At 37.0% G+C, this 58,010-nt stretch overlaps 1 protein-coding gene across 3 annotated transcripts; it reads left to right on the plus strand.

Annotated features, from left to right (window-relative positions):
• The first annotated feature begins 734 nt into the window (after positions 1-734).
• RBM25 (RNA binding motif protein 25) lies at positions 735-51,654 on the plus strand. 3 transcript variants are annotated; one of them, XM_058567272.1, is made up of 20 exons: positions 735-872; positions 6,529-6,598; positions 8,719-8,839; positions 14,481-14,530; positions 16,442-16,609; positions 21,111-21,168; positions 22,622-22,782; positions 29,297-29,482; positions 31,130-31,183; positions 31,427-31,510; positions 34,919-35,205; positions 37,295-37,517; positions 37,628-37,717; positions 40,138-40,211; positions 41,496-41,646; positions 44,226-44,550; positions 44,922-45,196; positions 45,534-45,632; positions 46,740-46,787; positions 51,207-51,654. In XM_058567272.1, exons 3-20 carry the CDS (start codon positions 8,734-8,736, stop codon positions 51,297-51,299), a joined length of 2,532 nt encoding a protein of 843 aa, XP_058423255.1. In that variant the 5' UTR covers positions 735-872; positions 6,529-6,598; positions 8,719-8,733; the 3' UTR covers positions 51,300-51,654. The 3 variants fall into 3 exon arrangements, with proteins under 3 accessions (XP_058423255.1, XP_058423253.1, XP_058423254.1); XM_058567270.1 differs by lacking the exon at positions 6,529-6,598 and adding an exon at positions 8,490-8,606; XM_058567271.1 differs by lacking the exon at positions 6,529-6,598.
• Positions 51,655-58,010: the final 6,356 nt, after the last annotated feature.

Here is a 58,010-nt window from a genome sequence, read left to right on the forward strand (position 1 = left end):
CAGTTGAGAAACAAAGGCTTGGAAACAGATACTGACCATAAAGTCCCTAAATTGAATAATCTAATCATTCGTGATTAGTTTTATTTCCACTATGCTAATAAGTGAAATTCTTTTTAGCACGTTTACATTACAGAATGAAAGCTGTGTTAAATGTTTTTACAGGCCGTTTTAAGTATTTCAAATATCTTCTGGCCACCTCTTTGGCCCTAACAGCGCACATAAGCGTTTTGTGTGTGTGCGTGCATCTTTCAAAAAATCATCACGACCTTTGCCAATTATCTCTTGGTATCGATAGCTGTTTTCTAGGGAAAGATCAGCACTTGGGGTTTCTACTGAGCTTCTGGGTGAGGTCCAGTTATCAGTCCATCGGACCTCAGGGAACAGGGCAAGGTCCTAATGCCCGAAACACAAAACTACAAAAACTGAGACATCTTCCACCAGCCCTCGCTCCGTGCCCAGCAGGAACCTTGACCTCAAGATGGCGTCGCGTAGTCATAAGATTCAATCAGCTCCAATCAAAAATGGCAGGGTGGGTCGTCATTCACAGCTTGAGCCTTTCTAGTCCCCACTAGGCGCTCCTTCTCGATGGTTATTCGCTGCTGCATAGTGATTCAGAGCCAACAGTGAAGACTATCTATATACGTTCTTCTCTATGATTCTTCTTTCCACTCCCCCGGCCGCAGTGCACGCCGGGCAAGAGGAAGACCTCCAGAAGCTCCCCGCGCAGCGCGGCTGTGTTTGCGGCCTGTGCGAGTAGGCGCTTTGGGAGCAGTCTCCCGGCGAGCGGCGCGCAGAAGCCTCGAACCGGTAGAGCCCACTCGTAACCTGGAGCCCGGAAGGCCTTGAAGACAGTACCGTTTCCTCAGCGGCGGGTGAGTTCATGCCTCTGAACGCGTGTGGAAACCGGGAGACCGGGTACCTCGGCTGGGGGAGGGAAAGCCGGAGAGGCAGCGACAGGGCCGAGGTGGGATGGGGGTGAGGGGGGGTTGGGGTGGGGGAGGGGACGGGCACGAGGCTTGGGTTGCTCCGCTTCTCTGAGGCCTTGGAAGCCAGTGGGCCCAGCAGGACCCGGTGGAGGCCGGACCTACCGCCAGAGCTTTCCTCTTTGCATTATCGCCCACTTTCCCTTTCCCTTCCACGGTCCGCCACAGAGTGGATCGCCTCGGCCCCTTCTGGGCTCCACGTTTGCCACAGAACGATCGGCCAGTCCCTGGGGAGCCCTTCCCTGAGGCCCCTCTCTGGCCCGAGCCTGCGGAGCCCCACGGTAGATTTCCGGGCCTAGGACACACTTGCCCCAGGTTCTCCCTAGAAGCCAGCCAGCACCCACCCTTTTTTGCGAGCTGCTGGCCACCAACGGATTTCTTTCCCTTCCTCTTTGGTCATCTAGAACCCGCCACCGAAGTGAACTGACCCCCGTCCCCTTGGATGTAGCTAATACCCACCTTTTTTAGCGCCCTTCTGGTTTGCTTGCCTAAGACTGTGATGAGTATTGTGGTCCTGCCCCCTTCCTCCGTTGGAGGTTGCAGTAAACTGTGTCTCCATTCATTCTAGGCGATTACCAGGGTCCACATTAAAATGTGTTACTTTTTTCTCACCCGTCTGTGGTCTTCCATACTACTTTCTAAATACGTTTTTCGAAATAGGTCTAGGAGTGTGAAGATTATTTTGAAGTTATGTAATATGGATTTATATTGCTATGGAAAAGCCATTTTGATACTGGGCAGAGAGCAGCAGACCTTAAGGAGGGAAGAGATTGGACTTCTCTTGCACCAGACTGCTGTAGTGTGAAGGACTGTGAATTAGGTAGTTGGCAGTAGTCTATAAACAATTTTTATATTGTCTTGGGAGCTTTAATTTTTGAAAGATTATTTTCAAAAACATTCAGAGGCTGAGAAAGGCATTCAGTTGGTCATCAGTTCCTCATGATTCAAGTAGATACGATACCATTCGAATTAATTTAACTTTTCTTAAAGCCTCGGTTTTCTTCGTCTGTAAAATGAGGATTATAATAGTACCCATTTTATAGGTTGTTGGGATTGGGGATTAATTGGGAAAAATCCTTAGTGTAATACCCAAGTACCATAGTGTTTAGTCCATATTAACTGATATTGTTTGTTATTTAAGAATTAACTGATATTGTTTGTTATTTAAGAATTTTTAGTGAAGTACAAGAGTCTAACCCTGACTCTAACATTTCTTCCAGTGTACTCTGAATAGACTTTTATAAAGTCAGTCCTTAATAAGAAGTTTCTCATTGGCATGTTATTACTAGAAAGAGGCATTGTGATAGAGTGAAAACAGCCTTTGGATTGGTAATTTCAGGATAGTGGGGACCTTGGAGTCCCCATATGCTTATTGTGTTCCCTTGGACAAGTTAGCTTCTCCATGTGTAAAAGGAGAATAATATATCTATACTAGGTAATTTGGGAGATTAAATGAGAAGTATAAATATTGAAGGCTTTTGTAAACAAAAGTAAATAAAAATGTTAGTTGATGTTTTTATTAAATATTTCTTCTTCTAGGGGTTAGATTTCCTTTTTGGTTCCCAAAGTGGATTTTTTTCCTTTTTTTTTGGTAGGGTACCAAAACACTTTTAGAAAGAAAATGCTTTTATTGTCCCACTGTTGGCTGTTGGCACCATATATTAAAAATAATTTTGACAAGTTTTTTTAAATTTTGTGGTTTGCTATCTTTTTGTTCCACTGTGGTAAGACTCTAAATATATTTTTTAAATAAAATGAGTACATTTTAACATTGGGCAACTACTTCAGACTTAATAGAAGTTTGGGATTTTCAAGTTATTTTTGGCCACAGACAGATTAGCTACATACTTTTCTTGTTTACACATGATTTAGAGAAAAATTGTATTGACTCTTATAACTTTGGATGCAAAAGTAGTTATTGAATCTTTTAATGTCTTACAAAAACATTCTGTGTATTTTTTTAAATCTCTTAGTAGTCTTTTCTGATAGTACTATTGCCATTCATAGAAGAGGATTTTGATTGGATCTGCCTTAAAGTTTCTGAATAGCTTTTTTCCTTTTTTTTTTTGAATTTTGAAACTGCAGAAAGTAAAAAGAACTTAGTATTTCCACTAACCAGAATTATTGATACTGCTTTTTTAAACTTTTTATTTTGATATAATTTCAAATGTAAAAAAAGTTGCAAGAATAGTACAAACAATTCTCAAATACCTTTCGCCCAGATTCCCCAAATGTTAGCATTTTACCAGTTGCTTTATCCTCCTCTCCTCTTTTTCTCCATGGTTTTCTTATGAAATGTTTTGTTAGTAAGTTGCAGATCTGGTGTCCCTTAATCCCAAATTCTTAAGTGTGTGTTTTCTAAAAACAAGAACATTCTCTTCTTTAACAACAGTACAATGATCAAAATCAGGAAATTAATATTCATACAATATTATCTAATCTACAGGTCTTAATTGGATTTTGCCTGATATTGTCCTGAATTGGTATTGCTTATTTATTTATTTATTTAGTTAGTTAGTTAGTTATTTTTATAATTTTATTTATTTATTTTTTTCCCCCAAAGCCCCAGTAGATAGTTGTATGTCATAGTTGCACATCCTTCTAGTTGCTGTATGTGGGACGCGGCCTCAGCATGGCTGGAAAAGCGGTGCGTCGGTGCGCGCCCGGCATCCGAGCCTGGGCCACCAGCAGCGGAGCGCACGCACTTAACCGCTAAGCCCTGGGGTCAGCCCTGCTTTTTTTTTTAAAGGAGCATTAGTAAGGTGTAATTGACATATAAAATTCACTTGTTGTAAATGTGCAATTCAATGATTTTTAGTAAATGTACGGAGTTGTGCAACCATTACCCCAAAAGGATCCCTCTTTCCTGTTTACAAGTCACTCTGTTCCCCCCACCAGCTCCAGACTACCACTAATCTTTCTCTATACATAGTATTGCTTTTTTTTATTTTTTATTTATTTATTTATTTATTTATTTTATTTTTTTTGTGAGGAGATCAGCCCTGAGCTAACATCCGCCAATCCTCCTCTTTTTTTTTGCTGAGGAAGACGGCCCCGGGCTAACATCCGTGCCTATCTTCCTCCACTTTATATGGGACGCCGCCACAGCATGGCTTACCAAGCAGTGCGTCGGTGTGCGCCCGGGATCCGAACCAGCGAACCCCGGGCCGCCGCAGCGGAGCGCGCACACCTAACCGCTTGCGCCACCGGGCCGGCCCCAACATAGTATTGCTTTTTAATCATTGAAAATGGTAAAATAACAAAGTGGAAATCTCAGAAAAAGATCAGCTCCCTTTTTGGAGACAAAACACGAGTATTTTTTCTGAAAAGCTTCCCTGTAAAAGAAACTTTTTGTTAATGACATATTTCCCATTCTTCTTTGGACATGGAACACTTTTTCTTAGGAATGGTTCCTGAAGACTCCAAGTCTGTGGAAATTCAATTTGAGGAATGGTGTTTTGAAGGGCTTGCCTTGGGCTGGGGCAGTTGTCAGTCCATTGTACCTTGCAGGCTGTAAGCAGAGTAGGAAATGGTGCGTGCTACACTAGTAATCCTTTATATTCAGTGTAGAGCCACTGGACTGGCTGTATAACTTTATATAATTAAACTTAAAATTTGCTCTTTCAGAACAAATAAAAATAATACTTGGAAAAGAACCTGTCACATAATTGAAGCTAGATATTTATTTAATGAATGAATAAGTTGTATATGAGTGTTTGCTGTGGAGAATCTGTTGGTTCATTTGTCTCTTACCATTTCAGAAATTTGGCACACAGTGTCCTGATGGGGTTAGCCTGTAAATCTATCCCTGGTGAAATATTTTGTTTCTATCGGGATAAATCTGTAATGGAGGAATGCTTATAAGCAGTAATGGTATTCTCAGGAGTGCAGGAAAAAAGAATGGTTTAAAAGGGTAAAGAGGAAAAAGAGAAAAGCGGAATGCATGCATATGTTGAGTGGTAGAGATAAATCTTATTTAGAAGCTTGTTTTCTATTTTTAGACCAAATTTATTGAGATAAAATTTACATACAATAAAATGCACCCATTTTAATTTCAGTGAATTTTGACAAATGCATAAACCTGTATGACCACTGCCTCACTAGAGATAGGGAACTTTTCCATCTTAGGTGGTTGCTTTTGTTACTTTGAGCCATAAAGTTTCATACTTAGCAGGTAAAAATGCTTTGAGCCTTCTAAAAGTGAAGCACTACTATTCAAATATTTTAAAGATGCTGTTTAAATCATTTCAGTACTGATAAAATAATGTCTGCATCTCCCTTTTTCTTAACCCCCAACACAATCGCTCAACAGTTGGCTACCTTCAAAGTATATCCAGAATCCAAAACTTGTTACTGCTTTCACCACTACCACCTCTTTCAGGCCACCCTCTCTTGTCTGGATTATTGCAGTAGTCTTTTGATTCTACTGTTGTTTTCCTCCAGTCTTAACACAGTGGCCAGTGACACTGTTAAAATGTAAATCAAGTCAAAAACCTTTCAAATGTTTTCCGTCTCATTCAGAGTAAAACCCAAAACCTTTATAGTGGCCTCCAAAACCCTACACGCTCTGAACCCTCTCCCCAAGTAATACTCGGCATTTATCTCCAACTTTCCCTGACTTTTGAGTACTCTGCTCCATCTGTTGGTCTTGCTGCTCCTCCTGCAACACTTCATGCCCACCTCAGGCTCTTTGTTTTTTGCTGTTTCCTTTGCTCAGAAGTCTGTTGCCCCCAGATATGAATAGGGCTTCCTGCCTCACCCTCTTTCAAGTCTTTGTTCAAATGTCACCTTGGTGAGGCCTGACCACCCTAGCTCTCTTCCCTACTTCATTCTGCAAAGTACCTACCAACTTTGAATATCTATATTGTTTATTTTAAGAGAATATTACAGTTTTATCTATCAACTGTCGGTAAAAACTGATGAACTTTGCTTGTAGTTATAAAAGTTTATTCTCAATCATTTTAACATATGTCAAAATGTAAAACTTTATGTTGAAATAAGTGGTTGATACTCTCATTTTAGGATGTTTAAAGTGAACATTAATATTTATCAGAGATCACCAGAAATGTTTGTTTTCTGAATTTCCATAGGAGGGGCCATTGTCTTACTAAGATTACCTTCACCTTTGAAGTTCAGCCTATGAATAAGCAAGTTTTGAACAGTTCCCAATAAAGGGGAAATACTTCATAGAAAAAGTAAAAGTGAATGGAGTGGGTATATTGGCATAAACTAAAATGAAACATAATCGAGTTAACTCTTAACAGAATGAATTTTACGTTTAAAAACCATGAAATATAGTTTAAACACCAAGAAGTTTTCTTTTTTAAATAATTTTTATATCTAATACTTGGGAAAAAAATAATTCATGGCCAAATCTTTGTAATTTTGAGGCTAGCCACTGGGTCATCGCTAGCATAGTACCTGGCATGTGGTAGTTTTTTTTCCCCCCCACCCTTCCCCTGTAGCTTCTTAATAAATTTGTTTAATGAGGTCCTCATGAGTTTGTTTATTGATTTATTCATTGATTAATTTATTTATTCAACAGGTATTAATACCAACTGCCCTCCTAAGAAAGAGCTGAGATAGAGTATTATTATGATAATACAAGAGCCTCTGTAAGTAGGACAGTAGCCCTCTCTGTTTTAGAAGGAGTTACACTTTCCACCCCCTTCGTATAGAATATTTGTTTTTGTTTTGGGGCGAAAAGTATTACAAAAAGATTATTTAAAAATTTAACACATTTATAATCTTAAATTGCATTTTTCCTTTTTAATTTATGCTGATACCTACTTAATATTTTAAAGCATTTCCAGTACCTTATTTGCTAAGTATATGAAATTATCCTAGGAATTTATCTGTAAAGCTTTTTAAATATTTTAAATGTACTGTGTTTTCTGAAATTGAAGTTTAGATTTTATAGACTATTATATTATCCTAATTTACTAAGTGGAAAGAACACTGAGGAAGAACAGCTGTGAGCACGAAGGACATACTTTTCTAAGACTGTTTTAAAGAAATGTCTAATAAACAGGTAAAAGATATTTAACCTCATTAGTGATTAGAGAAATGCAAATTGAAACAAGATGGTAGTTTTTGCCTCTCAGATTGTTATAGTTTAAACACTGATTTACTCCAGTGATGGGGAGGCTATCAGGAAAGGGAATATCCATATATTGGTGGTGAGAATATAACTTTGTACACTAGTTTGGGAGGATCATTTGGAGGTAAAGTGTGGATATATACAGTACTAATCTATATTATAGAATTGCTTGCACAGATGCATAGAGTTATATGTCCAGGAAGGTTCAACATTATTTGTGAGAGGTAAAAAGTGGAGCCAACCATCAATGTTGGTTGAACGATTATTTTATGTCTGTATTATAATAGTTTACTGCATTATGAAGCATAGAATAGAACTTTATGAGCTGACATGAAGAGGTGTTAATGAGAGAGAAATGCACACGACAATATAGTATGATTATATTGTTTGCAGAAAAACACAAATGAATATAGATTAGTTTGTGTATAGAAAGATGTTTAGAAGAATACAATGATATATACCAAACTGTTGGGATTTAGGGGCAAGGAAGTGGAAGATACACTTTTATCTTCTCTCTTCTGAAGGGTGAGTAAAACAGTGTATAAAACACGAAAAGAAAAGAGTAGAGACAAACATTTTTTAAAAGCTTGTAACTTTAGGCTCCTTCAGTTATAGAGAGTAGGTGGAGGAATTTATCCTAGTGTCCAAAAAAAATGTCCTGTTAATCAAATCACTACTTTTAGTGGCATCATTGATATGAGATCAACCCGCTTATTAATGGCTGCTTTTTTAAATTGGAATTCTCGTAGGACGTCCTAACATTGGTTTTCTACTTTTTCCAATAGTTGGACACTTGAGTATGTTGGAAAAAAATTTGGGGGGAGGAAAAGTCTTAAATACTTCTTTTAACTAAAAGACAAAATTAAGTTTCTTTTAAGTAATATCATAAACTAAATGAAACAGTTCAGTGTGTTGTTGTATTTTTAAAAATCAAATGTTAGCATCTGATTCTTGAATTTCGTTCATTCATTTCATTGAATTTCACTCAAGAATAGTTAACAAGTTTGCTTTTAGGTTTAAGAAAAATTAAGATTTTTTTCCTCATTGTCACAAATTGTATATTTTCTTTATATACATTTGAACGGTTACAGTGTGACCTGATGTGAGGAGGTTTTTTCCCCCTCAGGTTTGTTCACTGAGGCATTTATTTGTCTTTGAGGAACTGACCAACATTGAATCAAGAAATACTGTGTAACTTTGTAACTTTAGTTTTCAGGGTGCTGATGTGTGTAAAAAAAAAATGAATGCATCAGAACACTTTTCCAAAAACCCAAAACTGTTAGATACCTCCCTGGATTCTGAGTTTGGTTTAAAAAGATTCGTTGATGTTTGGTATTTAATTTTTGGATATTAACTGAACCTCAAAATTTTTTTCTTCCTTTATATGTATTCCCATATGATTGTAGGAGTCTATCCTGAACTTAGATCGTGTACATTTTGGGAACTTATTTTAGAAAAGATCTAAGTTTTAAAAATTCTCAATGGACAGACAGAGAAAAGAGGGTCTTTGCCAACTCCTTTGGGTAAGAAAACTTTAGAATTTTGCAGATATTCTAAAAATGAAGGCCAACAAACCAGGCATATCAAATTGTAAAGTTTTCAAATAAAATGATTTGTCATGATTTCTTTCTTTAGACCGCTGCAGTAAGAATGTCTTTCCCCCCTCATTTGAATCGCCCTCCCATGGGAATCCCGGCACTCCCACCAGGGATCCCACCCCCACAGTTTCCTGGCTTCCCTCCACCTGTACCTCCAGGTAAGTTTGTGGATACTGTTGTTGTTTTTTTAACCTTTACTTTTGTCATTGCAATATTAACTTTAGGAACATGATAGGTATGTGACTGTGTTAGTAGTAAAGATGTCTGTTAGCATCATTCTGGAGATGGGATGTCTCATTTTCCTATAGCAGTAGTTTTCATATCTGGCTGACTATCAAACTCATCTGGGAAGTTTTAAAAAGTATCTTTATTTTTGGGGCCAGCCCAGTGGCGTAGCAGTTAAGTGCACACGCTGTGCTGTAGCGGCCTGGGGTTCGGATCCTGGGCACGCACCGATGTACCATTTGTCAAGCCATGCTGTGGTGGCGTCCCATATAAAGTGGAGGAAGATGGGCACAGATGTTAGCCCAGGGCTAATCTTCCTCACACACACACACACACACAAAATCTTTATTTTTAAAAAATAGGTAATACATTCATATGGTTCAAAAAGATATACAGTGATGGGGCCGGCCCCGTGGCTTAACGGTTAAGTGCGCGTGCTCTGCTACTGGCGGCCCGGGTTCGGATCCCAGGCGCGCACCGACGCACTGCTTTCCGGTCATGCTGAGTCCGAGTCCCACATACAGCAACTAGAAGGATGTGCAACTATGACATACAACTATCTACTGGGGCTTTGGGGAAAAAAAAATTTTTTAAAAAGATATACAGTGAAAAATTTTCCTCACCTTCCCACTAACTATTGCTACTATTCCCTTACTGAAAGAGGGAAACAAAACAGGGTTCTTAGTTTCTTCTTTATCCTTTCAGATATTTTTTAATGCATATTACAAGCCACTGTAAGTATATATTCTTTTATCCATTAGTTTTTTATTTTTATCTTTTAACAAAGATATATAGTAGCATCCTATGTATATTATTCTGTCCGTTGGCTTTTTTTTTACTTGACAGTATATGTTGGAGAGCTTTCCAAATCACTATATAAAAGCTTCCTCTCTCCAAAGTTCTATGAGATAAAAAAAAATTTTTAGGCCCCACCCCAGCCCACTGAATCAGATCCTCAGAAATTGGGGCCTAGGAATCTTTATTTTTAACAACTTTACAGGTGATTCCTAGGCATCCATTTAAGCATAGGTAAGAGAACCCACATTTGAGAACCATTTTCTTGAGGTGCATATTAACATTGCTTGGCCTAAGAGAAAGAGAAAGTTTTCTTTTGGTTTATGGATGGTAGTTCAAATATTTTTATATTTTAATGGGTTGAAAACATTTCATATAAAATCAGTTGCCCTTCCAAAGGATAGTATCTGAGAACTCTCCTTAATTTGCCTGTTAGAAATATTTTCTTTTGACATAGAATCTGAGTAATTCAGGCTGCTATCAGCAAATGATCTTGTATATTGTACAGAAGTGTTTTCTGTTTGAGGAAAGCTTTACACTAGGGACCTGTTTTTAACCATTGGATTATCTATTTGAAGTTACACTGTTTTACTAAAGAGCATGACTGTTGCAAAATCAAAAGTACATTGCAGTTGGCTCATATGATGGGTTGTTAATTCATAACACATATGTTACAGGGGCTTAGCTTTGGGGATCTTTATCCCTAGGTCAGGTACGCAGCAATATTGAAGTAGATGTGAAAAGCCACAAGATAAACGTGGCAATTTTTCTGCAGTATCGTTTAAATCTTCAAGAATTTGTGGGTAAATCATAATTTAAAAAATCAGAACCACTATTTATGCATATTTATTATGAGGTAGAATGCATTTTTTTTTTTTTTTTTTTTTGCTGAGGAAGATTTGCCCTGAGCAAACATCTGCTGCCAATCTTCCTCTTTTTTTTTTTTTTTTTTTGTATGTGATCCACCGCCACAGCATGGCCACTGACAGATTGAGTGGTGTAGGTCCATGCCCGGGAACCAAACCTGGGCCACTGAAGAGGAGCTCAGAGAACTTAACCACTAGGCCACTGAGGCTGACACCAGAATGCAGTATGTGTACAAATCTTTAAGACATAACATGCTTGTAGCAGGCTTTTTAAGCTGCTCTTCTAGATAATCATGGATGTGTATTTGTTACTACCTGCTGCCAGGGATATAGTGTGAAAGTTTAAATACTTCCACTTATTCCATGTAACAATTATTGAATTTTAGTCAATAACTTAGTTGCTCTCGAATGGACTGTAAAGGAATTTCTGCTGAAAAGTGTGATTGAGAAAATGTTAATAGAAAACTGAATAAAGTTGTCAGCTATTAAACAGATTAATTTAAGGACAGTGTCCTGAGCCACTTTCACTTGGGCCTCAATTTTTGGGGGTCCATATATCCTGATTTTATTTATAAATATATAGTCTCATGATAAGATCTGTTTTTTGATAGGCCTTACTAGTAACCATAATACTTTTTTTTATTATTATTATTTTTTTTGTGAGGAAGATCAGCCCTGAGCTAACATCCATGCTAATCCTCCTCTTTTTGCTGAGGAAGACTGGCTCTGAGCTAACATCTATTGCCAATCCTCCTCCTTTTTTTTCCCCAAAGCCCCAGTAGATAGTTGTATGTCATAGTTGCACGTCCTTCTAGTTGCTGTGTGTGGGACGCAGCCTCAGCATGGCTGGAGAAGCGGTGCATCGGTGCGCGCCCGGGATCTGAACCCGGGCCACCAGTAGTGGAGCGCGCACACTTAACCACTAAGCCACAGGGCTGGCCCTGATACTTTTTTTTTTTTATAATGAGAGTTTTATTTATTTATTTATAATTATTATTATTTTTTTTGGTGAGGAAGATTAGCCCTGATCTAACATCTGTTGCCAGTCTTCCTCTTTTTGCTTTAGGAAGGTTGTCTGTGAGCTAACATCTGTGCCTGTCTTCCTCTGTTTTTTGTATGTGGGATGCTGCCACAGCATGGTTTGATGAGTGGTGTGTAGGTCCATGCCTTGGATCTGAATCTGTGAACCCCGGGCTGCCGAAGCGGAGCACGTGAACCCAACCACTATGCCACTGGGCTGGCCCCTAACCATGATACTTTTAATAAAGCCTTTGTGTTATAGAGTTATAGGGAAGAATAGTTTACTTTCTATTTCTTTGCGAAGAAATTTAAGGGATTGGTAATGAAGCTTAATCACTTGTTCAGAATCAGGAAAGGTGACAGTGAAAAATCAGTGCCTCAGTTTCTTTGCCAGTAGATTGGTTTTATAGAAAAGATTTTAAATTCCTTTGAATTTTAAAAGAACAAATACTAAATGTAACATTTTCTGATGATCACTATACCAAATTATAAGTGGAAGTAGATGATAAATGGGACATATTTCTCTTAAGGCTACTCCCTGCATATCTTTTAAGATGGGTCAGCAGACCCCAAAACCAGATTTTCAGTATTTCTTCATGCCTGTTTGGTCAATGCTATACTAATGTGGGCATTTATTCACAGAATGGTAACACTGTTAAACAATTCTGATTACATTTGCAGCAGTGTATGGTATCATGTCTGTTTAGGGAAGCATATTTGGGTGATAAATCAGACTTTAGTTGCAGCTCATTCATTACTTGCATTCTGTGTGCAGCATCAGTACTTCAAAAGGTAAATAATGAAATAGTATGCTAAAGTAGTGTAATAATTCAAGAACATGATACCCATCTTCATGTATAATTTTCTTGTCTTGCCTGTTAGTTCAGTTAATTGAACTCTAAGGTAACGTATGTGGAGATTACATTATATCTTAAATTAGAAAATAAATTTGAGAAATAACCATAATTTTTCCTTAAAAAGTAGTGCTTACATAAAAAGAAAGTTTTTCCCCCACAGTTCCTGTGAGTTCCCTTCCTCAAAGATACCCTTTCTTATCAGTTTCTAGTGTGTAACTCTCCAGAGATATTCTTTGCCTATCCCCGTGTATTTGCTTATATTTACTCTTTCCCCATTTCTGTTTTTTAAAAACTCATCTAGTCATACTGTTCACACTTTCTGCACTTTTTCACTTTAGCATGTGTAGGTCTTTGTAATGAGTAGCAATACATTTTTTAATGTAAATTCTACATTGTATGAAATTAGTAAGTTGAGGTAGGAAACATGCTATTAAACTTTTAGTAACTGTTAAAAAGGAAAAAAATGTTTTTCAATTCGTCTTTTTCTGAATGTTTTCTTTAGTAGAAAGTTTACCTAGAAGAGGTGCCACCTAGATTACAGTTGGTAAATGGGGGAGTATTTGTTTTTTGTTTTGCAAAGTTAAAAGTGGAAAATTTAGATACAAGTTGATTAATTATAGTTTTGCGAGTCCACTGTATTTAAGTGTTCCATATAAATGATCTCAGTTAATCTCACAGGCACTCTGAGGAAATAATTATCTCAGTATAATTGAGGAAACTGAAGCTGAGGTTAAAAAGCTTGCCCAAGGTTGCACAGCTAAAAGTTATAGAACCAAAAATTGAACCCAAGTTTGATTCTGAAGTCTTAATGTTTTTTTCTATTTTCTACAGTCTTCTATAGACTTATTGATAGCAATCTTGATTTTTATCTTCTAAACATCTTACCTTAAAAACTGTAAAGTTGGAGCTGGCCTGGTGGCGTAGTGGTTAAGTTTCGCGTGCTCTGCTTTGGCGGCCAGGGGTTCTCGGGTTCAGGTCCTGGGTGCGGACTACACACTGCTCATCAAGCCATGCTGTGGTGCCGTCCCACATACAAAATAGGGGAAGATTGGCACTGATGTTAGCTTAGGGCGAATCTTCCTCACCAAAAAAACCCCACAAAAAACCATAAAGTTTTTTTAAATAAGTTATATTGGAAAATAAGCAGATAGTGTTAAATGTTTAAAAATTTATTACCAGTTTTAGATGGAAAATTATCTTAAATTGATGCTAAATTTGAACTGAAGAGTGATTTCAGAACTTCTTGAGATATATTTAGAAGCATTTTAAAATTTATGTTAGTAGACAGATATTTCACTGATTTTGCCCTCATTGCAACCTTTTTCTTAGTTCTCAGATGGTAAGATTTCTTCATTAGTTATGTACACAAGAACTCTCAATACAGCAGCTGCTGATTAGTAAACAGTGTAATTGAAAACAAAAAGCAGATTCCACTAAGATGTCAAAAGTGGATAGCCCTTTGACAGCTCTTAAACCCTCAGAGCAGCAGATGCTTGTTTTAGAGATTTTCTCTTTGACAGTGACTGACATTACTGATCTTATTTTTTACATGATTTTTGTTTTTATAAAAGGAACAGGATTCTTCCTAGGTTTCCAGATTAATTTCTCATTTTATATACTTTTTTTTTTTTTTTTTTTTTTACCTTCAAAGGATTTCTTTTTACTTTTAAAGGATTCATTAATAGCATTGTTGACCTGTAAGTGAATCTGTATTTGTGCAAGTTGGCTGATTTTGAGGATGTACTGAAGCAAACGAACATGAGTTGATAACTATCCAGAATTTTATACTCCTTAAGCATATTGTGGTAGCCTTTTAGCTTTTAGAATAGTTTTTTGTTGTATGTAAGTTTGTATAGACTGACCTGATACCACATTGCTTTTGAAAATAAGGCATTCATCAGTATCTCATTTTCTTTAGACCTACATTTCCACTTAAATTAACTATGAGTGAGGATACATATTTTATGGGATATAGTTGATATAGAATACAATCATATGTAATTGTATTCTTAAGACTCATTATGCTTTTTTCTTAGGGACCCCAATGATTCCTGTACCAATGAGCATTATGGCTCCTGCTCCAACTGTAAGTATAATTTTAAGGAGGAATTAGGTGATATGGTAGTGTTATTGCTTTTAAAGTTAAAAAACTTGATAAACTTAGATAGTTTATTTTAAGTGTTTAAAAGAATAATAGGAAGGGAGTGAGAACATCCATGTATATCATGCTACTTATTTGAATAAGTATTATTTTCACTCAGCTATGCATATATGCAAGTGCCCTTAAAATATGATCCCTAAATAAATAGTTTTACGATTTCCCTCTTATTCTCCAGGCTCTTCATATAATTGTTTTTTTCAGATTTAGGACGTTGGCTCTTCCATCATTCCTTCATTTTCTGTTGGTCGTGGGAGATAGGAAAATGATCTGACATGTCTGATCTCTTAAAAGAGACAAAAAAAGAATGTAGGAATGATCCTAACAGAAATTTAAATTTTGAAATGAAATTTGTATTGAATATATTTCTACCCTCTCCTCCCACCTACCTAATGTTTAGCCCCTTTCAAGCAATTTTTTTTCTGTCCTTTAGTATGATGCCTTCAAGCTTTGTAAAGTTTTACTGAAGCCTTTCCTCTGCTGAAATGTTTCATTATTCAGTCTTACGTCTTTTTTTTTTTTTTTTTTTTTGCGAGGAGGACCAGCCCTGAACTAACATCCAATGCCAATCCTTCTCTTTTTTGCTGAGGAAGACTGGCCCTGGGCTAACATCCATGCCCCTCTTCCTCCACTTTATATGAGACGCTGCCACAGCATGGCTTACACAAGCGGTGCGTCGGTGCGCACCTGGGACGAACCCCAGGCCACAGCAGTGGAGCACGCGCACTTAACCGCTTGCGCCACTGGGCCAGCCCCCAGTCTTACGTCTTGAACCTTAATTCTCCACGTTCATCAAAGCTTCTGTACACTCGAAGCATCTTAGCTAAGAGTGCTAGTATATTATTGCACATGAATAAATTATAACCCTCTTAACTGTTATTTAACCAGAATTTTTCTTTGAGTTGATAGAATATTAGGCTTCATTTGGAATTCCACTATGAGGGAAGGTAGATCTTATTACTTTCAACTGTTTTTCTACCTGTGGGTTTTGGAAAGGGAGGAGAGTGTTGTTATTCCCAGTAAAAGGGAGATGGGAACTATGTGGGAAAATGGGAATCTGCTGTGAGGCAGGCCACTAACTAAGAAGATAGGGTTCTGCAGACTAAGGGGGAGTCCAGCCTTTCTTGCATTGGACATCCATTGTTCAGCTATTTTGGAAAACCTCCACATGACAAGTACTCTTACTCGCTGGCATTTTAGCCTAGGAGAAGGTGAGAGTTGGGGTTTGGAGCAGCTCTCCCAGTTCACCACTATTTATTCAGTGCGTACTTTGGGTGTTTTGCTCAATTCAGTTACACATACAAAGATGAGTAAGACTGTTCCTTCCTCTGGGAAGTTGAAACTTATAAAGGCAAAATAAGATAGAGACACAAGTAACTGATAAAAGGTAAAATTTAAGTGTAGGGAGAGTGCTATGGGAGTATTTGAATATTCTGCAAGAGGATTAGCAGAGATAATTGAAATTTGCTTTTATGTTAGTACAGAGTACAGTTGTGAGGAAACTTCTGGATATATTTGGTAGTTTTGAATGATTTATGATGTCCTTAAACATTTAAAAATTATGTCTTAAACATAAAAAAATTTCTATCCAAGTTATTTTTATTTGCTTTTCCAAGTTGTTTTTAAAAGAAAGGTAACCTAATAGTGGAACATTACTTGTCATGAATAAGTTTGCATTAATGAAAAATGCTTTGTGCTTAGGAGCTTTAAGTATGTAGAACCTTTAATAATTGCCAAATATTTACTACTTTAAAGTTGATGTTTTTAGCTTAACGTTACATTAAACATAATAGGAAATTTAATTGTCAGATGAAATTTTATTGCCTTTCTTCATTTTAGGTCTTAGTACCCACTGTGTCTATGGTGGGAAAGCATTTGGGAGCAAGAAAGGATCATCCGGGCTTAAAGACTAAAGAAAATGATGAAAATTGTGGTCCCACTACTACAGTTTTTGTTGGCAACATTTCCGAGAAGGCCTCAGACATGCTTATAAGACAGCTCCTTGCTGTAAGTTAAACTGTTTATTTTTCATTTTTAAAACTTTTATTGTTAATAAATTTCAAACTTACGAAAAAGCAGAAAGAAGACTCTGAGTAATTTCTCCTTTTTATCTTGAAAAATTTCAATCCTGCCAAAAGATTGAATGAATAGTACCGTGAACACCCTTGTAACACATTTTGCCATGTTTACTTTCTCTCTCTCTCTCCACACACACGCTACATATTTTTTTCCTGAGTAATTTGAGAGTAAGTTGTGACTTTGAGAGTAAGTTAATATTTTACCTCTGAATACCTGTTATATCTCTGAAGACCAAGGACATTCTCCTACATGATCACAAAACCATTATCACACTTAAGAAATTTAAGGCTGATACAGCATTGTTAACTAATATACATATAGTTCTTATTTAATTTTCCCAATAATTTCCATAATAGCTGTTTTTTGGTTTTGATCTCTGATCCAGTCAAGGATTATACATTGCATTTAATTGTCATGCCTCTTTAGACAGCTTCTTTAATATAGAACAGTTCCCTGCCGTTTTTTGTCTGCTTGTTTTGTTTTTGTCTTTCATGACATTGACGTTTTTGAAGAGTCCAAGTCTTTTGCAGAATCTCTCTCCCAAATTGGATCTGACTAATTTAGATTCAGAGTAAGCATTTTATGCAAGAATGGTTCACAGGTGATGTTTTGTTCTCAGTGCAGTATAGCAAGAGGCACACGATGTCTCTTGGTCCTATTTTTGATGATGAGTTTAGTTACTTGATTAAGGTGGGCAATCTCTCCATTTTAAGGGTACCTTTTCTTTTTTTTTTTTTTTAACATTTTTTCCCCCCCAAAGCCCCAGTACATAGTTGTATGTCATAGCTGCACATCCTTCTAGTTGCTGTATGTGGGACGCGACCTCAGCATGGCCGGAGAAGTGGTGCGTCTGTGCCTGCCCGGGATCTGAACCCGGGCCACCAGCAGCGGAGCGCATGCACTTAACCGCTAAGCCACGGGGCCGGCCCCTAAGGGTACCTTTTCTCCATTTGTCATTAATAATAAGTAATCTCTTGGGCTGGCCCCGTGGCTTAGCGGTTAAGTGTGCGTGCTCCACTGCTGGCGGCCTGGGTTCGGATCCCGGGTGCGTACCGACGCACCGCTTCTCCGGCCATGCTGAGGCTGCGTCCCACATGCAGCAACTAGAAGGATGTGCAGCCATGACATACAACTATCTACTGGGGCTTTGGGGGGAAAAAAAATAAATAAATAAAATCTTAAAAAAAAAAGTAATCTCTTGGTTAATATTTTGAGACTATGTGAGTCCTTTTCCCCAGCAGCCTTTAAAACAATGATTTTAGCATCCAATGATGATTGACTGATTTCTTTTAAAGTTTTTATTCTGAGCATAAATAATAAGTTCTTTTGACTTGTGAAGACACTGATTTTCTTTTTTGTCTTAGTTTTAAAAATTTAATGCAGGTGATACATGCACATCATTAAGTGAAATAATACTGAATGATTTTATAATGAAAAATAACAGTGCTGTACTCGCTCCCTCCATAATCTCCACTATTTCTTAGAGAAGTCATTTTTAAATCTCTTCCTTCATTTTATTAGTAGTGTACATTATTGCCATTTCTGTTTTGTAAATTGTATGATCCTTGCATTAAAAAATGTTTAGAAAATAAACACCCAAAGAACCTAGCTTTGCAGATCTTAATATTTTGTGATTATCATTCCTGTGCATATTTTTTACTTTAATTATGTATTTATATATTCATAAAAATTTATAATTTGCAAGTTTTAATTTTCTATTCTTCCACAATTTGCTTTTTTCACCCAGCATATCTGTAGCTCTAGTTTTATTTACTTTTCATTGCTATATACCATTGCGTTGTAGAAATATACCATAAATTGTCAGTTTTCTACTTAAGGTCATATGAATTGTTTCCATTCTTTGATAATATGTTTTGCTATATTATTACTGGTAATATCATATCTTCCTAGGCGAACATGAAAAAAATTCTATCATGTATTCTCTTAGACGTGGAATTTCTGAATCTTAGGGCATGCTTGTTTTTAGTTTTACAAGACAGTGCCAATTTTTTCCCACAGTGGAACATTGGGAGGACATTTTTTAAAAAACATCTTTATTGGGATATAATTCATATATCATAAAATTTACCGTTTGATAATGTACAGTTCAGTGGTTTTTAATATATTCAGAATGTTGTACAGATAGCACCATCTTAATTCTGGAACATATTCATCATCCCAAATAGAAACTCTGTAACCGTTAGCAGTCACTTCCCATTCTCTCCTCCCTCCAGCCTCTGGCAACCACTGTTTTAATTTCCGTCTCCGTGGATTGGCCTGTTCTGGGCAATTTTATTTAAACAGAATCATAGAATATGTGGGCTTTTGCGTTTTGTCTTCTTTCACTTAGTATAATGTTTTCAAGGTTCATCTATATTGTAGCTTGTATCAGTATTTCATTCCTTTTTATGGCCAAATAATATTCTATTTAATGGATATACTACATTTTGTTTATTCATTCATCAATTAGTGAACAATTGGATTGTTTCCACTTTTGGTTATTATGAATAATGGTGCTGCGAACATTCATGTATGAGTTTTTGTGTGGACATACGTATATGTTTTCAATTTGAAACATCCTTTTTTAAAAGCTGTTCTTGATTTATATGTTCAGCAGAGTGTTTTGTTTTTAAGCTTTCTGTGGATTTCTGAGTTTTTCGCTTTTAAGACTTTTCTTAAATGGTGATCTTTGTTCATAATTAAGAGTTAAGGATTAAAAGGCTTTTGTTGGGCCGGCCCTGTGGCCTAGCGGTTAAGTGCTGGCGCTCCACTGCTGGCGACCCGGGTTCGGATCCTGGGCGCGCACTGAGGCACCGCTTGTCTGGCCGTGCTGAGGCCGTGTCCCACATACAGCAACTAGAAGGATGTGCAGCTATGACATACAACTATCTACTGGGGCTTTGGGAGGAAAAAATAAATAAAATCTTTAAAAAAAAAAAAAAAAGGCTTTTGTTTGCATAAGCTGGGTTTGTAAAATGTTGGGCGTTATTATAGGGTAATTTAGCCAGCAGCCTGACGTTTTGAATGTTAGTATGTGGAGGTCTGTTCTTTGAGGCTGGTTGGTTTCTCTAGAAAACTTCCAGTTTCATGCCTGAGTATATGACTGGCTGCCGCTGTGGAGTTGGGGGTGAAGGACTGAGTTCAAGCATTTCTTATGCCTTTACTTTCTTCCCCTGTTACCTATTCTGTATGTGTCCAGATCTTCTTTCATATCTGGTGCTGTACATTTCAAGCCTGTTCTGTTCACTTTCTTCAGACCGTGACTCTTCAGGCTGTCATCTCTGGGGATGGGGATAGGATAGTTGTTTGAAAAGCACTCTTCAGGCTTTCTTTGGGGGGTGGGGAAGGGATACTTGCTTGAAAAAAACTCTGAGGCTTTGATTATTCAGCATTCGTATTGTCTGGCAAGCACCTGTTTTTATTCAGCTTCATGCTTTAGCCCTAGTTTCCATTGTGCCTTTTTCCTTAAGTCCAGGTCCACTTGGTTTTGTAGAATCAGTTAGCCTAAAACTGTCTCATCAGTATCTGCATCTGTAGACCCTTGGGGTTAGAGCGTTTTTTGCTCTCCTGAATGAGTTACCATCCATTCGCTTGCATTTTGTCTTTTCAAAATTTTGTTGAATTCTGCTGCTGTTTCCTCATGCTATATTTGACCGTATGGGTTTTTATCTTTATATTCTTTGATTATCATTTTAATGGCTTCTCTGAAGGGAGATGTGAAAAATTCATGCGTTCTCTCAGCTTAGGCAATCTTCAGTTATTATTTTCCACAAATAACTTTTTTTGCCTTTTAGTTTTTACTTTAATACTGTAATTAGAAATAATGTTTAAAAACTTTGAAAGTAAACTAAGTGTCATAATGTCCCACCCTTCAGACAACCTGACCTGTTAACATTTTGCAATATTTCTGATCATTTTATGGAAATTTATTTTTAAGTAGTTAAAATTTTATTGTATATTGCAATTTCATATCCCATGTTATTTTTGCATCCCATATCAAGCATTTCTCTGTCATTAAAAATCCTTTACAGTATATACATGTGTTTTAAAACATAATCTTTATAGACTTAAAATATTTACTTGAATTTACTATATAGTTTGTTTTAACTGTTATAATATTGGGCATTTTGGCTTTTTATGTATATTTTTTGGTAGGCTAATACTGTAAAATTTCTAATTTACTAAAAAGTAGGCAATTTTCTGCAAGTAAGAGTCAGTAAGAATTTATACTTTTCTTTAAAATAATTTGCTGTATTTCTTTTGTATAATTTCTGGGAATTGAGAGAATTTTAAGAAACTTAGTTGCTGGTGTGATCTTTTTTTCTTTTTGGCTCTATTTTTTTCCTAGTGGGAATAATTGTGCTCTTATTTGTATTACAAATTAATTTATTTTGTTAAGTGGGAACAATCTTTTGTTTTCTCTTTGAAGAAATGTGGCTTGGTTTTGAGCTGGAAGAGAGTACAAGGTGCATCTGGAAAACTTCAAGGTAGGTAATTTTTTCCTTATTTATTGAGATCATTTTAACCTGTGTGTATAAATCACTTTTTGCCTGTTTTACTCTCATTGTCCTTAACCATGGGGGTATTCTATTAGCACTCTTTGTCTTCCTTATTGAAATAGGATTAACCGCAGTTGGGAAGATGTTGGCTGAGAGTTGAGATTAGAAAGTGGAAAAGTATAACAGGTAGGAGGTAGAAAAGGGAAAAAAATATTCAGACTAACTGGTTTCTTGTAATATTTCTTTAAGAAGTCCTTTTTGTTTGAGAGCAAGAGTGTATGATCAAGACGTAAATTAGCATTTAGGAAGAAAGTAGGAGAAAAGATGATGCGATGACCTGTTAGTCTTGAAAACAAATAGTTCTTTTCATACTTGTTAGTAGAAACACCTGTTTGATATACATTCTTTAAACACTTTTATTATGGACAAATTCATACATATATAAAATTAGAATAGTATGATGAACTCCCATGTACTCATCACCTAGCTTTAATATTTATCAACTCATAGTCAATTGTGCTTAACCTGTACCCTCCCCATTTCTTCCTTATATTATTTTTAAGCAATCCTAAGCACCAGATCATTTTGTCTATAGATATTTTAGTTAGTGTCTCTAAAAGATAAGGGCTTTTAAAAAAATATATCCAGGGGCCGGCCCGGTGGTGCACCGCTTGTCAAGCCATGCTGTGGCGGCGTCCCATATAAAGTAGAGGAGGATGGGCATGGATGTTAGCCCAGGGCCAGTCTTCGTTAGCAAAAAGAGGAGAATTGGCAGATGTTAGCTGAGGGCTGATCTTCCTCACAAAAAGAAAAAAAAGATCATTCAGAATAAATTCCTCTCTGTGTGGTTATGTCATTAACTGTATACATATTTGGATTCATTTGTTTAATTTTATTTTCAATTTTTAGATTACTCTTTTTAAATTTAATTTTGTTTTCATAACTGTGTTTAAAGTCATGGTAATAATAATGAGACTAGTTATTAAAATGAAACAAGTATAGAAAAATTAGAGTGGTAACTAGGATAAAAGATCAGTACTTTTGTAGTTTAACATCTCAACATTGAAAAGTGCTTTATTTACGTTCAGGCAGCCTGTTCTCACTTACTTGTAGCTGTTAAGAAGTATGGATGGAGTGTATTCATGAAATAATTAAAAGACACAATCATGAAATTTGCTGATTCTGCTAAATATTTTGTCAGCACTTCTAATAAGTAGCAGTTTGCCTGATTAGAATTTTTCTTCCTTGTTTTTGTTTTCTCTTTTGGTTGTTTCAGGGTGCTAAAAGTAATTTTTATCAAAGATAATTGAAAGAAAGGAGTGACAACATGAATAATGCTTGTATTATAACATTTGGTCTCTAATGATTTTAATTTTCCATAAATGTTTTTAATCTTTCATAATTGATTGATATTTCACTAATTCTTTACATCCATTGCCAGCTTTTGGATTCTGTGAGTATAAGGAGCCTGAATCTACCCTCCGTGCACTCAGGTTATTGCATGACCTGCAGATTGGAGAGAAGAAGCTACTTGTTAAAGTTGATGCAAAGACAAAGGCACAGCTGGATGAATGGAAAGCAAAGAAGAAAGCTTCTAATGGGGTATGTTTTCTGTAGTATTATCTTCTCTAGGCCAACTGTGCTCTTTCAGGGTAAATACTTATTATAAATGAGTCTGATATGGGGCTTCACAAGATCATCATCATATGTGCTTGTGGCTAAAATGCGGGAGGGTGTTTATATAGTTTATAGTTATCTTAAGTCTTTTATCTACCCATAGTGGGTGGATGACTGTTGATTTGCTTGTTCCAGGTTGGGATGAAAGTAGTAAGGGAGGCTGGACAAGGTTAACTTGCCAGAGAAAACACTGGTACAAACTATTCCAAACAGAGCTAATTCAATAAGGCAGCTTTGTAAGTAAGTACAAAATATGTTTCAACCTACACAATTTTTATTAGTTGCCCTTTCTTTTAGAAGTACACAGATTCTAAAATGAATGAGAATAAGTCTTACTACTTTCCTCAGGTGGGTGGTTATATTAAGTGAAGGTAAAGTAAAGGGAATTTTTGTATATTGTGTTATAATATATGCATTATTACTCCCTCTCAACAAAGCAAAAAACAGCTAAAACCCGAGTATGTATTTCCTTGTTTTCTCTTCTAGTTCCTTTTGGCACCTCAAGCTGAATGGATCCAAAATAGATTTATTATTACCTTCCTGTCTCTACAAAAACAAAATAACCTTTTTGTGTTCTTCAGTCTTTCATTATCATTCAAAATAGAAATAGCTTTATTGGTTCCACCTTCCCCCCTTTACAAAAACATTGTATGTTCTTTATAAAAAAAAAACTCATAAAATAAAGCAAACTATAAAGAAATTAAGTGCCACCTGTAATCTTATCACTATTAATAACCACTTTAGATGTTTTTGTTGCATATTCTTCCAGACATTTTTCTCTGTGTGGATGAATAGTTTTAATTGGAATATGTAAATTTGTTTTTCTTTCATAAAGGATTGAATTCTAAGTATTGTTTTGTAAACAGCTTTTTTTCACGTCTATCTTCAGATTTTTTTTTCTTTTTCTTTTTTTGGTGAGGAAGTTTAGCCCTGAGCTAACATCCGTTGCCAATCCTCCTCTTTTTGCTGATGAAGACTGGCCCTGGGCTAACATCCATGCCCATCTCGCTCTACTTTATATGTGGGCTGCCTGCCACAGCCTGGCTTGATAAATGGTGCTTAGGTCTGCGCCTAGGATCTGAACCTGTGATCCCTGGGCTGCCGAAGCAGAGCGTGCGAACTTAACCACTACACCACCTGGCTGGCCCCTCTTCAGATTTTTAATAATGTTTTAACTGGTTCTTTGCATTTAGTTTCCTCTCTTTTGTTACAGTACTGCCTATATTTCTAAAAGATAAGTATAATTTTGAATTTCTTACAGTGTAAGGCCCATATTCTTAGCATGGCATTCAAGAAGTTTGCTCCAGTCTACCTTTCTAGCTTCCCCCATCAATCCCCCTCCATGTGTCAGTCATGTAACCCTACAAACTTCCTTTGTGCTGTGCTAGCATCTCATGTCCCTGTTGCCCATCCAGGTTCCCTGTTGAAATTCTGTGCATATAGTTATAATTAAGATGTTACTTGATTCATATAGCCTTCATCAATCCTACCCTTGATTCCTCTCAGGCAGGGTTAAATCCTCTCTTCCCATATAAAGCGGTTTTTTTACTGCTATGTAGTCTATATTGTTTGTGTCTCTCCATTTCTCACAGCCCCTTGTACCCTGTTTCATTCCCATATCCTCCCCCATTCTCTAACTGCAGGATAGAAAGGGCAGTAAGTTCACAGACTGTCTCGTCGTCTTATACCTCCATAGAACCGAAGACAATGTCTTGCCCATGGCAAGAATGGAATGAACATTTATTGAATAACGATTACAGTTATATTGCTCACTTGATAATCTTACTGTCCTTACTTAGCTTTATAAGGAAGTAATAAAATAAAATTTCTCTAGAGTATAAATTGTATCTCAGATCATCTCTGTTGCCTGTCACATCACTAAAACCTTAAAACCAACTGCAGTGAGACTTTTCAGGTTTTCTTTGCTCTGATAACTAAATTCTTATTTAAAAATAAAGCATGGATTCAATGTCTTCAAAGTCTGTTGTAGAATTCCCCGGGACTCGTTTTACTGTGTTTAATCATTAGCTTGTGAGGTAGTTTAATTTGTAGCCTTTGCAAGTGGTGTGCTCTGAACATGAGGTAAATCACTTCACTATATATAAATAAGGAAATGCACAATTGTGTGACTTTATTTTTTTTGTGAGGAAGATCAGCCCTGAGCTAACATCCATGCCAGTCCTCTTTTTGCTGAGGAAGACTGGCCCTGGGCTAACATCCGTGCCCATCTTCCTCCACTTTATATGGGAGGCCGCCAGAGCATGGCCTGACAAGCGGTGTGTCAGTGCACGCCCAGGATCTGAACCCCGGGCTGCCACAGCGGAGCACGCACACTTAACCGCTGTGCCACCGGGCCAGCCCCCACAATTGTGTGACTTTAATATGTAATCACCTATAGCAAGAGGAACCACAATTTAATCTGTTTATATCTTCAGGAATGGAATTGAAGCCAACTCCAATAAAACAGAACAATTATTTCAAGTAAAATGGAATTCAAATTAACAGACATGACTTCTGGGTGTACTTGGCTTGGTGCCCAGAGGTACTTGAAGTCACAGGACAAATATAGCATATTTTCCTGGAATGTCAATTTTATTCAGCAATATTGATAAAAGGAAAAAGTTGAGCAACTCTAGAGAAAAAATTTTTTTTCAGATAAATATAACTATGTTGTGGAGTAGATTACAGATTTGTCATGATTTTTCAAGATAAAATATGACAGGGTACTTGTTCTTTCTCTTTCGTTGTTGATTTGTTGGAGCAATTTAGAAAACAATGATTTATGGTGGATGATATGAGAATGAAACATTGAGCAACTTGTATGTTACTTTAGTCAGGCATTTTCCTGACTCTCAGGCAGAAGAGAAAACAGGAGAATTGTAGAGTTCTCTTGACTGAAAAAAACCACACGAGTTTGTCTAGAAAGAGAGAGAGATATTTTTCCTGATCCAGAATTTTTAGAGGAATTATGTTCCTGTCTAACAGCTCATTTGAAAGTTTTTATTTAGATTTTGCAGAATTTGTAGAGGCAACTTTTTTGAGTATTTGAATATACTTTATTAAGAGTATTTCATTTGAGGTAGCCGTGCTGATCCTAGTCTGTGTCCTCTTGGTTTCTTGCTGTTCAGTAATAGCAGTATAGGAGTAGAGATTATCTGCTTGATTGTCACAAGTAGTAGGTGTTGACCATACATTCAAGAATGAATTCTGACAAGTGTTGGAAGTACAGATAATCTCTGGAGAGAGCCGCTTGCATTACATTTTAATTGAGGACAGATTCTGGAACATCTTCATATCTTTGCCTGGAAATTAGTCTGGTTGAATCTACGTTTTCTCAGAAGAAAGAGCTCTGTGTTTGCTTAAGTTCCCAAAGAAGTCCTTATTTTGAGTTCTAGACGTCAGTGCCCAAGAGTGAGCCTAGAAGAGCTGTCTTTCAGCTTTACAACCAGTAGCTTTACTATTGAAGCTTTTAATTCCTCTGAAAAGAGCCAAATAGGTGGGCCACATAAACATCTCAGATATTCAGTTGATTTCTGTGATCCTCTTGTACTGCTAAACCCTTTACCTTTTGTTGCCCAGTGTTGTCGAATGTGCTGTTGCTAAAGAGGAAGCAGAAACTGAAACTCAGGAAATTGTTTATGGTCAAGGACCCAGAGGTAGAGCTTAAGTTGAAACCAAAAATAACTTTTCCTTCCATGATATATCTAGTTATTTTTGTTTTTCTTACATGAACAGTCAGTTAAGAGATTTGAGCTAATAAGCTTTCCTTCTAAAAATGTGCATTTTCTCTATAGATCAAGGGGCAATAGTTATTCGCAAGGTAGTGTGAATTAGTTCACTCCAAATGCTTTATTTCTAATTTAGGTAAGACCAGCTGTAGTAATATTTAAATTTTGATGTAGGATGGTGGTGGTAGGGAATTTAGGGGCTGTGGGTATTTTTAGGTGAGTAGGCCTTTGGATTTATTAACCCAACTTCTATCATTATACTTAGACAAGTGTGGAGATGTGTAGAGGGTTCGTGGAAGGGAATTTAGAATGTAGGGAGAATGCTAAAGGGAGACTAGTTGCTCTCTCATGAAGTGTATTTTCATAATAAAGAATTTAGGTCTCAACTGCTGAGAGTTAGGGTTGAAATAGCCATATGTGTTTCAGGACTGACGGTTTTAGTGACAAGTTCCTGGCGGGTTAATTCTTTCATTTAAAACCTGTGGAGAAGCAGAGTATTCACTGAAGGAATTTTAGTGCAAGTTGCGTAAAGATCTTATTGTGATATATTATTAAAGTAAGAAAGGAACACATCACCACAATTATAGTTTACAATATTGTTGGTAAATAATTTTAACAACTTAATTACAGTCCTTGGGTAAAGCTCTTTTCCAAGATGCCAAGTTGAAAGTTGGGTATAAGAAGATTGGATGAAGGGCTGGCCCCGTGGCTTAGCGGTTAAGTGCGCGTGCTCCGCTGCTGGGGGCCGGGGTCGGATCCCGGGCGTGCACCAACACACTGCTTCTCTGGCCATGCTGAGGCCGAGTCCCACATACAGCACCTAGAAGGATGTGCAGCTATGACATACAACTATCTACTGGGGTTTTGGGGGAAAAATAAATAAAAAAGTTAAAAAAAAAAAAAAGATTGGATGAAGAGGGAGGTTTTAGAAAGTAAGAAACTCAGAGTGGTTTATTGTGCAATACCACATAATGACTTACATTGAAGTTATCTGTATCATAATCTCTTATCCTATATTGTTAAATGCTTAAGGGCAAGGTTGTTTTTTCAATTTTGAATTTTTTGTCATCTAGCGTAATATCTTGCCCACTCAGTAGGCTCTTAAGAATTTAAATTCTTGAGAATTTAAAATTCTTAATTACTTTAAATTAATTTAAAAAATGAATGCTTGTTGAATAAGTATCCGTTGCAGATAGCTTTCACAATGCTCGTGGTTGAGTTATGAAATCATCACTAAGTTATATTAAGGAGTAGCCACAAGGCATGAAACTCACCCTGGACTGAGTTGCATGCATTGTGACCAGGAGCCATCATTTGTGCAGAAGAACGTGGTTTTTGTTTGTATCTGAAAATGTGCACAGTATATGTTTACCAAGTAAATTGATAAATGCTTTGGGCTATGTGTGTATATATAGTTTTAATTACAAAAGTTTTTGTACACATAGACCTTTATATTTATCTTGTTGCTTCTTTGTTATACTTTTCCACCTTCCTAAGTTTTAAAAGAGAGGAGAGTAACTAGAAATTATCCAAAGTTTTGAGGTCATTCTCTAAATTTTGTGGCTCAACTGGATTAATTCCTTACCCAAGGGCCTTAAAATAAAACTAAGATAGAAGAAGACTAGTAGCACATTAGAAGCCAGTAATTTTTTTTTTCACATTGACACAATTAATCTAGACTTGTTTTAAAAAATAATAAAGTCCTACAAATAGTCAGTTACTTATTTGTGAGAAGCATTACAACGTGAATTTTGTGTTTTTATTTTTTATAATGTTACATGTGCAAGTCATGGGGAGAAAGATTTGTGCAATATTTTTCGAGTTGATTCTTTCTTAGTGTTTAACATTTTTATAAGTGGTATTCCCACATTATAAAAACTGTAGACAGCAGAGGGGAAAAAAGAAGCCATCATTTCAACCTATCTGATGCTTGCATTTTGTTGTATATAGCTGTCTAGTGTTTTTTATATGTTTAACTTAACACATACTTATTTTAAATGATGTCTTGGGGCTGGCCTGGTGGCGCAAGCGGTTAAGTGCCTGCGCTCTGCTGCGGCGTCCCGGGGTTCGCCGGTTCAGATCCCAGGCGCGCACCGATGCACTGCTTGACAAGCCATGCTGTGGCAACATCCCATATAAAGTGGAGGAAGATGGGCACGGATGTTAGCCCAGGGCCAGTCTTCCTCAGCAAAAAAAGAAGAGGATTGGCAGATGTTAGCACAGCGCTGATCTCCTCACACACACAAAAAATAAATAAATAAAAATAAATGGTGGCTATCACAGTGTACATAAAATTATTTTGCTTTTTTCACATAATTAAATTTTCAATTGTTGTGAGTTATTTAGTGAACATCATTAGTCTGTGCAAGTATTGAGCAAGACAATCTGAAAAACCGAAAGCTTTGCAAATGTGTTGTGTAGTATGCTAGTCCTGTGATTTAATTTTTCTGTAGCTGGTTAGGGGCCAGAATATTAGCTATCAAGGGAAGAAAGGAAAAGAAAATGATAAAGTACCAGTGTCTAAGGAAGAAACAAAGTTGGTAAAACAAATGGAGTTTAGTTTTGTGAAGTTAAGAATAAAACCACATCAAGATGTTTTGGAAAAAACGTTTGTGTATTAACTCTGTTTTAGCATGATTTTCATTTTCTTTGTTTGATTTTCCCCCTTTCTACCCTGAATTTGCTTTGTTGTTGTTTGTTTTTCTTTTAAGAATGCCAGGCCAGAAACTGTCGCTAATGATGACGAAGAAGCCTTAGATGAAGAAACAAAGAGAAGAGATCAGATGATCAAAGGGGCCATTGAAGTTTTAATACGTGAATACTCCAGCGAGCTCAATGCCCCTTCACAAGAATCAGACTCTCACCCCAGGAAGAAGAAGAAGGAGAAGAAGGAGGACGTATGTGTTACTGATTTCTGGCAACAGTCATTTCTACAATTTACTTTTTATGGTGTCACTTTTGTGCTTTCATTACAGTTCAACTTTTGAAGGGAAAACAGAAGGACTATCATTTATAACAATATACTGTTAAGCCTAATTTGACTGTCTTTCACTAACTAACTTCCTGATATTTTTACCAAAACATTACTGTTTTGTATGTTTGAAATGCACTGGCATGGAAGCTTGTGCTTATCTTTGGATTCAAATTAAGTAAGAAAAGAAAAAAACTTGAGTGATGAAGTAGTAACTGATATTAAGAGGTAAAGTAAGATTTTTTTTTTTTTTGTGAGGAAGATTGGCACTAAGCTAACATCTGTTGCCAATCCTCCTCTTTTTGCTTGAGGAGGATAAGCCCTGAGCTAACGTCTGTGCCTGTCTTCCTCTATTTGGTATGTGGGTCACCGCCACAGCATGGCTTGATGAGCAGTGCATAGGTCTGCACCTGGGATCTGAACCTGCAAACCCCAGGCCGCTGAAGCGGAGCATGCTAACTTAACCACTATCCCACGAGGCTGGCCCAGATTTTTGTGTTTTTAGTTTTCTTTTGCCATGAAGGGGTTGGCCTTGTTTGCCTTACTCCGTAATTGTTGTTCTGTCCCTGCTGCAGACAGGATACCAGGTCTTGTTCACTGAGGATTTTCACCCATTCTTTCATTTTTAGCTGCCTTGCTTATAAACCACATCTCATTTCCCTCCATGGACAGTAATGCTGTTGAACTTCTAACTGGAGGACTATGAAAGAGCAGCACAAGATGAAATACTCCTCCCCAGTGTATTGTATTACCACCACTCTTTGTCAGCCTAAGCTAATTGAACAATGGGGAGTCCAGGTTGAAAGAACATATTTGGTTTTCTTATACTTAGTTCTTTTTGATAAATTTAAAGAAGTTCGGGGATTTCTTTAAAAATATTGAAAGTATGTTATATGCATGCATTGTATATGCCATGAAAAAGTACTATGAAACATATATATTGTGATTTAGTATCAAGGAGTAGTTACGGTTCGTATTATTTTGAATTTCATTGCCTTATTAGGCCATCTTCAGTTTTCTCTGTGGCCAAATACTTTTTTATTACTTGACTTGTTCTTCCTTGTGTGGTTTAAAAAGGTGTCCAGTGAAGGGCGAGTCATTCGGAATGGTAATTGGTAGAGTCAGTCAGGTATAGGGTAGTTGAGGCCTGTAGAGTTTGTTCTTCATCTTTCCTCATTAATAAGAAAGGAGAAAATAACTAGACATATTTGTTTGATATGGGTTGGGAGGAGAGGATCAAAGAGATCCTGCTCTATGGCAGGAATTACAGGTAAATTTTGGTGTTGTGATTGTTTCGTATGTCTTGGAAGGGATCAAGGAAAAAGCCCTGCTAGTATGAGACTCTCCTTCTTCCATTGGTTGAGGGGGTTGGAGGGAGAGGAGGTGGTGTGTAATGGTAGGGGTTATAGAGAGTAGTGAAATTTTTTTTTTATTATTAAGTAATTTGAAATCAAGAAACTGTCACAGAAATCTAGCATTGCTTGCAGTGTAAACATAGCATTGTTTTGCAGAGTAATATGAACTCTTGTTTGTTGTTTTTTTTTTTTAAAAAAATCTTTGGATTTTTCCGCAGATTTTCCGCAGATTTCCAGTGGCCCCATTGATCCCTTATCCACTCATCACTAAGGTTTGTTTATATTGTAGGCTTTGACAGAAACTATGTTTACTGCTAATTGCCAGTTTTATGATTCTTGTCCATCTGATTTTTCACTACTTGATCATTAGATTTGTTACTCTAGAAGTTCTATTTATTTATTTAATCCTATCTTTTATTAAGACCTCTACAAAATATCTAACCTTTAATTTTTATCTCTTTGTATTGATGTGGATTGATCTTTATGCATTCTCTTCTGTCCCCCTTGTCTTTTAGGAGGATATAAATGCTATAGAAATGGAAGAAGACAAAAGAGACCTGATATCCCGAGAGATCAGCAAATTCAGAGACACGCACAAGGTAGTATTCTTGTTTTTTCGCTTGATACCAATCTAGACTTTTTACAGAATCCAGAGCAAACAGACAAAAAGAAAAAAAATCAACCTTACATTAGAATATAATTTTAATTGCTTTTTATAGGTTTAATTGATATTTAGATAGAAACAAAGAAACAGCAGAAGACCAATACCATATTAAAGTGGTTCTTGACATTGTACTTGGTTTTTTCATTTACTAACTATGCAGTCATCTCACTTTAATATGAATAAAAGTTAATATTATTCTTAGATTTCAACATAAACATCAAGGTCAGATTTAAACTAGATTCATGGGGGCAGCAGGATAACATACACTGTAGTGTATTTCTGGGGACAGTTATTTAACTTAATCTTAGGAAAACCTTTTCTTTAGAGCTGAGATTAAAATTTAAGATTTATATTTGTATAGATGTAAGTTGAGAGGGGGAGATTTTAAAAAATAGGTCAGTGGTTACCAGACTTACCAAATTTTAGATGCATGGAAGAACTGTAAATTCCCATAAAGCTAATCTATTCATTGACCCCCACCATTATGATAGAGATCATATGGTGACTAATGCAAGATGAAACTCTCAGCTTGGAAAGTAACAAGGAATAGGATGTAAGTATGAGCTTCTGTTTTTTATTATATTTATGGATGCCCCCTCAGAAAAATATGCAAAGGGGTAACTGGCTTGGAAATGGGTATTTGTGCATAGTAAATCCCACTCACGAGTTTTGCCTATTGAAAGCTTCTCTCAATGACAGTGCATCTGTGAATGTTCGCTGGTGTTGAAGGTGATGCTTACAGACGGTGAAGTGCAAACACTGCATGAAATGTATTTTGATAGAGATAATAAGATGTTACTGTTTGTTACTCATAAGACTGAGTGACGTTTAACAGTGAAATGTTGTGTTCATTTTGTGTTTTATTCAGTCTTATTTTTTCTTAATGCTTTCAAAATCCCAAGTTGACAATTAATGCTGTTGAATCAATGCTGCTGAACACTCATCCAGATGTCCAGCTCTAGCTCACATACACAGTGCTTTTTCAGGAATTAAATGTCTAAAAGCACAAATGTAGTTCTCCCAAATTAATTTTGAGAGTTAAAAAGGTAGTCCGGGGGAAGTCATTTTAGAGGAATACTTTGGTTAGGTTCAGTCCTCAAATTCAGGATCTGAGTAAGCTTGAAAGTGGTATACAGTTGTGTGTGTGGTTTACCCCCTTTTTGTTGTTATTTGTTAAAGCCTGTCATATCATTGGTAAAGTATGAGGAAATTGCGTTTTAAAAAAATTATTTCAAAAGATATTTGCTTCAGAGTTTGATAAGCTGTCAGGTGTCTGACAGCCTTAGACTTAACCTCATGGGGTAGGGGGGAGGTTTTGAATTTCTGAAATGTGCTTTAATGAAAAATCAAAATGAAAAAGAAAAAGTTATTTTTATTGGGTGGTATGGTTAAAGGGGATGTTTGAAACTCCAGTAATAAAAAATGAGCTCAGTGAACCTTTGCATGTTTTGGTATGAGTTTATTAAATAACCACAGACTGTCAGGGTATCATCGTGGCAGGGGGCGTCCATTTACAGCACGGACGAGTCTGAAGAGAGAATAAGGTAAGATTTATGATTTTTTTTCTGTCCTTTCCTCTTCATTATTTCATTACTTTCTTGTATCTTTTGAGACTCGCTTCATTTCCTCTTTCTCGAGTCTTTGTCTTAAAATATATATGTGTGTGTGTATCTGTTTACTGTATATATAATCTTTTAGAAATGCATTTAATGTGGACCAGATTCACTCACTTTTCATTTAATTAAGTTTGGAAATGAGTTCTGAAACAAATTATTATTTACATAAGTGGAACTCTACAGCGAAGAAGTAAGCAGTGAAGTCAATAAGTAAGAGTACAAAAATAGAGGAATTCTACAAAAGAAATTATTGTTAGAACAGCTAAAATAATCTGTAAGTATCGATTATCTCAGAAATAAACAAATTTATTTTATAAGTGTATGACACAGAGGTAAGTTTTATGTAGTCTAACCTCATTTTACAATATAAATTTTTATATTCCATTAGAACTGTTTCAGAAATTAGAATTTGCCCCTTTAAATAGCTTTCAGTTTCTGTCTTTCTACCTTTTCTTTTCTCTTACCTTTGTAATTTCAATGTATTCAGTATTGGCTTTGCCTACATTCTACTTTGATATAGATTGGCACAGCAGCTGAATATATTGATTTCTCCTGCATTAGCTTTTCTTTCATAATCCTCTATCAGTTCTCTGATCCATGAGCAAGAGAAAAAGAGTGTAACAGGTAAGATTGCTTTTTAAAGTTGTTTTAAATGCTTTACATGACTGAGAAAAGAAAAAAATGCACATTTTATTGTTGGAGTTTAAATTTCGTTTCGGTGACACTAAACATGAAACCAAAGGGATAAATGTGTTTTGTTTTTCCTGTTTGGGGTATTTTCTTTCTGAGTTTGTGTAGAAACCGTGTGGTACACTGGTAATCTTGTCAGGGTACAAACTTGGTCTGCCTTTGTTATTTGGTTTATTTGTGAACCATGTACTTGCTCTTCCTCCCAGAAACATAGCTTGTAGGCAAGGTTAATCCAGTGTTGGCGATCCATGTCCTAGCACAGCATCTGTAAGTTAATATACAATCGTTCGTTCCAAGGATGGATTTATCACTGTTGATATATTTTTATTGTCTTATAGGAATAATGGGTATAAATATGTTGCTTTTAAAATTAAGTTAAATGAAAATATTACAATTATATACATTTATGCTTTAAGTGAGTGATTTTCAACTTTTTGTATTTGGTGGGCTGTCCATCTTGTAATGGTGGGAGTAAATGTTTCCATAAATAGTAGGGCAGATCTTGACTGAATTCAGCTTGCCTTTTGGAGGGTGGGCAAACCAGAGTGCAGAAGGTTATTTAGTTGCATTACCATGACTTGACTCTCCTCCCCCACCTCCCCTTTAAAAGCCTCAACTAGTAACCTTTAGATAATGGGAAGTCTGGGGTTATAATTAGTATTCAGTAATCCTGCTGATTTACAGAAATTCGTAATGAGAAGAATTGCATTTTAGCCAAGTGATTGTATTTCTAGAAATTATTATCAACCACCACATTCCTCATGGTTATTTTAGTTATTGGCCAGCCACACTTGACACAGTCTCCCAGCATCCAAGATTGGAGATTCCTGGTCTGTGTAGAGTGTATGATTTTGCACGAAATCTATCTAGTCTTGTGATTGCTTCAGTTTAATTTGTCAAGTAAAACCACAAGTATTTAATACTAAAGTACAGGTGGTTTGGTGTTTTTTTGTTCCCAATATTGGGCATTGCGCAGGGAAAAATCTGAATACTAGAGCTACAGAGTTAACTCTAAAAGTACTTTTATTGGTTTCTAGAAACTGGAAGAAGAGAAAGGCAAAAAGGAAAAAGAAAGACAGGAAATTGAGAAAGAACGGAGAGAAAGAGAGAGGGAGCGTGAAAGGGAACGAGAAAGGCGAGAACGGGAACGAGAAAGGGAAAGAGAACGTGAACGAGAAAAGGAGAAGGAACGGGAGCGGGAACGAGAACGGGATAGGGATCGTGACCGGACAAAAGAGAGAGATCGAGACCGGGATCGAGAGAGAGATCGGGACCGCGATCGAGAAAGGAGCTCAGATCGGAATAAGGATCGGAGCCGATCAAGGTATGGCTTGACAGAAGTTACTGTTTTCCTGATAGCTTTAGTAGAACTGCAGGTTAGTACTCTCTAGGATCATTTGCATCTATGTGATGAGAGAACTTCCTTAGCACAGAGCATGCCTGGCTTGCTGTCTCACACACATGCCAAGCATTGGTTAAAGTAACAATTTTCAACGTTAGGGTTAGTTTCTTTCTTTGCGAAGCCAGTTTTACACAGACCCAGAACACACCAACTGTCCTCCCAGTGTTCTGGGCTGACGTGATGTCCTGTTGTCTCCTTGGTTCAGTGGGCATTTTTTCTAGTCACTGTTTCATTGAGGTCCCTTGTACTGGGAAATAGCTCTAGCATCACTGCTTTTAGCCCCTGGTCTCTTTATTTGGTCTTATAGCCCACTGGACGGCTACAACTCTCTGCCTAGCCTCTAAATTTGCTCTCTCTTTATGGCTCCTAGTAAGTTCACCTTGTTTATGTTTTGTTTTATTCTTTTTTTTTTTTTCTTTGGTGAGGAAGATTAGCTCTGAGCTAACATCTGTTGCCAATCCTCCTCTTTTTGCTGAGGAAGATTGGCCCTGGGCTAACATCTGTGCCCATCTTCCTCTACCTTATATGTGAGACACCTGCCACGGCATGGCTTGCTGAGTGGTGTGTAGTCTGCGCCCGGAATCCGAACCTGTGAACCCCAGGCCACCAAAGCAGAGCACAGGAACTTAACCACTATGCCACTAGGCCATCCCCTGTTTTGTTTTATTCTTAAATTTTTCTCCCCCCCGCCCCCAAAGCCCCAGTAGATAGTTATATGTCATAGTTGCACATCCTTCTAGTTGTTGTATGTGGGACACGGCCTCGGCATGGCTGGAGAAGCGGTGCGTTGGTGCGCTCCTGGGATCCGAACCCGGGCCGCCAGCAGCGGAGCGCGCACACTTAACCGCTAAGCCACGGGGCTGGCCCATTAAATTTTTCTTAATTATATTGAATTCATTTGATGAATCATCTCAAATTCTTTAGGAATGAGGGGAAGCAAAAATGAACAAAGGAAGGAACTGGAGAAGGGAGAGAGTAGTAGGAGGGGGAAAGAGGAAAGCTTACCCTTTTTTTTTCAAGCTAGATTTGAAATATACATTTTCTGTATTGAAGGTTGTCTACCTGATTGTAGCTGAAGGGAGGTCCACTTTAGGTCAGTGCACCAACTGTAGAAACTGAAAATTCAGTGCTCTTAATCTTTAGTGGGCATTAAAATTCTTCCCTTCCTTCCTTCCCTGGAATAACCATTATCCTCTTAAATAATCATTATTGAGAATTTGACATGTATAAAATCAGAGTTTTTATACTTTTACTACAGATATGAATCCATAAAGAGTATATTGTTTCAGGGCCGGCCCCGTGGCTTAGCGGTTAAGTGCATGCACTCTGCTGCTGGCGGCCCGGGTTCGGATCCCGGGCGCACACTGACGCACCGCTTCTCCGGCCATGCTGAGGCCACGTCCCACATACAGCAGCTAGAAGGATGTGCAGCTATGACATACAACTATCTACTGGGGCTTTGGGGGAAAAAATAAATAAATAAAATTATAAAAAGAGTATATTGTTTCAAATGCGTATATGTATATTTATTTAATTAGATTCGTGGCGTAACTATATATATTCTGCAATCTGATTTTATCACTCTGAATTAAGTATTTGAGAAATTTTCATTGTTGATATATAGTTCTAATTTACGCAACATGCCAAAATGCTCTTTTTCCGCACCTGTGCCAACACCTTTATTCTTTGATCGCTAATGAAGTAGATTATCTTTTAACATGTTCATCAGCCCTTTATATTTCTTATATCCAAGCTTTTTTGTTTGTTTTCTGAGATACCTGTAAGCATTAACATTGAATTTAGAATACAATTCAGAGTTTTGGGCTAGAATTATATTCTCTGTCTTTCTTTTGAACATAGATGAGTTTACAATTGTGCAGAAATCAAATGCTAAATTCTGGCTTGTGAGTTTGTGTATTATTTCATAATATATGTTGTCCTCCTTTCCCTTGGTTTTTAAAAGAAAACAGAAAGGAGACTGACAGATTTTTTCAATCTTTTTCTTACGTAGAGAAAAGAGTAGAGATCGTGAAAGGGAACGGGAGCGAGAAAGAGAGAGAGAGAGAGAACGGGAACGAGAAAGAGAACGGGAGCGAGAGAGAGAGCGAGAAAGGGAACGGGAGCGAGAGAGAGAAAAAGACAAGAAGCGGGACCGAGAAGAGGATGAAGAAGATGCATATGAACGAAGAAAACTTGAAAGGAAACTCCGAGAGAAAGAAGCTGCTTATCAAGAGGTAAATTAAGGAAATGCTTTTATTCTTAAAGCTTGGTACTTAATATGTTAATCAAAAAATTTTAGAACCGTTTGTATACGTTTATAAAGCTTTGACAATTTCTTTTTTAGCGCCTTAAGAATTGGGAAATCAGAGAACGGAAGAAAACCCGGGAGTATGAGAAAGAGGCTGAAAGAGAAGAAGAAAGAAGAAGAGAAATGGTAATATTCTAGGTTAAAAATAAGTGATTTTTCAGGGAAAAATCAGATCAAATCTTTACTGTTAACTAGAAGTAATTTTATAATTTAAATGTACAAGCTCCCAGTTTAATATAATTTTTATATATTTCAAGTAACCTTGACAATTTAGTACACCAGAATCTTTTTTCCTCCTATCTCTCACATTTTTGCTGCCTGTAAACAAAATTATCTTTTAGTGTACTGTCAAAGTAAATCTGTCTTAGAGTAATGTGTAAAAATGAGAATTTATAGAACATTCGTTAAGAATATGCAACATTTTTGAATTTGAAGAGGCTTTGATATTGTTCTGTGTTGGTGTAGTACGTATAGATGAAGGAAATAGTGTCATGAGAAGACCTGCTTTTATAGATCAAAATTATTGTCTTCTGTATGTAACATTTATGAATTATAATGTTACTTTACATTACTATATTATCCTTTCTTTTAACTACATGATAATCATAAAAATGAATCTTAGTTTTTACGTTTACAGTGTTTGATAAACGTAAGTGAAGCAGTTGGCATAGGTTGTTACTAAGTAAAATGACAAAAAGATTATTTTATCATAGTATTTGCTTCAGTAGTATGTTCCATGTGTTCTGTCTTTGCCAGAATTTCATGAAAGTTTGTTTATCTCCAGTTTGGAGATTATTCTTCTAAAAGCTTCACTGAAGTTAGGAATCTTCTTCAAATAGCTTTTGAACATGAGACATAGAGGGAATTTTTGTAAGTAACCAAAAGGGTGCATGCAGCAATTAGATAGATAGTATGGGTTTTCCAGATAGTAGGTCCTCTAACGTCATATTATTTAAAATAATTTTAATTTCCATGGATTGTGGCTCCCATTCTAGAATTTTTTTCATCCATAGGTTAGAAAATAGTAAGAGAATGATATAGTAAGAGACATAATTATTTGAAGAAATGTTTGCCATCAGCAACATTTAGATTTGAAGTGATTCTGCTTCTTACAAGCAAATCTGAAACCTATCTTTCTAGAGAAAAATTTCCTATTAGTTATTTTTTATTTGGGAATTTTAAAAAACATCCAGTTATAAAAGCAGTTACTTGCTCATTATAAAAATGTTCAAGTAGGGCCAGTTCCAGTGTCCTAGTGGTTCAGTTTGGCACACTTTGCTTCGGTGGCCCGGGTTCAGTTCCTGGGCACTGACCTACACCACTCGTTTATCAGTGGCCATGCTTTGGCGGTGGCTCACCTACAAAAAAAGAGGAAGATTGGCAGTGGATGTTAGCTGAAGGCAAATCTTCCTCAGCAAAAAAAAAAGTTCAAGTAACAGAAGTATGTGATGTAAAAAGTGAAAGTTTCTACTCCTCAAGAGTGGTAACTTATATTTTAGTGTATACCTTATGGGCCTTCCTGGGTTTTGTTTAGATGTTTGTAAGTATTGTCATTGCTACCTGACAGTCAGCTTTCATTCATTTGACAGATTTTGAGTATACATTATATACCAGCCTTGTGCTAGGTACTGGGCATACAAGACTAACTAATGCTTCTAACTTTGAAACAAGTGGGTAGTAGTGTCTGGGAGATAAAGTCATTACTGTAGCTCATATGTGAGTGTTTTAAGGTATGATAAAGGTGTGTTCACAGTATTTTGACAGTATAGAAAAGAACAACTAATTCTGGGGCGAGGAGTTGGTCATGGATAGATGATTAGATCAGGGAAGTCTTTACAGAGAGGTAGCATTTGAATTAGATGAAATATGTTAAAATTTTACTAAAGTCAGAAACCTACCATTATCTGCTTTGTACATAGTTATAATAGTTGATATAATAGAGATTTAGATTATAAATATAGATTTACTGTTATGTGTTATTTATATAATCGTTAGATATGACTGCTATTAAATAGTTGTATTTGAAATTCTAAAAATAAGAGTAAGAGATTCATGTATTTTCATGGTTTGTGTACTCAAAGATAGGTAGGCATTACCTTTAGATTGATGCATGAACATGATTTAAATTTTTAATCCTGCAGTTCATAGAAACTACTTCTTATAGCATCATCTACCTACAAATGAAATGTATAATATTTTTGTCCACTTAACAGATTCAGTAAGATCACTTTCAGATTTGTTTCTTGGTGTGCTCAGGTTTCATTAGAAAATAATTACTGTACTTGGAAGATTATATTCAGAGAGAAAATTTATGGTAGCATACTATATGTGGTTTTCATTTCACAGGTAAGTCCTAAGTCTGGCCTGTTTTATGAGTAAAAGATAAAAAATATCTAATGTTATTTATATTTAATATATGAAGTATGTGAGAATTATAAAGTTCAAGCAATATGGATAAGAAAAATTGGTTCCCAAGAAAGGGGGAGGGGCTAATCTAAATGACTTTTATGTTATTTTTGCACACTTTCTCCTTCATTTCCACAAAGGCAAAAGAAGCCAAACGATTAAAAGAATTCTTAGAAGATTATGATGATGATAGAGATGATCCCAAATATTACAGGTAAAGAAGCCTTGCTTTATGAACTCATACTTTCAGCTTTTTATTAGCTGTATTTTCCCTTATCTACCAGAGAGTGCAAGTTGACTTAGTGGAATAAGAGAGAAAGAAATCTTCACATTCCATCTTGTAATCACCCCCTCAGTTGATATGCTGTTTTTGGGGTGTGAGGGAGGTGGGAGAAGAGTTGTTGGAAAAAGATTAACAATTCTATGCATCTTTTTGGGGGGAATGTCCCTAATGGTATAACAAATTAATTTTTCTTGATGTGTTTTAAAGAGGTCCAATTTTTATAGCAAGTTTTAACTAATCTTTATAATGGTGGTCTAGAAATTTTCGTCTTCAAGGATTTCAGTAGTGCTACATAGCAGTCTGAACACCCCCAACCCCCATCCCCATCCCCCACCCAACTGATATATCGTGAAGTGAGTTATGAAGCCTGCCTTCTCTCATCTCTTTGTTCCCATGTGGTATTTCTAAGCTACTCTCATTCTAGCGCTTATGGCAGTATGGTAAAGTTGTTTTGTTTTCCCTCCACTCCAAACTATAATTTTTTGAGGATATGGACAATGTTTTGAGTTTTTTTATCTCATGTGCCTGACATGATCCAGGCATATAGTGAAGGCATTTAATATATAATACACTGTAGCCAAAATAATTAAAACATTGAAATTAGCAACTTAAATTGAAAGAATGCTAAGGATTTGCCTTTTTAGAAAATTCAAAAAAATCAATAAAATTATTGATTCATAAAATAACTACATCATTTCAACACTCTGCGATATAATAAACTACTAGATAGAACCTCTGCTTTCTGTTATTTCTGCACACCTTCATTCTGGGATTTTTTCCACAAGGGGAAGAACTGATTTAAATTGAAGATACAGAGCTATTCTTAGTGGTATTGCTACTCTTTGTATTAATTTTTCAAAACTTGGTATCCAAGAAAACACAAATTATGTGTTGGGGTTTCTCTGTGGAATAGGCACAAAATGAGAGCTTTTTTCCCCCCTCTGAAAGCTACTTTTCTACTTGTTCTAGACACTTACTTAGAATAAGATAAGAATGAGGTATGGTGATAAATGCAAGACAATGCTTACTTATTAAACATTAACATGTAGAGAGCACTCTGTCTTGGGTGTCGCACAGATACAGAACCTGAGGACAGTCTTCAGTCTCTTAGCATGCAGCTTTTAGTATTGAAAGAAAGTGCTTTTGGAGACATGATGTGTAATAATGTTGATGCTCTAAGTATTAAATAAGGCCTGTTATGATTTACTTTTGCAGAGGAAGTGCTCTTCAGAAGAGGTTGCGTGATAGGGAAAAGGAAATGGAAGCGGATGAACGGGATAGGAAAAGAGAGAAGGAAGAGCTAGAGGAGATCAGGCAGCGCCTTCTGGCAGAAGGGCACCCGGATCCAGACGCAGAACTCCAGAGGGTGAGATACTCCAACATCCCTAACAACCTTCTTTTAAGATTATCTTGTCATCTTAAGCAAGCCAACTGTGATAGAGTTTAGTTTATAAGGGAAATGCACTTTATGCTCCATCCATCTTGCTATTTTTTTTTGAGAATATTAGTACTTTTTCTTGATTTTATTACACAGATCATCAGTATTAGTTGATTTACAACTTTAATTGTTCTAAACATCCAGGTGTCTTATTCCTTTATTTCTGTGAAGTATTACTTAAGTTAAATGAATATCTTTTTTTTTTTTTAAAGATTTTATTTATTTATTTTTTCCCCCCAAAGCCCCAGTAGATAGTTGTATGTCATAGCTGTACATCCTTCTAGTTGCTGTATGTGGGACTCGGCCTCAGGATGGGCGGAGAAGTGGTGTCTCGGTGCGCGCCCGGGATCCGAACCCGGGCCACCAGCATCAGAGCGCGTGCACTTAACCACCAAGCCACAGGGCCGGCCCATGAATATCTTTTTTAATGAAACTTTGCTAGAAACTTGTCGTGCTCTGACACTTAATAACTTGTGGTTAGAGTTCCTCCTCTCACTGGCACCCTGAATATTTTATTTCCAAAATAAATTCAAGCTGTTTTCATGAACAGCTTGTCATTTAAAAGAGGAAAGTACTGTGTCATAGGACATGGCATACCCCATTCTTGCTTTTAAAAATAGTGTGTGTCATTTTAGGAATGGTTTTAGTTCTTAGTATATCATAAATCTTACAATACTTTATGCATCAACTTTTTAAAAATCTGTTATATGCTGTTATAGAAACCGTGTCTTCTTACATGTCCCTTTTATTTTTCAAAATGAAAATAGTGTTGTTTTTTTTTTTCTGTTGATAAAGTGTTTACATGAGTAAATAGAAAGTTTGGACAACATGACACAATAATGAAGAAATTAAAAACTATCTGATTTCTTATCAGCTGGTTATAATCATTGTAAATGTATGGTTATTTTTTAAATGTCATCACACAGGTATACATTTACCCTCCTCACACATAAGTTTTATAAGTAGAATTATAATTTACATGCTGTTTTCTAACGTGCTTTTATTTTTATTTTTTATTTTATTTTCTTTTTTGTGAGGAAGATCAGCCCTGAGCTAATATCCATGCTAATCCTCCTCTTTTTTTTTTTTTGCTGAGAAAGACTGGCTCTGAGCTAACCTCTATTGCCAATCCTCCTCCTCTTTTTTTGTGTTCCCCAAAGCCCCAGTGGATAGTTGTACGTCATAGTTGCACGTCCTTCTAGTTGCTGTATGTGGGACGCGGCCTCAGCATGGCCAGAGAAGCGGTGCGTCCGTGCGCGCCTGGGATCCGCACCCTGGCCTCCGGTAGCAGAGCACGTGCACCTAACCGCTAAGCCACGGGGCTGGCCCTCTAATATGCTTTTAAATCGAGTATAGTCATCCACCCAGAATTTTACCAGTTGATAGCCATTATGTCTTTTTTCATACCTTCACCATCACGGCAAATTGTCAGTCTTTTAAATCTTTACCGTTGTAACATTTAGGTTGGGGGTATTTTTTAGGAGGGCGGGGAAGATCGCCCTGAGCTAACGTCTGTTGCCAGTCTTCCTCCTTTGTTCTCCCCAGAGCCCCAGTAGATAGTTGTATGTCATAGCTGTACATTCTTCTGGTTGCTCTATGTGGGACGCCGCCTCAGCGTGGCTTGATGAGTGGTGCGTGGGTCCATGCCCAGGATCCGAACCAGCAAACCCTGGGCTGCCTAAGCAGAGTGTGCGAACTTACCCGCTGCACCACCAGGCTGGCCCTGGGATATTTTTATTTTTTAATTCTCTGACTACCAGTGGGTTTGAATGTCTTACAGATTGTTTAATGGTCACTATACTTCCTTTGTGAATTGATAATTAGATGGTGTTATGTCATGCACAGATTTTGAATTTTCATGTATTTCAGAAGACATTTCTATTTTTGCTTTTCTGTTTTTGTTTCATGCTCAGAAAAATTACCAATCTATTCATCCAAGTTTTCGTGATGCTCTTGTGATGATTATTTTTTTATTATCTTTCATAATTTCAGAAAGAGTATTCATTTTGATATAGGACTTTGACTCCAAAATTCCCCTTTTTGCCTCTAAATCTTCCTTTCCCTATTGTTTGTGAATACAAAAGTGACTGCCACCCTCAGCCATTACCTAGAAAGAACAAATGATGTATGACCAAGCTGAGCATATGAGTTGCCTCTTAATGTGTTGTCTATATTTTTCTAAGATAAAAAAAATTATATGAAAACATTGTTTTTCATTTTGAATTAGCTAGCTGTTATATATTTACCTTTGTTATCTCTTAGAGTTTATACAGGCCGCTGAAGAATGGTAATATATAAAATATGAAAAAACGTTTTGCAGAGTACCTAATATACTCTACAGATGTACTCAGCTTTTTGGTTGTAGAAGCAGGCGGTATTTTGTTATTCCTAATAAAAAAGAAAAATGGAAATTTTATGAAAGATGAAGTAAAACAGAAAGCTGGGTTTATTGAGTATGGTTGTGATCTGCTGAAGTTAATCACATTATTTTTATCTTTTGGTTTTAGATGGAACAAGAGGCTGAGAGGCGCAGACAACCACAAATAAAGCAAGAACCAGAATCGGAGGAAGAGGAAGAAGAAAAGCAAGAAAAGGAAGAAAAACGAGAGGAACCCATCGAAGAGGAGGAAGAGCCAGAGCAAAAGCCCTGCCTCAAACCAACTCTGAGGCCCATTAGTTCTGCCCCATCTGTTTCCTCTGCCAGTGGCAATGCAACCCCCAACACTCCTGGGGATGAGTCTCCCTGTGGTATTATTATTCCTCACGAAAATTCGCCAGATCAACAACAACCTGAAGAGCATAGGCCAAAAATAGGACTAAGTCTTAAACTAGGTATGTTAGCATTTCCTTCCTTCCTTCTTTCCTGTATCCCCTCCGCACCCCACAAATACTTCAATTTTGCCTTAAGGAAAAAATAAATATGCGCTGCTTGGTAGGTAGATAGAAAAATACTTAAAAATGCCTTTCTAGCTCATGACTGTTTTCATAGTTCTACTAGTGCTCCTATATCTGCAGCTGCCTCGAGTTCTGAGAAGAAGTGAAAAGTTAAGTTTTCTAGCACTTGTGAGTAGTGAGTTATTTTTTACAGTTGGGATCTGTCTCTGAGATTTGTGGAAGTAAATTTTGCACTGCTTTTGAGGGATGGAGGGTTTCAAAATGTAACATTTGAAAGTTACCATGCTAATGTAGTGTTTTTACTATAGGTGCTTCCAATAGTCCTGGTCAACCTAATTCTGTGAAGAGAAAGAAACTCCCCGTAGATAGTGTCTTTAACAAATTTGAGGATGAAGACAGTGATGATGTGCCCCGAAAAAGGAAACTGGTTCCCTTGGATTATGGTGAAGATGATAAAAACGCTGCCAAAGGCACTGTAAACACTGAAGAAAAGCGCAAACACATTAAGAGTCTCATTGAGAAAATCCCTACAGCCAAACCTGAGCTCTTTGCTTATCCTCTGGATTGGTCTATTGTGGATTCTGTGAGTAGCAAATTTTATTTCATCATTTTATTCGAAGTGGTTTTGAATATAGCATACAAACTCAGTTGATTCTATTAATGACAAATAGAGATGATAATGTGGCTTCAATCTTGCATGGCCAAGGAGTTTAGTAGATTATTGGGGAAATTCTTGGTGGTACTCGAAGTTTTCATAAATTAGAAGCAAATAATTGTTTCTTGATACATATCTGTCTTAGTTCAACTTGTGAATGATCATACTATATTTTAGTCTTAAGAAAAATGATGAAGTTATAGACTTTTATTTACTAAATGTGATAAAAAGCTGTTTAATTTAGTAATCATGCTTTATTTTGCAGATATTGATGGAACGGCGAATTAGACCATGGATTAATAAGAAAATCATAGAATACATAGGTGAAGAAGAAGCTACATTAGTTGATTTTGTTTGTTCTAAGGTTAGTCTTTTACTCCGTCCACCTCCAACATTTGTTTTATACTTCAAAATATTAGACACTTCATAAAATAAAAAATCTTGCAGAGCCAAGGCCATTCTAGTTTAGTTTAATTTTTGTTTAGTTTTAATAATTTTGTTTAATAATTAAGAGATTCATGGCTGCTTAAATGAACCCCTCCTCTCTCTTTCAGACCCCCACACCACATGCTTGCATTTCAGAGGGTCAAGGAAGACAGAATTGCTGGCTGCTGCCAGTTTTGCTCTCTGCCTGCCCCTGAGAATGCCTTGCTACCCTCTTCTTGTTTTAATGGTTAGAATACTGCTGAAGGACACTTAAGGAGGTTTTGTGGAGATAGCCTATAGCTTGTCTCTATTCCTTTGTCAGTCATGCATCCTTTGGAAGAGGAGCAAAATAGTTCCCTTCATAGCATAATAATAGTATTTATTGATTGGTTGCTAGGGTTTCTTTTTGGCAGGTACTATGTTAAGCATTTTGTAGAACTTCATCTTCTTTAAACCTCCCAACAACCTTAGGAAGTGTAAGTTCACCAATATTATCTCCATCTTATCATGAAGAAATTGAGACTTAGAGAGAGATTGTGTCTTGACCATGGTTACATAATGAGTAGCAAGCCAAGCCAGTAAAACTCGTGTGCTTAACTACCAACATATATCTCATCCTACCATTGTCTGCTGAAAGCAGTCTTATCTTTAATGAGACGGTTTTTATCGTAGAAGCACCATATTTCTGTAAAGGAATAACTAATTGCATTTTAAGGAAATGCTATTTTTCCACCACTACTGCTCTTTTAACATTAGGAATAGCAAATTTAGGTTGCCTTTCCACTTATAATTATTGTAGCATTAAAACTTCTAAGTAAGTCTAGATTTGAATTATGAGACACATACTATAGTGATTAAGACCCCAAGTTACTGTGTCAAACTTACATTGAAGAGAGTGAGATTCTGGGAATTAAGAAATTTACAGAAGGATTCTTTAGCCACAAGAAGTTCCCATACTAGTTTGAGGGTACCTTAAAATTTCTTGACCATGTTGCTAATCTTTTGTTTATTTTCAGAATGATAATTTTTTCTTTTTTTTTTTTAGGTTATGGCTCATAGTTCACCTCAGAGCATTTTAGATGATGTTGCCATGGTAAGTTAGAAATTCACTGTATTAATATTTTAATATCTATGTGAACAAACTAACTTCTCTGATTTTGGTTGTTTTTCTACCTAGGTTGGTTCCAGAATCTTTCTTTTTATAGGCCTGAATTAAAATTTGAATATGCATTAAAAGAGGTTAAAAGCCCCCACAGCAAGATACCATTAGACAACACTAAGAATTTTCTTTTTTACCAGTCTCTCCCACCCCACCTCCCCGCCACCTTTGGTGTTTGTATGTATAAATATAAATCCTGGATCTATTCATACATTTAGAGAACATTTATTAAGTGCTTACTGGGTAGAGCAATGTGCTAGAAGGATAAAAAGGTTGAACCATGCACCTTTAAAGCATTAGTAGAGAGACAGGTATACCAATATTGATACTATAATATGCTTGCTATAAGGGGGATATGTAAAAAAGATAATGGGGGCAGAGGAGATAGAGCATCTGGTGGTGTAGAGGGCAGTTAGGGAAAGCATCACAGGAATTACCATCTGAACTGAGACTTGAAAATGTATAACCGTTATCACGTGGACAGGTGTTTATTGGGTTTGCAGTAGTTAAACATCAAATCCCCAGTTGCATTTAATTTGGATATTAGAGTAGAGTCAGTGGTTCCATTTATCTAACTTTGTGATTTTGTGAGAAAAGGAAGGAGGAAGAAAATGGATAGTAAAAGTGAGAGAGTGATTGGATGGACTATGAACTCCAAGCTAGGAAGAGAAGGAAATAATGTGAGGATAGAGCTGGTGGTTTGAATGAATCAAGGACTGGTGGTTCCAGTGAAGTCGTGGGAGGTGTGTTGGAGTGAAACAACTGGAAAGAGGTTATAGTAAGAGAGTAGGAATGTTTAAGAATACAAGTGGTGGGGGCCGGCCTGGTCGCACAGCAGTTAAGTGCGTGCGCTCCACTGTGGTGGCCTGAGGTTCGCAGGTTTGGATCCCAGGCCCGCACTGACGCACTCCTTGTTAAGCCACGCTGTGGCGGCCTCCCATATAAAGTAGAGGAAGATGGGCACGGATATTAGTCCAGGGCCAGTCTTCCTCAAGAAAAAAAAGCGGGGGGAGAGGATTGGCATCGGATGTTAGCTCAGCACTAGTCCTCCTCACAAAAAAAAGGAATACAAGTGGTGGATCAGTCCATATGATGGCAAGGTGCAAAATATGGCCACAGGAGAGAGTTTCTGGGGCAGAGCTGATGTCATTGTTTAGAATATCAACGAACTTTAAGCCTGGCTGATACACGTAGAAATTGAAATTTCTGTGTGTGGAGACAGGAATTGAAGAGAAATATGAGAACCAGCTGCCAAAGCACTAAGGTGGGTGAAAGACGAGATATTTGCTAGACAGATGCTGTTAGAGTGAAAGGGTGGTATAGTGAGATCTCGTGAACCTCAATGGAGATATTATTTATAAGGATTTTAACAGTACAGATCCAGCAGTTTCCTCTCTCCTTTGGAGACTAAGGCTGTGAAAGTGAGGAACTTTCTAAGAAGGCTTCAGGAGTGTCAGGGTCATTAGGGGACATACCAAGTTTTCAGTTAAGGTAAGGAGATAAAAAAGATTAATAAAGAAGCTGAGTATTGCTAGTATGAAGTGGCATAGAGGTCTAGATAGCAGAGTGGGAAGGCAGCAATGGGAGGATGAGTCAAGAAGAGAAAACATCCAGGGCCGGTCCCATGGCTTAGTGGTTAAGTGCGAGTGTTCCGCTGCTGGCGGCCCGGGTTTGGATCCTAGGCGCGCACCGACGCACCACTTCTCTGGCCATGCTGAGGCCGCGTCCCACATACAGCAACTAGAAGGATGTGCAGCTATGACATACAACTATCTACTGGGGCTTTGGGGGAGAAAAAATAAATAAATAAAAAAAATTAAAAAAAAAAAAAAGAAAGAAACATCCAGCATGATGTAAGATGACAGGTGACTAGGGAAACTTGCATTCTGAGCTGCAGAGTTGTCAGCGAGGGACATAGTGGGGTGCCTAACCAAAAGGAGTTCTATTGAGATATTTTGTGTCCAGGCACTATATGATGTGCCAGATAATTCGTTTTCTGCTGCCCAGCCAGTCTGATGCAGCTGTTGTTTAGAATTCCTGATACAATGTTTGTGAAAAGTTTGTTGACCCCATAATGCTAAGCCTCAGATAAAAGGAGAGATGTGAATAGATCCCAGTCCTTGGACTTAGAATCTGAGCTTCCCTGACCTTCTAGCCTGTTTAAAAGATTTTCCTGGGGCCGGCCCCGTGGCTTAGTGGTTAAGCGCGCACGCTCCGCTACTGGCGGCCTGGGTTTGGATCCCGGGCGCTCACTGACACACCACTTCTCCGGCCATGCTGAGGCGGCGTCCCACATAAGCAACTAGAAGGATATGCAACTATGACATACAACTATCTACTGGGGCTTTGGGGGGAAAAAAAGGAGGAGGATTAGCAATAGATGTTAGCTCAGGACTGATCTTGCTCACAAAAAAAAAAAAAAGATTTTCCTTGTGGTAGAGAGAGAGTTTCATAGTTAGGCCTGAGGTAAGGAATTGTTTTAAAAAAATCAGTGTTCTAGTTTTTAGCCTTGGCAGAGTTGCAGTCGGCTATCAGTGAAGATGTCATGTGTCAGTGTTAATCCATTTTGATCTGTGGAAATATTTTGATATTTGGAATATAAGCAGACTCTTTACTGCTTAATCGCTTATATTGTTTTTGATTATTTTCTGGCTCATTGATCAGAGTGGGAGGAAACCAATTAGCTAGTGTAATCAACTAGTTCTGGTAAAAGCTCATAGACCCTCTAAATGAATTTCTTGAATAAATGAGATGGAATATTTAGCTCAGGTAGTATGTTGTTGCTCTTATTAAAATCTGACTTTTTCAAACTGTACCTTTCCTCATTTTATATGAATTGATGAACTTTGGTTGTGTTTTGTGCCTGTATTAATGTTATTTCCAATGTACAATTTCCACATTAGTGTTGCAGCATAGTTCTCTTGAACTACTGGTCAAATCTGGCTCAGAGAAGTCTGATTAAAAGTTCTTTATTTGATATCTTAAAAAATCAAAATTCTAGCTTCTCTTAGGTACTTACTCATCACTTAGGTACTAGGCACTCTTCAAAGCACTTTGTACATAATTGACTCTTAATTCCCACAGCAGAACTAGTATGATGTAGCTACTATTTCCTCCGTTACACAGATGAGAGAACTGAGGCTCATTGTGGTTAAGTAACCCAACCAAGGACACTTAGCTAGTAAGAAGTAGAAGTGGGATTTGAACCCAGATAGTCTGGTTTGAGATCCAGTTTGCTTAACTTCTAACCTAAACTGCCTCTCCCGAATCCTGGTGACATTAGGCCACATTCCATCATGGCAGTGATACTGTGGAGCTGAGTCATAGCTGTCTCCTATAGAAGGAAGCATGATACTCCATTTTGCCTCACTGCAGCCCTGGTGTAGAGGGCCAAATATGTGTGTGGGATGAGGGCAGGAGTAGTGGTGAGGACATGATGCACCTAACTCATAAGTAGATAGGAAGGTAATTTGATTTATTCATTTGCCAACAGGAAAAGACCTTTTATTTATTCAGTAGCCTTGTGTCCCTTGTGGTGATGATGGTGTTCACTTATTCTGTTTACTGTATCCTAGACACTGTAGTAAATGCTTTACGTATATTCTCATTTAATATTTAATTCAGTATCACATTCATAATAAGGAGGCGGTAGGTGTTAAGACTGTAAAGTTTGGGGCCAGCCCAGTGGCGCAAGTGGTTAAGTGTGCGCGCTCCACTGCAGCAGCCTGAGGTTCGCTGGTTCGGATCCTGGGCGCGCACTGACGCACTACTTGGCAAGCCATGCTGTGGCGGCGTCCCATATAAAGTGGAGGAAGATGGGCATGGATGTTAGCCCAGGGCCAGTCTTCCTCAGCAAAAAAAGGAGGAGGATTGGCAGATGTTAGCACAGGGCTGATCCCTTACAAAAAAAAAAAAAAGACTGTAAAGTTGTATCAGAGGTTAGTGAGATACTCTGCATTAAGTTATGTAGTTGTACAACTAGTTCTGCCTAAATTACTATGTTCTTTATAACAAACATTTGCTTTCCTTAGGAAATAGTTTTTCAAGACATGTATGTAGTATTGTAAAGTTAAAAGTAAAAGTTAGAATAAAAATTGGATCAGAAAAGTACTATGGTGTTATTTAGTAAGCCATGGAATTGTGTCAAATGGTTTTTTTTTTTTTTTTTTGTAATTTACATTTACCATGCATTACATTTCTCATACCAGACAGATTTCCTTCAAGTCATTTAATTGAAAGTAGATCCTTGTTGATAGATACAAGGCTTTTTTATACCAGTCACTATTGTTGGGAGATGCTGATGATTGCTTATCTTACGTGTGTTCCTGTTTTGGTGTTTTTTTTCTTTTCTAGGTACTTGATGAAGAAGCAGAAGTTTTTATAGTCAAAATGTGGAGATTATTGATATATGAAACAGAAGCCAAGAAAATTGGTCTTGTGAAGTAAAACTCTTTTTACATTTAGAGTTCCATTTCAGATTTCTTCTTCTTTCCCATCCTTCAAAGGACTTTGAAATTTTCTTTGTCTTCAAAGACATTTGTGAGATCTGTAATTTTTTTTTTAATGTAGAAAATGTGAATTTTTTTGTCCTCTAATTTGTTGATGCTCTGTGTACTCCCTTGGTTGTAAAGACAACTGAATCCTACCTTGGTTCTGTTTATACTCACCAGGTACAAATTACTGGTATGTTTTATAAGCCGCAGCTACTGTACACAGCCTATCTGATATAATCTTGTTCTGCTGATTTGTTCCTTGTAAATATTAAAATGACTCCCCAATTCTTTTGCAGAATTGCACTTAATATTGAACTGTACTGTATAGGAACCAACATGAATGATTTTAATTGAAAGAATACCAGTCACACCTATAATCCTTCCCCACTGGATCAGAAATGGCAAGCCCTTGTGAAGGCATGGAATTTAAAATTAGAGTGCGAAAATTAGCAGACAATCCATTCCTACTGTATCTCTGTATGAATGTGTTTGTGTGAATGTATGTGTAAAAGTCTTATTCTTCCCTAATTTGCTTTGGAGGTCTCCCTTAAACATTTTCCAATTGAAGAATAGAATTGTAAAGGAAACATGGTATATTGTACCAACCCAAATGTCTGGGATAATTAGGTTATTAGTCTCCCAGAGCATGGTAATCTCTTGTGGCAACCCACAGTCTGTTGAATGGGATGGGGATTTCCTGTTGTCAGCCTCTCTTTTAAGGGAGTATGAATTACAGTGCCCCCCCCCCCCAAATTTCATTGTTCACAAATGAGGCAGATTCTTAGATTCTGGAGAGCTTTAGTTAATGCATTTTTGCACTAATTGGTCCTTAGTTTAATTTTGGTGTACGCCTTTGTTTAAATAAAAAAAAAACAATTTGAAAAGTGTTAAGTGAAAAAAATCCTTTTTAAAAACAAAAGATAAAATTAGGCAATTTTACAGATTAGGAAAGTTTGACAAAATACAATAAGAATTCAGCATGGCAATTTACAAAGTTTACATCTTATTTAAGGATAAAGTTAATCATTTAAGGCAGTTACCACTAATTTTTTGTTTTGTAAAAGGTTTATATCTTGTGTGTGTATGTGCATGCACACACCTTGTTTACCTCTGCTCATCAAAGTTTAAAAATATACTGATGGTGTTCTTAGAGACATACATGGGACTGACTTTCTTGTAGATCAGAATTTCACCAGGGAGCAAAATTGCCTAAAAATGTAAGAAGTTTTAAACAGTTCTTAACACAAATTAGGTGCAGCTATTCCCATATCTGACTATTTATTTAAAAGCAAGATAAAGATGGGGAGGTGGGTGTTAAAAACATGTAATTGAGCTTGAGTTACTAGATTTTTTTACATCTTAAAAAGACATTTGAAAACACTGTTCTTAACATTGGACCATGGCATGGTTCCATTATGTAAATATTAAATATTAAAAATGTATATATTTGATCTTGGGGACTCATTCTTTCAGAGTCTTGTTAAATAAATGGCATCATGTTGTAATTGTGTGGTGCATACTAGAAACTTGAAAATATGGGCTGAATTTTTGATGGACTTGGTTTTTATCAAGTATTAGTAACTGAAGGTCAAAGAGGCCATTTCATTTACCTTATTTTGGATTATTCTGTACATCTATAGACAATACCCCCCTTTTAGTGTTATAATTTAAATTCTGGTTTCTGAAGGGAAAATTTGAGAAACGTGCTGCTTGCCATTTACAAATTCATTTACTAGTCTTTTCTCAAATTGATCCTCAGCCTAATAACTTTTTTCAAGCAGTTTATTATGCCTCTCTGTCTTCTCTTACCATATTACTACTTCTAAGGCATCATATTAGGTTGTTTTTATTTAGCCAACATTAACATGAAGTTTTATTCAGGTAGATTTAATTTCCCTTGCTTTGGTCTCTTCTGCTCTTTCACTATATTTATCTTAAAGGACCCTTATTTGAAAACCCTTGAGGGGCACATACCATATACTGCGTAACACCTCCAGTGAGATTTGTGTCAGGACCCCAAATTCGTACATTAACATTTCTGCGACAGAACAGGAATGATCACAGTCACTGGGTTAAAGACTGCTACATTGATAGCTTAATGTCACTTCAAGTCAAGTTTTGCCACCAAGCTTAAATTTTTGAGATTTTCAGAGTTTCTTGTTTTTCAGATTTATGTGTAAAGAATTGGACATGTTATGAACTGGCATATTCTAGTGTCTGGGAGAATACACATAAGAAAATTTCTGCTAAATTACTTGAGCTTACTGGGTTTACCATTTGCCATAGATTATTTTCAATTTGGAAACCTTAGTTAATCCATGTTGGCCATTCAAGTTGTAAAATTATAGGAAAGTCTTGAGAACCATTCTTGATCCGGCAGTTAGAAAACCAGTATGTTTTTTCCTCATTTGATCCTACAAATAAAATAATTTTAAATATGTACATCTGTTTACAGGGAAAAGCTAAGTTATTTGAAGTAGTTTTTCTCTAATGTACACTTGAATCACCTGGAGGATCTTGTTAATGTGCAGACTCTGATTTAGTAGGGCTGGGGTAGGGCCTGAGACTTTGCATTTCTGACCAGCTGCCAGATGATGCCAGTGCTAACTGATCTAAGAACTACACTAGCAGTTTGAGGTATCTACTCAGTACTAGTATTTTACCCTAACAAATTACACAGAAGTAGCTTAATTTTCCTTTTAAGTAGATTTTAAAGAGAAAAACATTTTGAGGCAAATAAACATATATATTATGTATGTTCATGACCATAAAGTAATCTTCCAAAAATGATGCCTGAGAACAACTCTAATATTCTAGGCTTCATTCCCAGCCAGTTCCAGAACATTTTCTCCTTAGAGAACTTTATATTGTTACTTACTCTGAATCTTATCATAATGCTTCCTGATAAACTTTATGTAATGGGAGAGGGTAATGATTTTTGTGGAGAGTCCTGTTGCAGGTACTAACCGTGTCTAACAAATACTAGATATGGTGGACAAATTGAGAAATCAGTGAGCTTGAGAGTCAAATTGGACTAAACACTATTATCATTTTTTTCTCCTTTCATAGAATGAAGAAAAAAATTTAATGCAAATAAATGTAAGCAAGTATACAATGTGTATATGAGGCTTATTTACCCAGCTCTTTCTAATACATTCTATGAATGTTTCCTCTTTCTACCCAAAAACTGCTGAAAGGTTTTATGTCAAAATGGTTACAGATTTTTCCAGGTCATATTTCAGCCTTCTATTAACAATATGAAATTGAGAAATAGTTTTGCCCAGCAAAAAATGGTGAAATTGATTTGTGAATGCCACTGAGTATAAAAGGTATGAGAAGGAATCCCAAATAGGCAAGTAAACAGTCATTCCAGGTGTCAGGAAGAAAACTGGAGAATTCATATATATATTTCAAACCCAGGAACTATTACTCTTACATTCATACTATACACCAAAGTGAGCTTATAATTTTTGATAAACTGGTAGATTTTTTGAAATGTGATTATTATGTGATATTATTGAAATATTTGTTTCCATTTGAATGCTTACATTTTCATCTCTATTTGACAGATTCTTTACCTTTCATTTTATTACTTGACTCGTGAAGGCCAAATTAAGAATGGCAATCTAAAATGCCCAAGAAGAAAAGATAACTTCTATAAACAAAAATAAATAAAAATTCTTTTCAAGCCATGTTGTTTGAATTAAATGACACTCCAAGTCTGCCTACTCTGCCACATCACATATTAGTTGGATCGATGACTTTTAGATTTCTTGTGCACAGAGTAGTAGCTGAATTGTTAAGCAGGCAACCCTTCTGTTTTTTGCATATAACTTATATTTAGCCATTGAAGTACATGTAATATGTGCCATTCATGTTATAAGCTAGGTGGAGTGACATAAATAAGATCGCTCTAGTAGCTGACAGTCTAGTAGTGAAACAATGAGAGCAACGTTAATAGACAAAGTTGTATATGAACTGTCAAACTGGGTGAGTTAACTTCAAGGTCAACAGGAAAGGGACGATAGGAAGATTCTCAGCAGAGGCAGTAATATGTAGAGGGGACCTTAGAGATCACATTGTCCACCCAATGCAACATTGCCACGATGTTCTCAACAGATGGGTATTTATAGGCCTTTATAGAGTATATGGGATTCTAATTCGTGCTCTAGATCTGTGCTGTGTTTTAAATTTTGTTGAAGTTACATAAAATTTAAAACTCAGTTCTTTAATCACACTAGCCATATTTCAAGTGTTCAAAAGGCACGTGCGACTAAATTAAAATTAAAAATTAAGTTTTTTTGTTGCAATACTCACATTTCAAGTTTTCGGCCATATATAGCTAGTGGCTACCAATATTGGATGGACATTGCAGATTATAGAACATTGTGATTGCAGAAAGCTATATTGGATAGGTCTTGTCTAGATGCTTATATAGACTTACGGGCAGAGGAAAGTGTTAAAATTCCCCCACAGAAAGCATTTTAACCAAATTTTTGTTGAAGCAAAAAGTATTGCGTGAATTTAAAAATAGTTCTAAACAACTGTTTTTCCTGTTTTTTATAACAAAAGAAAAAACTAGTGAACACCTTACATTGTAGAATACAGAAACTATGAATGTTCATTTTTATCAATTTAAAAATATTGGCAGGGGCCGCCCCCGTGGCTTGGCGGTTAAGTGCCTGCGCTCCGCTGCTGGCAGCCCGGGTTCGGATCCTGGGCGCGCGCCGACGCACTGCTTCTCCGGCCATGCTGAGGCCGCGTCCCACATGCAGCAACTGGAAGGATGTGCAGCTATGACATACAACCAGCTACTGGGGCTTTGGGGGAAAAAATAAATTAAAAAAAAAAAAATTGTCAAATATATCCAGGTGAAGAGACTTAACTAATTGTTATTGTAGGTGGAAAAGCTAGATAAAGTCATTTTGTTGAGTATATTGAGGCAAGTTTTTTAAAAAGGGGGTCCAGGTTCTTGGTTAAGAAGAAAATTACATTTAATAAAATATTGACAAATATACAGAACTGAAGGCTAAAAATACGACATGAGTAAGATAAAGCCAGCCCTTGCTCTTAAGCAGGTCCCAATCTAAGGAGACCAATCCTTGAAAAGAATCAGAATGATGTGAGAGCTAATAAGAATGCGGCCAAAGACCCAGCCCTGATGACAATATTTAATCACTCTATTTCAGTTCTACCTTACTTCCATAGGAAACAGGGTAGTGACATTGTGTATAAATAAAGGCAAACTGCTTTTATGTGGGAAGTGTTAACAAATTGGGTTGCCTTGTAATCAATGGTCTAAAGAACTGGCCTTGGTTCTCTGATAGACCAGGTCCTGACTTACTGTACTAGTGACCAGTGACTGCTCTGACCTGTATCGTCTCTCACAGCCCGCCTCCTGCAAGTGGTTCTAATGGGTCCAGCACTCTGGATTTCCTGTCTCCTTGTCTTTCACCACTTAACTATTGGGTTTTGCTACCATTTATTGTGTTTATCATTTGTTTCTCCATTCTTGCTCCCAAGTTCCAAACACTTCTGGGGAAAATATAAATGCACCACTGCAGATAGTCTGGACCCTCAGTGCTATTTTTCTCATTCTTTTGCTGAACTTCAGCTCCTTCCCACACACTGCAACTTTTACTGTTTTTCAACTTCCAGTGCTATTGTTGGTATGGAAAAAACATTCACTGAATGATTTAAAAAAAATTTGATTTTCCCCCTTACTTAGCAAATAACTCGCAAGCTTAACAAAATCTTAACTTTAAAAAAAGTCATTAGGCACATTCTCTCCAGTTCTAGCTCTCCAGTTTACGGTGACATGCATCTTAAACCTTTGCTTTCTATAATTCATAGATGCTTCATCCATCCTGTCCAGAAGACCTCCGCCACTCCACTGGCTCTGGTTTCTAACTACATTTTGCAGTTTCTTGAGCCTTGCTCAGGTATTTCCATTGTCTTCTTTCTTCTTCCGGTCCAGAGTAAGTTTTAAAGAACACAAAAACTTAACCTTGAATCCTGTCTCCTCTCTCCTACACTATAGAGATTCCACAAAGAGTAGCTTATAATTACATGTGCCCTCCAGATTTCCCAAGTCTCACTCAGCATTTGTATCTCACCATTCCATTGGTGAAGGGTGATATAGCCTAAATGAGACTCTGAGGCCTTGTAAGAGGCTAAACCCTAGTTCATCTCTCAGCGCTATGGACATTTGCTCTCGTCTCTTCTTCCTTAGTGTCTAGCTTATCACTTTTGCCTTGTTCCTCCAGTCTTTGTTGTTCCCAGTGTCTTTTGCCAGCTCTTCCTTGGTGAATCCTGGGTGTTCATATTCCCAAGAAGATGAAGAGATAGAGAAAACGAGAAAAAATTATCTGTAGTCTAGATATTCAAAGTCACTGGTTGCCTTGTTATCATCTTTTTTGTTTCCTTTTTTCGGGTATGTGTTTTGACATAGTTGTATTTACACACGTGCATAAATCTTATGTCTTTATTTTTTAGTTTAACAAAATAAGAATGTTTCTGGGCCGGCCCTGTGGCTTAGGGGTTAAGTGCGAGCGCTCTGCTGCTGGCGTCCCGGGTTTGGATCCCGGGCACGCACTGACGCCCCGCTTCTCCGTCCATGCTGGGGCCGCGTCCCACATACAGCAACTAGAAGGATGTGCACCTA

The sequence above is a fragment of the Diceros bicornis genome, chromosome 24 (genome assembly GCF_020826845.1).
Source record: "Diceros bicornis minor isolate mBicDic1 chromosome 24, mDicBic1.mat.cur, whole genome shotgun sequence".
In the NCBI taxonomy this organism is placed as follows: domain Eukaryota; kingdom Metazoa; phylum Chordata; class Mammalia; order Perissodactyla; family Rhinocerotidae; genus Diceros; species Diceros bicornis.

Coding starts and splice junctions, on each gene's coding strand:
- RBM25 (XM_058567270.1), top strand. CDS start 8,565: ATGGACAGACAGAGAAAAGAGGGTCTTTGCCAACTCCTTTGG. Junction 37,518..37,627: donor AAGAAGCTGCTTATCAAGAG/GTAAATTAAGGA, acceptor TTTCTTTTTTAG/CGCCTTAAGAATTGGGAAAT. Junction 41,647..44,225: donor CAGACGCAGAACTCCAGAGG/GTGAGATACTCC, acceptor TTTTGGTTTTAG/ATGGAACAAGAGGCTGAGAG.